This window comes from Lemur catta, chromosome 6 (assembly GCF_020740605.2).
Source record: "Lemur catta isolate mLemCat1 chromosome 6, mLemCat1.pri, whole genome shotgun sequence".
Lineage (NCBI taxonomy): Eukaryota > Metazoa > Chordata > Mammalia > Primates > Lemuridae > Lemur > Lemur catta.
In genome coordinates this window covers 31,739,463-31,811,551 of record NC_059133.1, presented here as the reverse complement: position 1 = coordinate 31,811,551, position 72,089 = coordinate 31,739,463, and positions in this window count along the sequence as shown.

Below are 72,089 nucleotides of genomic sequence, written 5' to 3'. Positions count from 1 at the left end.
GCCTTCTTTCCTTCAACCTCATGAAAAAACCTCTGCTAGCTTCAATCTTTTCTTCTGTAGCTTCCTCAGCTGTCTCAGCCTTCATAGAATTGAGGAAAGTTAGGGTCTTGCTCTGGATTAGAATTTGGCTTAAGGGAATGTTGTGGCTGGTACGATCTTCTATCTAGACGAGTACAGCTGTTTTCATATAAGCAATATCGCTGTTTTGCTTTCTTATCGTGTTCACTGGAGTAGCACTTCCAAGATTCTTCTAGAAATTTTCCTTTCCGTTCACAACTTGGCTAAATGTTTAGTGCAAGAGGCCTATGTCAGCTTTCAACATGCCTTTCGTACTAAGCGTAATCATTTGCAGCTTTTGATTTAAAGTGAGAAATGTGTGCCTCTTCCTTTCACTTGAACATTTAGAGGCCACTGTAGAATTATTCATTGGCCTAATTTCAATATTGTTGTGTCTCAGAGAATGAGGTGGCCCAAAGAGAAGAAGAAACATGAGGGAAAGGCCAGTTGGTGTAGCAGTCAGAACGCACACAACATTTATCAGTCAAGCTTGCCTTTTTATGTGAATGTGGTTCTTTGTGCCCCAAAACAATTACAATAGCAATATCAGCAATGACTGATCATAGATCACCATAAGTTATTATAATAATAAAAAGTTTTGAAATATCGTGAGAACTACCAAAATATGACACAGAGACACTAAGTGAGCACATGTTGGAAAATAGCACAAACAGACTTGCCAGAGGCAGGGTTTCCACAAATCTTCAGCTCGTAAATCATGCAATATCTGTGAAGCATAATAAAGCAAATGCATGTATAATCCTTAAATGATTTTACATTTGTGGTGATTTGTTTACCTGTGTCATCAATATTATCAATATCTAAAAATTTTCTAAGAAGAAGTATTAAATACATAATCTGACAGAATGTGCAATGTTACGTTCAAAAAAAATCCAGAATGTTTCTTCAATATCAAGGATAACAGAATTCATTTTTAGTTATAAATTTCCAAAATGGTTCAGGTATTATTTAATTTGAAAAATGGAAATGCACCTTGTGTAATTTTATAATAAGACATGCAATCTTACATAAATGTCCTGATATTATTAAGGTCATCATTATAGAGGAATTTATTTTAATATAAAAGCTGGATATTTTATTTTAGAGACCTAACAGTAAAACCTAAGCATTCTTCAATCTTACAAAAAGAAGTCCTTTTATCTATCTTTTCCAACATCTTTCATTTTGACAAACTTCCTTTAATAGCTCATAAGGGTAATGCATAAGACAAATTTCTTCATGCCTTTATGTTTTCACTCAGCACAGTTTTTTGAGGGCCATATGTTTATCTCTGAGCATTGCATATAGTTATACGTGGTGCTCAACAAATACATGTTGAAAGACATCAACATTGTCTTGGAGACAGTGTTAACCATTGAACCTCAAATATTTATGATCTGCAGGGAAAATTACTAGAAATAGAGAAATTTATATGAGGTATATAATTTCAGCTGTCTTGTCTCCCAGTGCAGATCATACCTTTTGAAATGCAGATATAAATAGCCTTGCAAAAAATGAGTTTTCAGTAATGCATACTAAAACTTTCTGAAACTTTGAATCATCTAATAACTCTTATTCTACATTTAGGCTCAAAAAATAAATAAATAAAAATATATAAACTCATTTCTCTGTAGGTCTACCCATCTGAAAAAGTTCTTCATATTGTTGATTTCTGGGATTTCTTGTCCATGTGACAATGATTTCTGATGGTCCATTAGCTTTCCATGAACTGAATATTACTGTACTCAATAATATACATAAATAGTATTTTTTAATATATACTTTGACCTGGGTATTATTTAAATGTTTTACATGTATTAATTAATTTAATCCTCAGAACTACTATCTAAGGTAGGATTTATTATTCATTGTTTATTATTATTTTTGAGGTAGGTAAGAAGAAATGGTGAGATTAAGTACCTTCTAAAGGTCGCAAAACTAGTAAGTGGCAGGGTGAGGATTTGAACAAAAGAAGCTGACTTCACAGGCTGACCTCCTAGCTACTTTGATATACTATTTCTAGCCCCCACCACCAGCACTGTCATTAGTTTGCCCTCCAATATTGATCTCATTAAGAGAGCATCCTTCCAGGATCGGCATATAACACATTACCTGGCCATACTAAAAAAACAAAACAAAAAGCAAAAGCAAACAAACAAAACCTTTCCTTAAGGATACTGTACTCAATATATTACCAGTGGACAAAGCAAATAAAATATTAATCTCTGTGCCACATTATTGAAAAAGTGATGGTCTATTATTTCAATCATTCATACATCATAAATTGCCAGAGATTTAACATAATGAACACCCAAGGTATACATGTCAAACAATTATAAAAAAATTCAAACACCAAAGAAATTTTGAATTTTAATTAAAGCTTCTAAAACTAAAGCCAGATATCTATGTAATTCTCTAACCAGAATGAATCAGAACAGCATGTACAGTGTTTGAAATTCTTTTTAAATTTTGATTTTCTAATGATCATATATAAGTGTTTCTGTAAGACTTTGTCATAAATCTCTAATGTAGTCAGTCATTCAGTAAGTTAATATCCAAATCAAAGCCAACTAAACTAAATAATTAAAACACATAATATTCATTCTAAAACAAGAGAAATATGGCATATGGACAACTTACCTAACTTATCTTAAAATGAAGATTTTTTTCTCCTTTTATAAATATGCCAAAACTGATAACCAATTCTTAAAATAGGCTTTAGTAAAGAGTCTTGACTCATAGATTATACCCATTTTCCCCTTAGAAATGGAAAATAATTTATATATATATATAAAATCAGCATCTATATTTCATGTTTTTAATCTAAAATTTACCTAGTTTATCCTAAAGCCATTTATAAGAAATTGCCAATACTTTATTCGTTCTAGCTCCCCTAATAAAAAAATTTTTTCCCTTTTCTGATTTCTTACAATAACTTGAATGTTTAGGATTCCCTTTGGCCTCTTATTATTCATTCAAATTCTGCTTCTTTTCCAGAGGTAAAGATATATATTTATGAATCATTCAGCATGTCAACCACATGTGCATTCTACAATGCTACAAGCATATGTTATCTGTATTCTGCTTTCTGATTTTCTGATTGACAGCATGAGTTTAAGGATGACCGGGCTTATTTTCTGCAGCTTAAAATTGGTATAAACTCAGCAAAGCATGTTCACTGATATCTAATATTGTTTCCCTGATGACAGTGAGAATGAAAATTGACACATGAACGCTTTGAACTTCAGAAAAAGAAAAACTTTAGCAGATTGTGGGCTAATGCAAATAGTGGCACAAGTTATCTTTGAAACTGTTGAGAATACAACAGGAAAAAAGAAATTTGATAGTTAGCCAATAATAATGTCAAGATATTATAGAAAATTTTCAACAACTTTTCACTTTCTAAATTGTAAATATAAACATTATTCTTTTTATAAAGCAAGTAATATACATTTCTTTTTTTTTTTTTTTTTTGAGACAGAGTCTTACTTTGTTTCCCTGTATAGAGTGCCTTGGTGTCAGCCTAGCTCACAGCAACCTCAAACTCCTGGCCTCAAGAGATCCTCCTGCCTCAGCCTCCCGAGTAGCTGGGACTACAGGCATGCGTCACAACACCTGGCTAATTTTTCTATTTTTAGTAGAGACGGGATCTCACTCTTGCTTAGGCTGGTCTCCAACTCCTGAACTCAAGTGATCCTCCCACCTTGGCCTCCCAGGGTGCTAGGATTACAGGCGTAAGCCACTACACCCAGCCCCATTTCATTAATTTGTATTCAAAAAAGAAACTCAGTTATCTGATACAAAGATAAATAAAATTCTACTGGAATTTCTTGAAAGAAAACACCATAACTTGGGCTCTTTAGTGGCAAAGCAGCTAGAAATTTAAATGTTAATATGAAAGCATAACAAAAAGTACTGAGAATATGTCATCATTGCTGAAGCCACTATTAAACAACTTTAAGAAGAGACAATAATTCAAGTTTTGATTACTGTTTAAAATCAGTTAATGTATATGGGTTCAATTTGCCTGGCAGAGGTGAACAATATAAATTAATGAAAACAATTTTTCATTGGTTTAGGGTTAATCAAGATTTTGAAATTGGAAGATGAAGTTTTTATTCTTTTAATACCACTAATCTCTTTTTCAGTCCTTAAAGAAAACGTGTTTTCACAAGGGTTCTTAAATTTTCCTGATGCCTCACACTCTACACGTACTTCCACAGGAATTTCTGTGATACCTCTACTTTGGCTCTCAGCTTAGATATGACTTCTAGGAAGAGACTGTCAGATATGGATTAGATGCACCCTTCAAATGTTCCACAGACCTTTAATTTTCTCTCTGTGAGATCTTATCATGCACAGTGTATTTGCCTGTTTACTTGTCTTTATTCTCTATAAAATGTAAACTACATAGGGTAGGAACAAAATCTACTAGCAGTGTCTGATATCAAATATATCAGCAATAAATAGCTGTAGTAAAAACAAATGAGTTAAATATCACATCCAAAATAAAAAATATGAACTTGGCTGTCTCCAAATGCAACTATCATTTTTTATGGGCAAGAGTGGTGTTTTATTAAACATTTTTTTAATTCCAATGCCAGTCACAGGGCCAAGAATATAACGTATATTTTATTAAATAAATGAATATTCACATAGATTTTAAAGAAACACAACTGAATGAAGAGCTAAGCCTAAATGTATAAATTCTAAAACTTATTTTCACCAAACAAACAAACAAACAAACAAAAAGCATTATTCCTGATCAAGACTAGTCGTCCCTTACTTAACAACGCCTTTTTGCTTACAATAAGTCCTGATATTATAGACTAATATGAGACCTTCTGCTGCTGCATACCCCAGTTATAACCTAAATTGTATCCCTCATTTCCCCTTCAAATAAGCAAAGTATTTTTTGCTAATGAAAAAAAATAAGATACTGTGTATTTTGGAGATGAAAAGAGGCATTTTGCTCAGAGCATAGCATCTAAAATAAAAAAAATTGTGTCAATGTTTTTTCAGTATGGACACTAACTTGGGTGGCGTTTGCCATCTACCATGTGTTGAATTGAGTTTCACATTCTAGGCTTTGGTGAAGTCAGTATTTCATAATGACGAAAACATGGACTGGGGAATCAGAAAAACTTAGAGTGGCTGATTCCTGGTTCTGGTACAGGCCAGGTGTAGAACGTTGGGAAAATTACTTAAGTACTTTAAATATCAATACCTTCAATTATAGATGAACAAAATAATATCTAACTCACGGAGTTTATAAGGATTAAATGTGCAACCCTGTGAAAGTCTCTATTCTTTAGTTCCTCTTAAACTAGCTCTATAGCTTTCCTCTGAAAAGGCTGGAGGTTTACAATACCAGAACGATCATTTTCCCAGATGCTCTGATTTCCTGACTACTTCATAGTTCCAAATGATGGAGTCTATGATGTTTGGCAGTAACCGCCAATAATTGGATTGTTCTTTTCCTAATGTAGGTACCCTCCATGGGTAATTTTGCCTAAAGAGAACTCACATTCAAATCTGCAAGAATGTTTAAGGAGTTGTCAAGGCTCTGGTTCAAAATTTAAGCCAGACAGTCGGGGAATGGAAAAATTATCACATTTTTCTCTAGTCAAGGCACTTTATTTGATTTTCCCTCATTTGATTTGTGATGCTAACTAAACTCATTACTCTGGGTTCTCTAGGGTTCTTAGTCCCTTGACACTCAACATACATTTCTGTCTCAAAATGTCCCAATTCTACAATTACAATTCTTGTTTTCAGAATTATTGCTTATTCTATGGGCTTTAAAAGAAGTTAATTTGGAATAAAAAGCTGAGCAATGATGTCTTTGTTCTTGGCTGTATTTCTCTATCCCAAAGCAAATGGAAAACTTACAAAGCTGCTTAATTGTTGCCAAAAAAGTCAGAGATTACTGAGAATCTTTGGAAGATGAATTCTTAATAGGTATTTAAAAGTATTACCCACCAAAATGATGTGCTCAAAATTCCAAATCAGGGAATATGAAAAGACCTTTTTTATTAAATTTGACAATAATTGTGTCATACTCCATTATCTTACCAAAATTCTGAATTTTATCTCAGCTCAGAGTATAGATTACCACTAACAACAAAATACATATTAAGTATTTCACATTTATAACAATGTCTGTCTATAATAAGTGCTCAATAAATGATAGCTAATATTTCAACCAAATAGGATGGCTTTCTATAGAAAAAAAATAACATAACTTTCCTTTGTTCTATTGAATTAGGACCATATAATTTTGCAAGGAGCCCTTCTTTAAATTATGCTTGGGCAAGGCACAAGAATATTTGCCACCAATTGCATTAACTATTTTTTATTTAGGGTACATATTTTAACATGAGTTATTTTTTCGTAGTTGACGTCATCTTCTACAGTTTCTTTATACAAACATTGTAGCAAATCAGTGAATTAATTTTGCATGGCATCTATGTCTTTCATATATTAACTTTATATCATCATGGTTTCTACTTCTAAGTTCCCATCGGCAGAGATTGCATATTAACTAAAAATAGCAATATATCTGTTAAATTATCAATTTGAATTCATTTTTGTCAGTTACTAAAACACCATCTGAAAATGAGTTGATCGTTAATACTTTTTATATCGTAGTGTTTAACAGTAAACAGCATATCGATGATAAAATATTAAGCATTTGTGACTAATCAGAAACATAATTTATCTGAAATAATAGTAAATTAACACAAAATTAATAATTACCATAATCTCCATAAAGATAGAACTTTTAGACCTATCTATAGAGGCCATTGTGGGGGGGGAAATCAGCAAAACATTATTTCATTCTCTGTTTCACAGGTGGATTGGCGGAACATTTTGGACAGGTTCCAAGTTTTCAAACCTGGTTTTAGAGATCATGTAATGACCCTCACTGCCTCCTGTAACCTGTAAGTAATAAAATCAAAGTTATATTATATAGCTATAGTTCACAAATGTCTAAGAGAACCTGTGCTCTTTCCCTTTGTTAAAACAATTTTGATTCTTACAACCTTTTTCCTTTTTTACTGTTTTTATATCTAGGGGTCATCTCCATTTTTTTATTTTAAAGGAAGGTTAGAAGGTACTTAGCTGGTGCTGTGTAGCTAGGAATTTAAAAGAATTTGAAATAAGAATCTAGGCCCACTTCTGAGATGGCTCAGTTGGGTATTAAAACAGTTATGTGATTCACACGGATCTCAGCATAAAAAACAACAAAGGGAGCTTGGCTAAGCTCAAGAAACTACATACATTCTCACAAGATCTTTACTTTTTACTTCTCTTTTTCCACCAGAACAAAATGGTCAGAATTTCATAACAAGCTGGCCTGGGCATTGTTGGAGCAAGACACCTCCCATCATTGTTGATCCTGTATTTTTGTCTTTTTCCCCTGAGGTTCCTGTGGTCTCTTCTCTGTGCAAATCTGTTAAATTTCTCCCCGTGAAGACTATAATTGTCAGCGTAATGAAGGTTTCTTCACATCCCATTAACTTGAGCTTGATCATGGCCTGAGCTGGCCATCGTACCCACTTTGATCCATATTCTGTCTCAGCCTCCCACTGGAAACTTACCAATTAATCCCAGTGTCTTAGAATTAAAAAGAAGGAAAGAGAAAGCATCTGTTTGGTTGCTAGGTGACTGATTCCTCATTGATTAGACCTGATTCATTTAAACAATCATTGCCAGAAGGTCACATGGTTCAAAAAGGATGTCTTATTCCAGGCCCTAAGGAAGGGCAGCTTCTTTACAATGGTTCATGGGCAGACAGACAAACTGACAGACAAGTGTGACACATGAGATATTTGCATGTTCATTTGAAGAGTATATTTATGAATTAAATTGATTTGTAAATGAATGTGGAATTCACATTTTCTATCTTTAATCAAGGCAAGAGACTTTGGATTGAAGTGATTAATTACATTAATTGATTAGTAACAATTAATAAAATGATTTACCAGATTTTCTGTTTCAGATTCATTTTAGCTCTATTATATATATATATATATATACACACACACACACAGAAATTTAAAAAATCTGAGATAAAGTATAAATGATATAGTCCTCAAATTCCAAATTAACTGAGAAGATAATTTGTTAAAATGATTCTTAGGACCCTTTATTGTTTATAAGGAAATACTCAGTTTTGCCTTTCCAACTCAGCTGGAGGAAACAAGGCTCAACTTTTAAATCCCACTTAAAACAGCATTTCCTTACCCTCTGAGAGATTTTCTTTGTTCACTAATTCTAACATTTTATTTTTTTCAACTACTGCAGCGTTAATTTACAATACTAAGTTGTTTCTTATGATAGCTTTTACAGAGAACTGTATATTTTATATGTTGCTACTGTATCAAATATATCTACTAGCTTATATATTCCTTATTGATAGAGGAATTTTATACTTTTCTGCATCCCTCAGATAGATGTAAACATTATTCATTCAAGTAATATTACAGATTTTAAACAGAAAGAAAATTCTCATTGACTGTATTTTCTAAATCAAATTAAATTTGACTCTGCACACTCCTCAACTCAGATTCCTTTTACCTGATAGTTAACAAATAAATAAATAACCTCTGTCATTGACTTTCTGTCTCTTTACTCTACCAGGTGCTTGAGAAGCTCTCTCATGTTAACACATGTGATGCTATGTCCCCTAGTTTGATCAACTTATTATTTTGGTTCAAATGGTTCCCAGATTGTGGACATCTCCATTGCTTTAGTGTCCACTGGAAATTCTTCCCATGACAGGAAGCCCATGTTATATAGCCCAGCCTTCCCATACACACCATGATCCAGGGATACATTTCCTTCTGAGGTCCTGCTACCACTCCACAGTGGCATTGTTCTGCTGAACTCAGGTCCTGCTATTCAGCATTAACCAGCATCCCCTTCTCAGCATTGGGAATGTCCCCATTTCACTCCCCCAGGGTTGGTAGTTTCTACTTCCCTCCAAGTCTTTTCCTCCATACCCTCTGTCTTTTGTGATGAAGGTATGGCTCTCTCATAACTTTCCTGCAAAGAACCTGCAGGGATTTAATGTCGGTCTCTTTTTCTATTGTTTAAATAGAGTTAGAAGTTAAAAATGCTGAAATATGGTTTTTTTCTTACTACATTCCCTTGGTACATTAGCACAACACACACTGTTTGATGTTAACAAAAAAGTTTTTAAATATGTGGTTTAATTTGTAAATATTTTAGTTCACAGAGCTGTAGATGAAGAGAAGTAGTCTCAGAACTTAGAAATTTCAAGAAAAGAATAAGCCAAGCCTATTAACCCGAAACTTCAATTGTACTGACAGAAGACAGTATTACTTTGACCTCACAGCAGACAGTATTAATTGTATGCATTGCACATTATTGAACATGAGCAATGTTAAAAGAAATCTAATAAATTATCTTACTTCCCTTCTTGTTAAATTCTAAATTGGACTATTTCCATATGTATAACATTTGCTCTAGATGAAAGGAAGTATTGTTCATTATTTATAAGTGTCTGACATCATGGATCAAATAATTAAATCATAAAATTGGCAATGCTGACCTGACATTTAGGAACAATACAGAACTTAGAAAATTGATATTTAAAAATAATAGCCCTTTCCTGAAGTACTTGCATGGAAAATTCTTACAAAAATGAATTGTGAAAGAGAATTGAGTTATTTGTAAAGCTTAAACATGTGTGCTTCGAATGATAGAAGCAATATTTAAGAGCATTCACATGGCAGATAGAAAACTATTAGTGGAAACAATTAAAATAATATATATTTGAATTATATATGCATCATGAACTATAAAAACATCAATAAACTGAAAATATCACCACTGTAAGATGTCATGTTAAGGCAGATAAAAGATCTAGAAGTTTCTATCCTCTGGAAAGCCCCGAACTACCAAGAACAGATTTAAAAAAAAATGTAAAAGCAATTTTTAAACATTGGTTGCTATTGCCACAAATGAGTTACATTCATTTTTTTGCTCTCTGAAATGGGTAGACCAAATATTAAATTTTATGCTTGAAAATTTACAGAGTTCCGTGAAGCTGATTAAGGTCTGTCAAGAACAATTCCAAACAATGTGCAGGAAGTTATGTAAAGTAACTTGGCGAAAAAATGTTATGCTCAGTTTCCCAAGTTTTACAAAGACTTTAGGACATAAAGCCTTAGGATCAGTCCAAAGCAGATGTTTCTTGAAAAAAATAATGTGAGCATTTTTAAAGAATATTAAAACAATTTATGCTTTTAAGTTTATAGTCCCTAGCAGTTATCCTGAGCCCCTTCCTCCACAGTCCCTGCCTAGTCCCACCCTATACTATAAATACCTGTGTAATTAGTGGAAACATTTTACCAATACATTATTTCCATTCAACTTGCACATTCTGCATAGAACATATATTTTCTTGTCCATGCTACATATGAGCTTCCAAAATCTGTGTAAATTTATTCCTGGGAAGAGTTAAATTAAGTGAAACATTTATTTTAGACTTTTAATACCTCTAAATACCTGTGTATTCACATTATGTTTATTTTATTTTAAAATACATGCCTGACGTAATATATAGGATATGGTAGGTAGATGTCTAAGATGGTGCCAAAAGACCCCAACATCCTGGTGTTCATGGCTTTGTGTAATCCCTTCTGCTGAGTAACTTGTTCTAACCAAGAGAAACTTGCAACACTGAGGAGTCACTACCGTGATTTCGTGACAAGAGATTATGATTTCTGTCTTGCTAGCAGGTTCTCTCTCTTGCTACCTTTGATGAAGCAAGATGCCATGTGGAAAGGCCCATGAGATAAGAAACTGAGGGCAAAATAGAGTCAACATCCAGTAAGTAACCAAAGTGAGGTCCCTCAGCTCAATAGCCCACAGAAACTGAATCCTGTCAACAACCACTGAGAGTTAGAAGAAGATCCTTCTGAAGCTGAGCCTTTGGATAAGACCCCAGCCCTGGCTGATACTTTGATTGCAGCCTTTTGAGTGGTTCTGAATTACAGGACTCAGTTAAGCCATGCCCAGACTCCTGACCAGCTGTGAAAAAATAAATATGCACAGTTTTCAGTTGCTGAAATTGTGTTAATTTGTTAGACAGTAATAGATAACAAATACACAGAATAATACAAGTATAAAAATAAATAAAAAGAGAAAAATTTATGTTGTCAGTATTAAGAGTTTTTGTGCCCCCTCAAGCTATGTTTATATCCTCTGAGATATTTCCTATATTAGTTTGGGTATGTGGATCTAGCATTAATAATAACAAAATACCACCATCCGCTCAGTTGCTTACATCATAATTCATCTATCCTTGTCCCTAACATCCATTCAATCACTTAGCCCAGCTAATTCCCACTATTAAAAATTTCTCACATCCACCCACTTCTGTCTTTCCCTACTGCTTTCACCATTAGCTGGCATCCAAAATGCTACATCAGACCCTCTCTGTTCAGTCTTTACAGGCTGTTTTTCCCCCTCTGATCCATTTTATTTAGGTAATCCAGAATGAATTTTTAAAATTCAAGTCTGATCATGTTTCTCATTTTTATGTCTTTTGTAGAATAAAGTCCCAAATCTTTAATGAAGTGCACCTGCATAAACACGATCTGGCACCTGCTGACCTCTCCAGGTTTTAGATGATGAATTGCTCTCTATACCTTAGATAGACTGTCATTTTGTTTTCACTTCCTCAAATGGGCCATACTTTGTTCCTCTACATGCTTCTTCCTCTGTCTGGTGTGCTCTTTTCTTCCATACTACTATTCAATTTCTTTTAATTAGCCTATTATTTTAGGACACTAATTTAATCTCAGCTTACAATAACTTAAAGGGAGGTTTTTCCCTACTCCTAATTTAGGTTAAATTTCTCTTTCACATACTTTAGTGGTACCCTATACTTCTGCATAGCACTTTTTTTTTGGTTCTCACAACTAGGCAGGGGTTTGGGGAGGAGGAAGATGGGGCTGATTACTAGTAGGTAAAGAACAAGGATGCTGCTATGCAAACTACCTTTCACTGAATAGCCCCACAAAAAAGAAGCATCCAGCTCAAGGTGTCCATAGTGCTGAGATTGAGAAATTCTGCTCTACATGTTAGTATTTTTGAGTTAATAAGTTAGATAACTAATGAATAAACTAATTGTATTATGAAGAAATGCAAAATCCAGGAACATGAATAAACAAAACCTTTTTTTTCTATTAAGATATTTTTCCTTTGTAGTTCTTTTCATAAAGATAGATTCATTTATTCCCTTATTTATTAAATATTTATTGACTCTTAGACATTATGCTTGGTGGTGTTGTGGATTCTGTGGTCAATCAGGACCCTGTATTCAAGGATCTTGCATACCAGAGGAAAAAAAAAGGCAATAAACTAATAAACAAATAATTACATTGTGACAAATGTTCCCAAAGAAATAAAGAGTGATATAACAGAAATGGCATAGGGGATAAAAACTGGCAACACTTTAACAAGGATGTGGAAAGAGCCAGCCATGCAAAGAACTGGAGAAAGAAATCCAGGTGTAGAAATAGTGGATGCAAACTCCACTAGACAGGAAAGACCTTGGTGTAATCAGAAAACTGAAAGAGTTCCAGCCGGGTTGGATCATAGACTTCTGAAATTAATTCAAATAGCCATGGGAATTTATGTTTAAAATACCCATGAGTAATTCAACAAGAGTTGTTATGGACCAGGGTCAGTTGACTATGGCTCATAGGGCAAATATGATCTACTGCCTGTTCATGTGAGTAAAGTTTTATTAGAACACCACCACCACCATTCATTTATATATTGTCTCTGGCTGTTTTCATGCTGTAACAGCAGAGTTGCAATGGGGAGCATATAGTCTGCAAAGCCCAATATAATAATTGGCCCTTTACAAAAAAAGTTTGCTGGCCGGCCCTATTATGGATATTTATTTCATCTGGTGATGTATATCTTAAGCACAAAAAAGTGACACTTTATAGATGCATAATAAACATGCATTGTAGGAATAAATGTGAACTGGGCAGTTAAGTTTATGGATCTGGAGATCAGAGGATAGGTTTTGGATTGAGAACATCAGCATAGTCACCATTTGATGTCATAGGATCAAATAAAATTGCCTTAAAACATCATGGTAATAAAAAGGGAGAGAAAAGAGAGGAGAAAAGAGATGTAAGAAATGATACAGTAAAAGAGGGAAAGGGAAGGGGAACCAAAATGGAATCTCAGATGTGAGTTAACATGCAGAGAACTGGTAACAAAAAACAGTAACCAAGGAGAAGCCTGTAAGGTGAGATAAAGAACAAACACTGCTGAAACAGGTGATCGAGGAAATAAAGGAGAATGATTTGTGTTGATTTGGAAAGTAGTGTTTCTAGGTAAAGTGGTAATGATGAGAACCAGATTGGTGTTCTGAAAAGAGAAGTAATTAGTAACAGTGTAGACAATGCCTCTAGTTTTTATTATGACACAAGCAGAGGAATTTAATGTTATTTGAGGGGACAATGTGAGGACAAGGAAAAGTTTTGTTTTAGATGATTAGCCTTTCAGCTGGGAGATATTTTAAGCTGGGAGATTTCAGTGACAGAAATTTCAGAGAAGGGAAAAATAATGTAGCTGAATGAGGAATTAACCCGAGAACTTCTTGAGAAGTTTAGAGGGATGTGAATGAGAGAACAAATGAAGGATTTGTTGTTTGACTTAGAAGGGACATTTATTGAATCATAATAGAGGTTATGATGGAGAAAATAGAAGTAGAAAAAAAGAAGATTTAAGTATTTGATAATAGGAATATCATATTTTCAGTTGCAAGTAATAGATAATACAATTCAATATGTATAATAGTTAATTTTATGTCTCAACTTGACTAGAACAAGGGATGTCCAGCTATCTGGTTAAACATTATTTCTGGGTGTGCCTATGAGAGTGTTTCCAGCTGAGATTAGGATTGGATGACAATAGCATTTGAATTGAGTGGGCTCTGTAAAGTAGATTGCCCTTCCCGATGTAGGTAGACATCATCTAATCCATTGAGGCAGAAAAAGAAGGAATACACGTTTTTTCTTACTATCTCTCTGCTTCAGCTGGGACATAGGTCATCTACTGCCCTGAAAATAAGATTTATACCATTTGCTTCTCAGGTTCTTAGGCCTTTGGACTCAGAATGAAATGACACTGCCTGCTTTCCAGGATCTCCAACTTGAGGATAGCAGACCACAAAACTTCTCAATATCCATAATTCCATAAGCCAGTTTCCTCATTTTATATATATATATATATGCACAACACACATACACACACTCTCACACACACACCCCCTATCGGTTCTGTTTCTCTGAAGAATCCTGACTAATGCAATGTGTTTAAGTAAAAGGAGGGGATTTATTATCTTACATAAGCTGAAACTCAAGAAGAACTAGTTTCAAGAGTCGTTGAATTATTTACTGAAATGATGTAATTCTACCTGGTTTCTCTCTCTTGGCTCTGCCTCCAGTCTGTGCATTCATTCTCTGTACTAGCATTTGGCATTACATTATGGCAGCTTCAAATCTTAAAGAGCTTGCAACCTTCTCTTGCCCAGTAGTATCAACAAGATCTCCTTTCATTTCTTCATTAGACCATTTTTATTTAAGGGTAGAGTATAAACTAAGGTATTTTAAGGTAATCATATTTTTCCCCCAGAATTGAATTAGAGCCAGCCTTATCCAGTCACAATTTCTAAGTGTTGAGATGATAGCAAATCCAGTGAAACTCTGGAGTACAGGAACCTAAAGAAAGGTGAATGATTGCTGATGAGCAAAAACAATATAATGTGAACTTTAGGTGTATAAGAATGAAGTCAATTTTAAGTTAAATTTCATGTTGTGTGCACATTCTGAAATTATGCAAATCTCTCAATTTAAAAATACTGTCCATAATTTTAATAATTTCAAATCTCAAAGACAAAGTGAACTGTAAACTATATGTACCATTTTTCACATTGCGTAGTCACTTTGAGGTTAAAACTACAGGATTGTCCTTGCTGTCGTTTGTGCACATTTGTACTTCTTTAAGGGATTTTTTTATCCTTGTGCTGTTATTGCTATATCATTATTTAACTTAAAATGTTTTCTTATAATAGTGTCTTATAAGCACTCATTAAGTTTTGAAGCTGGTGCTAAAAATGTGCTTACTGTGCAATAACCTTAAAGAGGAAGTTAGATGTGATAAAAGATATTGAAGATGGACAAATGGCATCATTATACACCATGTAGTTAATTTCTGGGATAGGAATGTAAGAAATAATGCTGCATAAATAAAAATCAGCATTCAAGGGAAGGAAATATTAATGCTTTTAAATTTATTTTTTCCAAGAATGAGCACATGTGCATACTCATTCTTCTCATTCAATTGGAAACTTAGCCTTGAATTGAGTTATATAAGCTTCTGGTTATGAAATGTCTTCAGCAATGCATTCATTAGAGAAAATGTGACAACATACTGGGTCCACTACAGAAGATAAAAAATTTCCTCCTAAATGAAGAATGAAATAGGTCATGAAGTAAGAATGAAAACATGGAAGAAGTATATCTAAGGTAGTTTCTCTCAAATCGAAGCCCTTTAATACTATAATAAATGTAAGTCATAAATTACAAAAAAATTTACATTCTTTATTTTCTTTTATTCAGTTTAATTTCTGACTAAAAGTCCCCATTCCTGGGCTGATGAAAAATTAGACTTGGAGCTCCCAGGCATTTCTTTTCTTTTGCTTGAGAAAGAGCTTCAAACTCAAGGAGAAAAGTAAATCTATTACCTAGCCACAAACACACTATGAAAACTATGAAACTATGGTATAATTCTAAAACATTCTTGAGTACTCAGCTGAAGTGTGTGGTGATTTGTTTAAGATAATATTATAATTGTGAGCCCAGGTGTGTGACTTCTCTAGTAACTTTCAGTGGTTTGGGAGCAGGTGCAAATGTGGAGAATGTTTGGATGAATCCAGGAGAGAAGTATTATCAGATGGGTACTGTGGAAAGAGTGTGTGTCAAGGAAGTTTAGGATATTCCCAAGGATAAAGTTATTATGTGACCTCTATCAGGTATCATTCGTGATTTTATAGTTGTGTTATGATACAGAAATTGTTTACATGATAGGCAGTTAAATTTTTTAGTGGCTGGATATAATGAAGAAGAATGATCACTAGTCTCTAATTGAAAAGAATATTCAAACTTTTAAAAAATACCATTAAGGCCTTTGGAATCAACGTATGTATGTACCAGCATGTAAATACATAGCTTAAATAAGGTTGGTTCGTACCAGAGATTGAACTTTGATTTCTATTTTAGCATTTAGTATCTTCTGTTTTTAACATATACGTGGGTGTTTAATGTATATATATCCATATATATTTATACATATGTATGTATATATAAGCATCAATATACATATAACCATATACATGTAGATATAGATAGATGTATATGTAATATATTATCTATGTAAGGTAAAATATAGACTGTAATTAGGGATATATAGTTATATATCGCTTAACGACAGGAATGCATTCTGTGTTGTGTGAACATCATAGAGTGAACTTATACAAACCTAGATGGCATAGCCTACTACACACCTAAGCTATATGGTGTGGCCCATTGCTCCTAAACTACAAACCTGTACAGTATGTTACTGTACTGAATAGTGTAGGCAATTGTAACACAGTGGTAAGTGTTTGTGTAGTTAACCACATCTAAACACAGAAAAGATAATGCATTGTGTTAGGACATTACGATGTCACGATGTTTTTTTAGCTCCAATTTAATCTAATGGTACCACCTTTGTATATGTGACCCATCATTGACCAAAACTTGGTCATGTGGCACATGACAGACTGTAATTATAAGATAACCCCAAAATGTACTTTGACAGTGTTTAAGAAGAAAATGAGGTCAATATAAGAAAACAAATGATTCTTGAGAATTTATCTCAACATCAAAGCTACATGATTCTTTCCCAGATCTCTTGGTTGCAACTCAGTAAATTCTACATTACAGTTCCATCTATTTTGTGTCGCCAGTGTAGACGTGTGCATGCATACACCTTGAGCAAGAGGCAGTTTTTAAAAAACTATCCTGTTGGAGTAGTTTGTTTCTGATTCCGAATAAATCATCTATAAAGACTGCTGGAGGGCACACAAAGATAAACAGCTTTTGTTCCTGCCACTTCATTTAACACTAAGGAAATATTGAAAGCTGAAGGGATTCTCAAAATATGTTGATAGATGAGGCAAACATTGAGTGTCCAAATTCTAAAGTCAATATTTACTTTGAGCAACTGTACATCTTAATGCTTCTTCGAGCAAGAAACCAATATAAAATATATCTATTACCTTACATGTCAGTGTATATATGTCATAGGTTTGAAAGCCATTAATAATTTTTGAAAATTATGGTGGCAGTTTTCATCTGAAAATTTCTCTATTATGAATACAGTATGTGATACTTTGTTTTATTTTTAAAAATATTATCACAAGAATTCTGAGATTTTGCTGCTTAGAGTCTATTTCCATAATCTACTAGTGATTAATACATCAAAATGATTAAATGATGTTTGCTCTTTCTCTTTAGACGTGAACTTTATATGAATCTACTCCCTTAGTAAATCATGAAAGTAAAGTTTCTACAATAATGCCTAAAGATTCAAGGCATAAAAAGTACTTTCTATATATTAGGGTGAGTGACAATTAATGCATAGCCACAGATTCAAATAAAACTCAGGGCAAATACCTTAAAAATCAGGGGGTCCCATAGTAAATGTTTCATCATTTCCTAGGTATATTGAAACAAATTACCAAAAACTTGCTGGCTTTAAGCAACAAAAATTTATTCTCTCACAGTTTTAGAAGCTATAAGTCTGAAATTAAAGTGGTTCCTTCTGGAAGTTCTGAGGAAGAATCTATTCCACACCTTTGTGTTAACCTCTAGCTGTTGCTGGCAAGTTTGGGGGTTCCTTGGCTTTTAGATGCCTCACTCCAATCTCTGTCTTTGTTATCACATGGCATGCTCACCATGTGTGTGTCTATCTCTGGGGGTCTTCTTTTATAAAGACACTATTCATATTGGATATAGGGCCCTCCTAAATCTATATGACTTCATCATAACTTAATTACACTCCAATGACCTTATTTTTAAATAAGGTCATATTCACAAGTTCCAGGTGGATATGAATTTTGGGAGGACATTATTCAACCTAGAGCAATATACAATTAGGATCATAAAGTGGATGATCCCCATGTACCTCTTGTGGAACTAGGCTGATTTATCTGTCCAAATTAACTTTAGATTAGTCTAGGCACTTCTGTTTCTGGAAATATGATAGAGTAAATGACTGGAGATATCCACTCAAAATTGGAAAAATAGAAATGCTGAGTACAGTATTTATTAATTCTCCTTAAGTTTATAATTTAAGTAGCAATAGAGGGAAGAAAATTCCTGGAGAACAAAATTGCAAGAAAACATGACTCTGGAGAGGCCATCAAGGACTATAGCCAACAGCTGTCCTTAAGACATCTGCCATTCCTTGCCTACGGTTTTCCATTTTAAAAGTCCACATAAGTGGGGGGTGGAAAGCAAAGCCTAAAGCCTGTGCAAGAAGGGAAGTTGGATGGATGCCTTCATATTATTATATATAATGCCTTGACCCAAAAGGAAATGTTATGAAGATTGACTGTCTCAGCCTTGGTGCTGGATAGGTGGGGGCAGGGAGGGGTGGAATACCTTCCCCTAAGTATTTCTAATTACAAATAAGAATTGCATTTAAAGTAGTTCCAGATTGGTAGTGTCCCAGATGCCTGGCAGAAGGAAATATAACTCCTCCCTGGAAGAAATCACCTTCAACCCAGAGCTCAAAGTCTTACCATAGGTAAATTCCCATAGAAATTGAGCTCAAAGTAAAAGTCATAAAATAAACAATGAAGCAAGTCAGTGGGAGCAGTGGAAATAATAACAAACAGAAACAGATCCATAAAACTGCAGATTTCAGCAATATATAAGATAGAATATTAAATAAGAAGCTAATATGTTTAAAATTAAAAGAAAGGATTAAAAATGACAGCAGAACAAGAGATTATTTTTTAAAAAAGATCCCATAGAGTTTTTTAAAAAAACAAATAGATCTTCTAGAAATGAGAAAAAAAATTAACAGTTAAAACTAAAATTCTTTCCTGGACTAAGTAATAGATTGGACAAAGCTGAAGTGAGAATTTGTATATGAACTAGAAAATATATATGAAGATTTTTTTCTACAATGCCAAAAGATTAAGACATAAAAAAAATAGACCGAGAAGTTTCAGAAAGAAAAAATATAATATGGATGAGAGACAAGATTCAAATAGCTATTGGATGAGATTTCCAAAACTGACACAAAATAGAAATCATCAGATTTAGGGGAACAAGAAGCCTCACTATGATGAATACAAAGGAATTTGAACTGATAAATACAAAGGAATTTGAACAAGATATGTAATGAAACTTCAGCTGAATGAAGATAAAGTGAATAACTTAAAAGGAGTCGGGAAAAAAAGCCAACTCAACACACACAAAAATAAAATTAAATAAAAATTAACCAGTTGACATTTTCAACAGCCACAATAAAAATCAAAATAATACGACCAAATAATTGGAAAAAATTGGTAATGCAAAATCATATATGTGGTGAAACTATAATTTAATGAGAGTATATTAAAAACATTTTTAGGCAAACTAAAAACTAAGATGGGACACCCAATAAATAGAGCCTTGGTAAAGGAATTTTTAAGATTACACAGCAGAACTTAGTGAAATAAACCCCAAAGAAAAGTCTAAGATACAAATAAAAATAATGAGTAAAGGAAACCTAAAATATAGATAAACTTAAACAAACTTTAACTGTATAAAATAATATCAATTATATTTATTTTGTGGGATTATATAAGATATAGTTAAAACAGTGAACAATCTTATAAATCAGGAGGTTTCTCATTGAAATCAATATTCTCAAAGATCCTTACATAGTTTAGGCAGAAGATTAAATATATTTTTAGTTAACAGAAAAGAGGAGAGGCAGGAGGATGTAAAAAGTAGGACAAAGAGAAAACCAAGAGTAAAATGGTAGAAATCAATACAAATTTTATTAGTAACCCTATACAAATTTATCACATATATATATATATATTTGGATATATATTATATATATTTATATATAAATATATTTGTGTGTGTGTGTATCAAAGGAAAGCTGAGTAGCCATGTCACTATCAGACCAAAAGATTTTTGGCAGTAAGCATTACTAGAGAAAGAAAGTTACACATTATCTAAATAAAAGGCAAATAATTGGGACATCAATCACAAAAGAGAACTAGAATAATTTTAGGTTATTAAGCATGAAATGTCCGATTTCCTTAAGTAGTAAGTTTGACAGTTGATATCTCTGACATTTCACGTTGACAGTTCTTGTTTTATTTTTATTGTGAAGGTACATCCTTACTCTTTCAAACACATGGTTTGGCTTGTGATTATCTTTCAAAATTTTTTTAGAGCAATTTTTGTGAAACCATGGATAAGTAAAAAAATTCAAGTTATTTTCTAAGTTCCATCATGGTATCAGTGCAGCACAGACAGCTCGAAATACCAATGAAGTGTTTAGGAAGGATGTGGCTAATGAATGCATAGGACTTCGATGGTGTGAAAAGTTCTGTTCTGGTGACTTTAATCTTGAAAATGAGCCACATGGGTGACCTGAGACCGAGGTAGATAAAGATGAGCTGAAAGCTGTAGTGGAAGCAAATCCATCTCAACCTATGTGTGTTGTTTTTGACGATCGCAAGCATTCGGCACAATGGTTGGATAAGGATGAAGTGCTGAAACACAGTCCAAAATTGAATATTCATCAAAAAAAGCTAAAAGTATCTGTTTGGTGGTCCAGTGCGGGTATTATCCACTACAGCTTCATGAAACCTGGTCAATCAATTACAGCAGATGTCTACTGCAACCAACTGGATGAAATGATGGGGATACTTGCAATTAAGCAGCCAAGATTGGTCAATAGAGATAGGCCAATGCTCGACCACATGCCAAACAAACGGCACTGCTCAAACTACAGAGTCTGGACTTGGAAACTGTCATCCACCATATTCACCAGACCTTACACCAACTGACTACCACTTCTTCCAGGCTTTGAACCACTTCTTGCAGGGAAAAATATTCAATTCTCCACAAGCTGTGGAAAATGCTTTTCACGATTTCATCGCCACTGGCTCTCCAGGCTTCTTCATTGCTGGCATAAACAATTAAATAATTAAGATGGCAAAACTGTGTTAATAGTTTAAGCTCATACTTTGATTAGTTGTACAGCTTCTTTTTTGAAATACAGTAAACTAAACTTTTGATTCAAAATTGGACATTTCATATTTAATGACCTTAATAGAATGACTGGATTAAGCCCAGTGAGCTTAACTAGTTTTATATAAATTTAGAAGTTCTAAAGTTTCCTTGAGGATATAGAACTTGGTGGCTTAGTTCTCAGAAATTTTGGGCCCTTTTTCAGGTACCTAAAACAGTGTGCAAAGTGTTAGGAATTAAAGTTGTCTTGGGACATATTTTGGGCCAGTGAGTCCCAGACTTTTAGTATATATGGCAGGACAGGCATGAAACAGGAATGTTGTTTATGGTAGGGGAAATGAGAGAATGTACTAAAAAGTTTGGGAGTATCAATACAATCAAATTTAATAAATATTTATTACATATTCCACAGAAATAAATTATTTAAGTAAAAGAGAAAAATATCACATAACCAAGATCACTGTGGGCTAGATAATTGGCTAAAGAATGGAGAGAGTAACCTACATCACAGTATAAGATGAAGGAATATATAGCTTTCTATGCTGCACCCTGAACCTTATCATATTTAATCCAAGATAAATATCAAAAATTACACAACTTTAAGGAAAACTATTTTTAGAGTTTGGATTAAAAATTCTGTTAGAAAGGTTTATTTTATGTAGTTATAGATTAGTTTCAGAACAGATCTGTTTCTAATGGACAGTATCATTGTGACAAGTTTTTATTATCATTACTAGTATTATCATTAACCTTATTGTTAAAGGCTGTGCTTTGTAAAATAGTTCAGCAATGTGTTTTTAGCCTTAACTCAAACTCTGCTGAAAATCATAGGAAATTTCTTATAGTTACATAAAGATTATGCCATCTGTTCTCATTACCTTACACTATCAACATTCGGAATTTTGTAAGTTTAAATTGCTCAGAGAAATAATGGTAGTTTTCCTCAAGCTTGTTCCCCACTGCCTAAGTGTTGAGTGAATAACAGCTTTTAAACACACTGAGGATAAATACGCAATGATGAAGCTGAAATTTTCCAAGTATGAACGCATGGTCTAATTTTTTTTTCTTGTACAATTTGACGTTTTTTTCATTTTAAAGAAAATACTAGAAGTGCTAAAAATAATGTATTTTCTGAAGTCAGAACTACACAGAAACAGAAATGTAAATGTTTTGCTTTGACTAGTAACCATGTAAATGTAATTAAAAGACATTGGTTTATTTCCTATTCCTGTTAACTAAGCTTATTCCTGATTTGTTTCTAATGGTACTAATTTGCATCCCATTGTTTAACTCATTGATCTCTTTTCTCTAAATAAAAAAAGAGTACTATATAGAAACTTTTAACTTTTGATTATAGAACTTTCCCAAAAATCCTTACATAGTGCATCAGTGTGAAGGGTAAAAGAAATTTTGAGAAACTTCTTTAAATTTCTGTTGCAAGTTTTTGTCTACAAAGATTTTTCCTTTGGTTTCTTCAGGGAATTCACAATTGCTATGCCCACACATATCTGGAGCACTGCTCTTTCTCAAATTGAGTACATGTGTATTTTTGTCTATATATACTCATTTAGATAGTTATAAATCAAAAGGAAGCATTTCAAGAAGTCATCTGGTACATTCTCACATCTCCAGGCATAATTGCCTTGGAAAGAGCCCAGAAAAGGAACGATTTGACTTTTCATTAATAACATCAGAGAAAATGATTCCACACCTAAGCATAATAGTCCTCTCTAGCATTCCAACCCCCTAAAAAAGTACATTTCTATCCATTTTAACTTAAACACTTTTGCCATTTTAGAAATCCATTAATTTTCGGGTCCTGCTCCGACGATTACTCTTTTCAACTACTTAAGACTAGCAAAATAATTTTTGCCTGCACTCTTTAATCCCCAAATCCTTCTGCTTCTTTTCACTGCTTTTTAAAAAACCAATAAAGCACTCTTCAGGATCTCATACTTATTTTGTTATAGTTTAGAGACATTTACTAACATGTTTAAAACGTGTAAGAAAAAATATAAGTGAGGACTGAGCCAAATAGGGCTCTGAGTTGGAGGATTTTTAAAATTGGCAAGCAAGTCAAGGAGGAAGGGAAGATCATAATAGTTATTTTCTTTAGATTTCTTACCAAACACTAACAGAATGTCTCATTATCGTGCCTCTGTTATGGCTCTGGATTTTAAGAGTGTGTGTGTGTGTGTGTGTGTGTGTGTGTATAGAGACAAAGCTATTTTACTTTCTCAAGCACTGTGAACAGCCTCATATTTCTCCTAAGATATTCTTATTGACGTGGACACATAGATACATTAGTAGGTAGATACAGCTATTGATCCACATCTATCGGAAGTGCTACATATTGCCCATGGTCCATCAGCTATACAATTAAAAATCCAGTAATAAAATAATTGCATGAATGATTTATAAATTAAAATAACAAAAGTTATATAATATAATTGTTTGTTTAGAGTTTTTAAATTTAATGTTTCAAAAGCCAATGTCTTTCCCTCAAATGAAACGTTGGTATTTTCCCTAAACTGCTAACTCTGTACTTATCACATAAACGCTTTATGGTTTATATTCCTCAATTTGCTTCCTACTGACACTCACTTATCAATTTTAGAACCCTTAATGTATCAGAGTATACTAAACTGAATAAATTTGTTTACTACAGAGAAAGCACTGTTTTGGGAACAATTTTAATTCAAAATGAATAAGCAAATACTGTATTAAAGAACTCATTCTTGTTTGGACACAGTGGCTTCAGCACTTTGGGAGGCTGAAGCAAGAGAATGGCTTGAGCCCAGGACTTAGAGATCAGCCTGAGTAAAACAGTGAGACCCCATCTCTACAAAAGGAAAACAAATAAATAAATAAATAAATATTACTTAGGCTCAGCAGCATGCACCTATAGTCCCAGCTACAACTAGGGAGGCTGAGGCAGGAGGATTGCTTGAGCCTGGGAGTTCAATGCTACAGTGAGCTATGATCACTCTACTGCACCCCACCCTGGGTGACAGTGTGAGAAACAATCTCAAAAAAGAAAAAAAAAAGAGAACTTAATATGTGGTCAAAGAAATGTTTTAAAAAGCCGCATAAAAATGTATGAACTTGTTTATTTGCAAATGACAATGGCAGGAACTCGAATTGGGTTGATACAAGAATGGGAATTTATTGGCTCAAATAACTAGAATGTCGGTCTGTCACATGACACAATTCCAGGAGGTATCTATCATATAGAATACAAATAAATGATATTTTCTGGAGTTCAGCAACACAGCATACCTGAATTCAGCATCTCAAAAAACTTTTCTTAGAAATTGGCCTTTCTTCATCTCTCATCTCTTTTCAACTCCATTTTCCCTGTATTGATTTGATTTTCAAGCAGGTCCTCTTCATGCAGCAGCTTCATGCAGCAGCTTCAGGCTTTAATTATGTCACTTTAGGGACCCCAGTAGAAAGGGAAAACATCATTCTGTATAGTTTCAGGAAAAGTCCGGCAGTTGATGCTCCATTGCTCTGCCTTACTCACTTGGATCACAAGACAATTCACAATGGTCATGAGAATGGTATCAATCCTGTGTGAAATACATGACTGAGTAGTCACCTATTTTACACTAGGCTACCACTAACAGGAGCACATGGCATGGATTCAAGGAAGGCAAACTATATGTCAACTAAAACAAATAAATATTATAAAGAAATAAGTACTTAAGTGCCGTGAAGGAGGTCCAAATATATTTCAGCAGAGTGGAAAATTAAAATAATCTTTAGGTGAGAGAAGCATCGAGGTGAGCCAAGGATGCCTACAATATTGACATTGAGAAATGAAAATAATGATGTTCCAAGATAGGTGAAATAAAAACATAAGAAAAGACATTGAGACAAGAAATAATGGAGTAAATACAGAGTACCACCTGTTATATAATTATTCAAACTGTGATGAAACATATAAAAATAATATAAGAAAAATAGAAGCAGATAATTAAGGGCTTTGAGTGCCAAGATAAAAATTTGGGTCTATAAATAATGATGAGTCAGTGATGGCTTTTAAGCCAGGGAGTAATATGTTCAAATTTGAGCTTTGACAAGATTCACATTGCAGCTGTGCATAAAAGGCATTGCGCCAGGGAAGGGCCATTTAGGAGGCTATGGCTGTAGCCCAAGTAAAATATAATGAGGCTGTGAACCAGAAAAGTGGTGGAGGCGAGAGGAGTGAAACTTACACATCTCTTTCATGAAAATTCTCCTTGACCTTTGTCCCTGCTTCTTTCTATTACCTGAAATATGTGTATGAAATATTGGCATCCTGGTGAAAAATCCAGTGGCCTTTTGAAGCCTCATCTTCTTTGACTTCTTTCCATTGTTTGTCACTTTGAACCAATAATTCCTTTTGAAAACCATTTTTCCTCTTGGATCTCATGACACTGTACTACAGCAGGCACAGGTGGATCCATACCTCTATCTCTCACTTCTTCAAATATTCCATTTTTAAATCTCTCTTTTTCTCTCCCTGTCTCTGTTAGACACTCCTTCACCCTCCTTCTCTCTTCTCACTCAAATATTCTTCCACTCTCAAGCTGCTTCTTACACCACTGAGTAGCTACTTCCTCAATCACTATTGCCAGCCCTAGCCTTTCTCTTGCACTGCAGACCCATCTTTGTAATAGTCCACCCTATAGCTCATCATGAATGCCTTATCTTTTAAAGCTCAATTTGTACAAAAACCAAATCTATCCTCTTCTCCTCTAGGATAATCCATTCTTCCCTAATTTTTCCATTATTTTTCAATAATTTTTTCATTACGTTAGGCTCAGGTCAAATGCTACCTCATCCATAAAGGCCCTTCTGGTGTGTCTGACCACATATGCTTTTTCTTTCTCTGAACTGCCAATGTACCTGGTGGATACTTGTCATGTCATATATATTCATTAATTTATGTGTTAATTCAATAAATATATTCTTTATTAAGCCTTGAGTATTCACTCTCTATTCTAGTAATTTAAAAAATACAACATTGAACAAACCACCAAAAATGATTTCCTGCTTTCCTGGAGTATTTGTCTACAACTGTTAATGTCCTTGTGTGCAGACTGTGTATATATTAATATATTTGCATATAGCAAAGGGTATGCATAGAAGATTTTTATAGTAAATATTTGTTGGATGAGTAAATGGGTGGATGAATCATTAGAAATTTTTCTTTTTTAATGTTAAAATATTTTGAGTGATGGTGGTATAACTTCATAGCACAACATTCTGAAAGCAAAGTTGAATCTTACCTTTTTTAAAAATTACCCACAATATTCAACTCACCATATTTTATGTATTTTCCTTAGGTTCTTGCAACATTTGTTGACCATGTAATTGAAATATTCCAACAAGTGTCAGACAATATATATGCAACAGAAAACAGTTAACAAATACATAGATTATCCTTTTATTCACACAAATGATAGTCTCTCAGAAAATAAACTTTTTCCATAGAAAACTTTGGGTGAATTTCTTTTCTTTTCAGCCATTCAGAAAATATGAAAAAGGCCTATAGTCAAATATGCATGAATAAATGCCACGAGATTAATTCTATTTTCTAATCAGAAATGTCAAAACCTTTTATCATGTACTAGAGTTCTCTGATAATTTGGCCTAATAAAAATTGTGAGACTAGGAATTCACATAGTGACTTGGCATAGGGCCAAGATGGAGAATCATGAAAATACCTTTTTTTTTTTTTAATTATTAAAAAAACAGGGCTTACTCATACAGTTTTTGTTTCTGTATAATTATTTTGATGCAGTAGTTGATATAGAATATTAAACATCTGGCATGTAGTTAGATGTTTACAGAAAAGATAAAGTCTACAGAACTCTTTGATTGGGCTCCATGATGGCTAGAACAAGATCATCTTTACCTTTTCAGGGTTTCTCCCTTGGCACTTTTGACATTTTGTGCCAGATAATTTTTTGTTTTGGGGGCTGTGATGTATTACATGCATAGCATATATGTCCTCTGCCCCTAGATGCCAGTAACACCTCCAGGAGTGACAATCAAAAATTTCTCCAGACATTACTAAATGTCCCCAGGATAGAAGATGTGTTGGCAGGAGAGGCAAGTGGTGTGGAATACCCTGCTTGAGGACCACTGACTTTAGTCTTGTTGAATTATCCCAAACCTGCTAGGACTGAAGGAAAATTATCTTTTTAAGATTTTCCCGAGAAGCTGAAATTGTGTTTTTAATGGACTATTTTATCTGATTTGTGTGCCCATTGTCTATTAAAAATATACAGTCTTCTCTTTCCATTTTCACTGAAGGTAAACTCTCCTTACTCTTCATCTTTGGACTTAAGTTGAAAATGACTATGATTTCCTGGCTGTTTGGAGAGAACCAAATGCAATTTCACATTTCTGATCTAATTTGTCTGACTGGGCCCTGCCCCATGAAAAATCAAATCACCATATGTAATATGAAAAATAAAAATACATTAGGAAAAAAATCTGTTTTAATTTATCCTCAAATCACAATAAATTCCATATAGCCAAAGAATTTTATAAATATAATGTGATTATTTTTAACAAGTAGGTTATACTAATGTTGTTTGCCTTTCTCTAAGATAAAAACTAAAAAGTTTTCTTAGAAAACTAAATAGATATAAGCACATTGTGACATAAATTATCAAATATGATCCAGGCACTTTTGAACTTTCATTTTAATAAAGAAACAAAAATATTTCATATTAGTTACCACTGGCTTTAAAAAGAAAAAAAACAAAATAAATGGAAATGTGGAGACATATTTATCTTGCATATGCAGCTTCAAAGGTAGCAATTTGGAACTTTTTCAATCACATTTATATGTCCTCTTGATTGTTTTCTCACAGTGAATTTAAAGAGCTTTCAAATAACAATCCCCTGGGCAGAGTAATTTTGCATGTGCAGTTATGTCTTGTGTAATGGAGAAAACAGAACTGAAGAATGATTTTCCTACCATTTAAAGCCATTTTTTCACCTAAATAAAAAGAAATAAGAGAAGAAATCTATTCTGTGAGGCAAAAAAGAAAAAAAAGGAATAGAAAGAAAATGAAATGTGTTCAGCAACTGTGATTGTGGCATATTGATTACTATATTTTTTATATTTAGAAACAAAAATAAAATAAATGGAATTCCAGGCAAGCCTGAGTACTGACCAGTGAGCATTATTCCACTGTGGGTTTCCACACAAAGATTTTGTTAAACGCGATTAAATTGTTTGCATCTGGTCTGGGCTTTGTAAAACAAGCACAGTTTAGAAATGGGGGCAATGGAATGTGTTGTCCTTTAGAAGCTATAATTTCCAAACTGAAGTATCTTCATTTAATCCGACAAGAATTGTGTTCTTGAGAGGCATTTTAAACAGATGATCGAACAGCTTTAGCTCTGCTCCCAGTTTATCAATTTAGATTTTTGATGCATCTTTTTACTTCTTATTAAAAATTGCCCTAGTTTTCATGTGCCATTAGTTGGATACTTTTAAAATACTTAATTTTAACTAATCAACAGCATTGTTGTAACTACATATAGAGAGGGGCATCTAAAATATAGGCCAAAAAATAGCTATTACTGTTTGTGATTGTTTGCGTATCCAGGGAATTACCTCAGTAATCAAAACAACTTTGCTGTAATGTTTTAAATATCTTTTATTTTCAGAACATTGTTACAGGATTTATTTTTTTTTATCATTTAACAGTTGTTATATATATTATCTGACAACAACTACAGTAAGTTTCTGTAAAATGAAACAAACTTATAGATATATAAGAAAATAATTCATCACCCTTCATTAATAGACATATAACTTTATATTCAGTTTTAAAACACCAAAATATCCATTATAACCAAACTTTTGAAAAATCATATTATTATTACATATTATTATATTTAGAACTTTTTTAAAGTATCTCCCATGTAATACACCTTTGTTAATTTATTTTATTATCTGTCTCTTCTACGTAAAATATAAACTCCATGAGGTTCCAGAATTTTGTCTGTGTTCACTGCTTTAGTCTTTGTATGTAGCAAAATATCTGGCATATATTTGACACACAATAAATATTTGCTGAATGACTGAGTCAATGAAGCCTACTCAAATATCATTCCAGAAAAAAAAAATAGTTTGTCTTCTTTTTTAAAAATTTTAAATACCAACTTTTAAAATGAAAACCATTTTGTTTGTTAATCCAAACTTTTAAAGAACAGTAGGATTTTATATTGGGATTGATCTGAGTATAAATCTTGGACAAATTCTTAGAAACACACAGCCTCCCTAGGCTCAATCAGGAAGAAATAGAATTCCTGCATAGACCAAAATCAAGTACCAAAACTGAAGCAGCAAAAAAAAAACCTTCCTAAAATGAAAAGTCCTGGACCAGATGGTTTCACACTCGAATTTTACCAGACCTACAAAGAAGAACTGCTGGCTATCCTGCAGAAATTATTCCACAAAATCAAGAAGAAAGGAATCCTCCCCAACACATTTTATGAAGCCAACATGACCCTGATACCAAAACCAGGAAAAGACACAACAAAAAAAGAAAACTATAGACCAATATCTTTTATGAATGTAGATACAAAAATTCTCCAACAAAATCCTAGCAAACAGAATTCAGGTGCTTATCAAAAAAATAATCCCATCATGACCAAGTGGGCTTTATCCCAAAGATACAGGGATAATTCAACATATGCAAATCTATAAATGTAATTAACCACACAAATAGAAGCAAAAACAAAGACTATATGATCCTCTCAATAGACACAGAAAAAGCATTTGAAAAAATTCAACACCCTTTTATGATAAGAACGCTTAAAAATATAGGCATACACAGGACTTACCTAAAAATGATACAATCCATTTATGACAGACACACAGCCAACATCATATGGAATGGGGAAAAATTGAAAGCATAACCACTTAGAACTGGAACCAGACAAGTTTGCCCTCTATCACCTCTTCTACTGAACACAGAGCTAGAAGCCCTAGCCAGAGCAGTCAGACAAGAAAAGGAAATCAAGGGCATACAAGTTGGAGCAGAAGAGGTGAAACTTTTTCCTGACGACATGATCTCATATCTAGAAAATCCCAAAGATTCTTCCATGAGACTACTGGAATTGATAAACAAATGCAGCAAAGTCTCAGGTTACAAAATCAATGTACACAAATGAGTAGCATTCCTATATGCTAACAACAGTCAAACTGAGGACCAAATGAAAGACTCAATACCCTTCACAATAGCAACAAAGAAAATAAAATATCTAGGAATATATTTAACTAAGGTGGTGAAAGAACTCTACAGAGAGAAATAAAAAACACTGAGAAAGGAAATAGCAGAGGACGTAAACAGGTGAAAAACCATGCCATGTTCATAGGTTGGCAGAATCAACATTGGTAAAATGTCGATACTTCCCAAAGTGATCTAGATAATTAACGGAATCCCTATTAAAATACCAACATCATTTGTGGCAGATCTAGAAAAAACAATTCTATTCTTTGTGTGGAACCAAAGAAGATCCTATATAGCAAAAGCAATCTTAAGCAAAAAACAAATTAGGAGGCATCAATTTACCAGACTTCAAGCTATACTACAAGGCTATAGTAGCCAAAACAGCATGGTACTGACACAAGAAAGGGACATAGACCAATGGAAGAGAACTGAGAACCCAAATATAAAACCATCCTCATATAGCCATATAACCTTTGACAAAGCAGACAAAAACATACACTGGGGAAAAGAATACTTATTCAATAAATGGTGCTGGGAAAATTGGATAGCCACATGTAGAAGACTGAAACAGGATACACACCTCTCACTTCTGACAAAAATCAACTCACGGTGGATAACAGACTTAAACCTAAGGCATGAAACTATAAGAATTCTAGAAAAAATGTTCAAAAAACTCTTATAGACATTGGCCTAGGGAAAGATTTATGAGGAAGACCCAAAAGGCAATCACAGCCACAACAAAAATAAATAAATGGGACCTGATCAAATTAAAAAGCTTCTGCACAGCCAAGTAAACTATCAGGAGAGCAAACAGAAAACCTTCAGAATGGGAGAAAATATTGCATGCTACACATCTGATAAAGAGTTGATAATTAGAATATATATAGAACTCAGGAAGATCAGCAAGAAAAAAATCAAAGAACCCTATTAAAAAGTGGGCAAAGGACATGAACAGAAACTTTTCAAAAGAAGATAGACTAATGGTCAACAAACATGAAAAAATGCTCAGCATCTCTAATCATCAGAGAAATGCAAATCAAAACTGCAATGAGATATCACTTAACTCCAGTGAGAATGGCCTTTATCAAAAAGTCCCAAAGCAATAAATATTGGTGTGGATGTGGAGAGATAGGAACACTCATACACTGCTGGTGAGACTGCAAAATAGTACAACCTCTGTGGAAAGTGATATGGAAATACCCCAAAGAGCTATAAGTATAACTACCATTTGATCCAGCAATCCCATTACTGGGCATCTCCCCAAAGGAAAAAAAGACATTCTATAAAAATGATATCTACACTAGAATGCTTATAGCAGCACAATTCACAATTGCAAAGATGTGGAAACAACCCAAGTGTCCATCAATACATGAGTGGATTAGTAAAATGTGGTATATGTATAGCATGGAGTTCTACTCAGCCACAAAAAGCAATGGTGACCTAGCACCTCTTGTATTTTCTTGAATAGATGTGGAGTCCCTTCTACTAAGTGAAGTATCACAAGAATGGAAAAACCAGCACCACATGTGCTAACCATCAAATTGGTATTAATTGATCAATACTTATGCGCACATATGGAGGTAACATTCATTGGGTGTTAGGTAGGTGGAGGGAGAGGAGGGGATGGGTATATTCACACCTAATGGATGCAGTGTGCACTGCCTGGGGTATGTTTACTCTTGAATCTCTGACTCAGGTGGGGCAAAGGCAATATATGTAACCCAAACCTTTGTACCCCTGTAATATGCTGAAATTAAAAAAATAATAATAAATAAATGAATTTTGATTTCTGCCACAAAGTTTCTGTAACTTCAAACAAGTAGCTTACCCTCTCTAAGTTTGTATTTCCTTTTCCATAAAATAAGGCACCTCCAAATGTACCTGAGAAAAAAGGAGATGCTCAAATAAAAGTTATTTTTATTTTTTTTCATAAATTCTGGAAAATTATTTCTTAAAAGAAACAAAACAAGTAAATTCTAAATGGACAGAGTATGCTTCATGGTATGTGTTTTTAATACACCACTGAAGTATCTGAAAAGCTATGTGTTTGTACACCCCATGCAAAAAAATAAACTATCATCCCCTTAAATCAATGTATTCTTTTGTGTTGTCTTGCAAATAATAGACCTGCTGTGTATTTGATGTAGTTTAGCTTTGGACTTTGTGCCTTGCATAATTATGGCAATAGGAGCATTATGCCTAATGCCAGAGAGTATTAATCCATTCCTATACCAAATAGGAAGAGGGCTTTTGGAAAGTTTTTCTCAAAGTAACAAAAAATAAAGACACAAAGTTGCATGACATTATTTCTCTTTTCCTCTCGTGAAGTTCTTAATTAAATTTAAGACAGATAGATAGAAGAGAAATTATGCAGATGGGAAAATACAACTATGATTATGGGGTTTTTAGAAGCCAAGATATCTTTATTGAAAGTGACAAGATCAGTCAGTCAACCAAATGGATCTGTCTTATCACTCAGGAGTGATTATTCGTGATGATGTTCAGTGTAAAGAAGCAGCTGCTTTGTAGAAAGGGTGAGGCTGGTGGAGTCAGTAGAACTGGGCTGTAATCTAAAATCTACTATGTAATAGCTGGACAACAATAGCCAGTTATTTAAGTACAACCTTCCAAAATCTCAATATTTTAACTTGTCATAGTCCCTCCAACACTGTATATTTTATATAATTAAAATTGCTTTTTAGATATTATTAATATATGTTAAGAATCAGTGACTGAATCATACTTGATGTGTAATAAATCATAATGATTGTTATTGTCTACCCAAAACCCATGCCTTAACTAAACCTGACATGTCTAATATATAAAAGAACTCTACATCTAAAAGCCAAAAATAACAAGCTAAGGACCTTTTAGCATCTCTTGTAGTAATTGCCAATGGCTCACTTAGTGCCCATGCTGCTTCTTTATTCTAACTTTGATCAAACTCCTGGCCCTCAGATTATATCTTCTTTTTGCTGCCATATTGCCCATTGCACTTATGGTCTGATTCTTCTCTTACTGGCTTGATTCCTAACACTCATTAAAATTTATGACTTAGAAATTCTTTTAAAATATTCTGGCTAACACTACCCTACTCTCAATCCTCAGTGTTAAAGCTCTTCTTACCTAAAAGCCTTCCAGTATCAAAAAGGTTTGCAAAAACAAATTACACTGGTTTACATTGGGAAAGATATCTGATTCTGTATTGAGTAGACTCCCAAATGTATAATGGATTTAAACAATGGAAGGTTTTTTTGTTTTGGTTTGTTTTGGTTTTTGTCATTCATCATCATTTGTTCTTTTCCTGGTGGGTACATGATTCCCCTCCATGTAGTGATTTAGGAAAGCAGCTCCTTTCCACCTGGTAACTCTTACATTCCCTAACTCATCATTTTCATTTGCATCAAGACCTCCAAAATGAAGAAAGAGTCTTGGGCTAGAAAGAACACACATCATTTCTACCTGTTTTCCCTCAGCTAAAATTCAATCATATGCCTCCTCTTTACCCCAAGAGCTGCTGGGAAACATAATCTAGCTGTGTGATCGTAAAGAAAAGGTGAACACAGGTTTTGGTGAACAGTAAAGAATCTCTGCCACACCTGTTAAATCTAGCCTTTGATCTATCAGTTGTTTATCTTTCTCATCTATCAGTTTCCTTCTGCTCTAGTCTCAATAAGCTTCTTTCTTTCCCCTAAACATTTTTATGGCATTGAAGTTGCTGCTTCCTCTTACCTGGAATAGTCTACCTCTAGATTACTCATTCTTGGGTCTTTCTGATCCTTCAGATCTCTGTTCAAATGTTATTCCTGGGAGCCATCTTCTTCAATTTCCCTTTCTAAATACCAACTCCCAGACATCCGCTTTCATATCATCTTGTTTAACTGCCCTAAAAAACACTTACTTTTCTGCAATGACTTCTGAAGCTAACTACTCAGGACTAGGCCACATCTCATAGGTTAAAGGCAAAGTATTGGCTCAAAAGACTACCATCACTTTAGACACCAGCCCCGAGCTTGGGAGTCCCCAGGCCACCTGCAATTTCAGACCAGTGGCTACCAATTCAGGGGTTCTCACTACCCCTTCAAGTTTGATAATCCACTAGCACAAATCACAGAACTCAAAGAAGTGCTCTAAGTTCTCTGATTTATATTTACAATTACAGATTTATTATAGCAAAAAGGATACAAATAAGAACCAGCCAAAAGAAGAGAGGCACTGAATGAGATCTTGGAGAGATCTAAATGGAAAGCTATTTGTTCCTTCTCCCCATGAAGTCAGGATGAATCACCCTTCCTGCACCTCAATGTATATATCACCAATCAGGGAAGCTCACTCAAGTTTGGTGTCCAGTTTCCATTGGGGTTTTATTATATTTATTGGTATTTATCAATTAAGTCCTTAGCTATATAATTAAATTCAATCTTTAGCCCTCCTTCACTTCCCAGAGGTCAGTTGGACTGAGATTATGTGGCTCAAATCCCAACCCTTTAATCACATGATTAGTCTTCCTGGCATGGCCAGGCCCATTCTGAGTTTTCTCACTAGTGCGAGTTTTCTAGGGGCCCACTGTAAGTCATCTCAGTAGCACAAACTATGGGGACCCACCATGAATACCACAGACTTTCTTATCACCCAGGAAATTCCAAGGATTTATAGGCTGTCTCCCAGGAACTGGGCCAAAGGTCAGTCATATTCTTTTTTTTTTTTTATTTCAGCATATTATGGGTTCTATATCACCGTTATTTCTTATAGCTGAGGAATATTCCATGGTATACATATACCACATTTTACTAATCCACTCATGTATTGATGGGCATTTGGGTTGTTTCCACATCTTTGCGATTGTGAATTGTGCTGCTATAAACATTCGGGTGCAGGTGTCTTTTTTATAGAATGTCTTTTGTTCTTTTGGGTAGATGCCCAATAATAGGATTGCTGGATCAAATAGTAGGTCTACTTGTATCTGTTTAAGGTATCTCCATATTGCTTTCCACAGAGGTTGCACTGGTTTGCAGTCCCACCAGCAGTGTATGAGTGTTCCTGTCTCTCCACATCCACACCAACATTTATTGCTTTGGGACTTTTTGATAAAGGCCATTCTGACTGGAGTTAAGTGATATCTCATTGTGGTTTTGATTTGCATTTCCCTGATTAGAGATGTTGAGCATTTTTTCATATGTTTGTTGCCCATTAGTCTATCTTCTTTTAAAAAGTTTCTATTCATGTCCTTTGCCAACTTTTTGATAGTGTTGTTTGATTTTTTCTTGCTGATTTTCCTGAGTTCCAAATAGATTCTAGTTATCAGTCCTTTATTGGATGTGTAGCATGCGAAAATTTTTTCCCATTCTGTAGGTTGTCTGTTTGCTCTCGTGACTGTTTCTTTGGCTGTGCAGAAGCTTTTTAATTTAATCAGGTCCCATTTATTTATTTTTGGCAAAGAATTTATAAAGAAGACCCCAAACGCAATCATATTCTTTATTATACAACACTGTTTCTGAAATGATCTTGTAAATTCATTTTTCAGCCTCTATTTTTCCTAAATATAACCTTCAACAGGCCAAAAATCTTGTCTGCTTTCTTAGTACAGAAGACTGAATGGCAAATAGTAAATGTTAATTAAATATTTATGAAATGAATAAATTATGAATTGTCAATTCTGGAATGAACAGTTCAATGTGGAATTGTTGGCAGCCAGTTGGTCCTTAAGGTTACTTAAAACTGTGATGTGTGGGCCCTAAACTCATAGCTTAATTGAAGTTAATTATGAGAAGAAACCTGTCATTGCCCATTGTTGTCTATTCTTGAATCCTAGCTTTACTACTTATATATTGTGTGAGCTGCTCTGGGTTTTCTATTTCAACACAATGATAATAACTCTCTCTACCTCATAATGTTCTTGTGAAGCTTAAATAAGATGTCTTAAAACCTGTTTCAAGGGTACCTATATATTAAAATCTTTAACAGTTATCATTTATTATTGACGATACTGTGATTATGGTATAGAGAGGTATAAAACTATTGAAATGGAAGAGTCACTGAAGTAAATCAACATCATTACTAACAGTACAGATTACTAATGTGGCCAAAAACATTCTCTGGTCATACAGTAGTCCCTGGTTATTAAGTTATTTAATTTAATTCACCATGCTTGATGTGCTGTAAGAAATTCAAATGGCTTATACTTTAATACTACACAAAATAGAAAGAAAAAGATCTCATGTCAAAAATAATTATATCAGAATGTCCTTGAAGTCAGGGAATGTATTTGTTCAGATTTGCCTCTCTCCCCAGTGTTCTATTATGGTATCTGATAGGAAGATCTAACGAAATGAAGTAAATTGAGGAGATTAGATAAATTGAGTATATTCACATATTAGATATAAAAACGTGTGCACATGTATGTATATACCACATTTATTAGGTTACAAACATTTGTGAAATTATTACCATGAAAATGGTTCCCAGATTAAAAAAAAAATCTTCAAATCTTTCAAATCTTCAATGGTTGATTATGCCTTTGTGAATGTTTAATTTATAAAAACAGACATATTAATAAAAAGTGAATTATGTTTCTCATGATATTAAAATTGCTTGAACACATTTAAGAAAATCACATGTTCTCCTTTCTCTACCCAGAATTTTATATAGATTTTTTTCAAAGCAAAGAGGCTTCACATTCTGGGTGCTATAAGGAGGTTCTGCAGACTTCTTAATTTGTGCAACAGGTATTTACTGAGTGCCTACTATGAATGAGGCCCTCTTCTTAATGCTGAAATATAGCATTTAACAATACAGAAAAAAATAATCCAGTCTTCATGGAGCTTTCAGTCAAGTCATCATACTGACTGTTTGGGGAAAAATATTCCATAATTTAATCAGCATAAAGCCAGACATCAATTACACATCATCATTCTATACTCTGTATTCCTTCAATATTTGCACACATTTATTTTATGCCTCCTAAGTGCAAGATATGTGCTCAATCCTGAGAATATAATATTGAAAAGGGAGAGGTAATCTGTGTCATGATAAAGCAAAGAAAATGCTGAACAGAACTTCAGGGACAACAGAATTTTTGAATGACTCTACAAATAATGGCTTGATTAAAATTTTAATTATGGGGAGAAATATGACTTTGTACTTTGTTACATTTGAAAGGAGCCTACCTTAGGAAAGATCTTTCCCCATTTAAAAAGAAAAAAACTGAGTTTCTAAAAGATTACGTTATTTGCTCCAATTTAAGACAGATAAAGATAAAACATATCTCCTGGGACCAAAGCCAAAATTCTCTCTACTGTAACAGCCCTTTTTCATTTTCTCATAAAAACAGAAACTCTACAGTATATTTGAAAAGAGTCACACTCTGGTACTTTGGTGTCTGAAAAATGTTAAGCAGATTATTTAGCCTACTTTTCACATTGATTTTTCTTTTTCACTTTGTGAACATGGGTTGTTTGGGACAAGAGTGGAAGAAAAAGGAATTCATGCCCTATTCAATGAGTCTCAAACTTTAAGATTCCAAAAAGACTATAAAATTAAAGCAGTCTGGGCACCGTTGTCTGCATTCAACTCCACCTGAATACGTTAAAACTTTAAATAAACCAGAAAGAAAATGTCCTCTAAGCATTATAATCTGACCTTTCATATTATCAGGTTGAAACTGAGTTTTAAGGAGAGTTTCCTTGCCTTTCTCTTTCAGGTAGGATTGTCAGAGAAAATACAAGGTGCTCAGTCAAATTTGAATTTCAGATAAACAATGATTAATGTTTTGTATAATTATGTTCCATAAAATGTTTTCATTTGCTAAAATTGGCAATCCTACTTTGGGAAAAAAGAAATTATAGTTGCTCTATTCAGTGAAAGAATGCCTCAAAGAAAATTTAAAAACAGATTTCTGTAGTGTTTTTCTGAAGCATTCACACTGAGGGTAAAAGGGAAAACAAATGGTTCGAAGTATTGGAATATGGCTCTTCATTATTGTGTATTTGATTCATGGCTCCAGTACCAAGACACCCCGTAAATATTTGGTTCAGCTTCATTGTGATGTGCTGACTGCACTCTGCATGCATCAGATCTGTCACTTTGACTGTTTACCGCTACAGGAGATGTCCTTAGTACTTTCTCAATGAGCTGTTGCTCTACTTAGTAGCAATTTTTTATCTACATTTTAGGGTGAATCAAGTTGAGCTGTTCCTAGTTTTCTACAATGTCAGCATTTGTATTTCTATACTGATTGGGCCTGACAAAGGCAATACTTTATCCTCCACTGTCACTTCGTCTTCAGCTGAATTCTAGCTGGGCATAGAAGAGTGAAAGGTCTTACAAAGAATAACTTGCACAAAACTTGTCTATAGCCAGTTTTCTCTATTAGCAGCACACTCTTGATATTATTAACAAAAATAAATATGTCCTAGGGCATATTGAATATTTTAATTCAAATATAAATAGTAATTTAAAAGATTAGCAAGTTTAGAATAAAAATCATATTTTGAGATGCATATTTTATTCAAAAGCATATACCCGAAGAGATCCAAATGTCTTGATTTTTCGTAGTAAACAAACTTGTGTTTTCAAATAGAGATCATTTCTAGTAGAAGGGTTGCTTCTTTATATGCGTGCTCTGTTACATCATTCTAGTTAATATCTAGTATTCTCAAATCTAAAATGTTATAATTTTATTGATGATCTGTCATAATAAATGTTTACCTGTAGCTTCTTTAAAGAATTAGTTAACAAGCTACTATATTGATATAGAGTATAATTTTAAAATTGTATCTTCATTATAAAAAGCACTGTTAAAAAACTGAAAGGCGTGTTGCTGATATGCTCAAAAAACAGTAGTGTTTAAGATATTATAAGCTAACAGAAAATAAACTTTGAGAACACAAATTATCTTGACTACAGCTGCTGGACACTGATAGCTGCCTTTTTTCATTAAGTTATGAGCTGATAATAGCAGAAAAATCTCATACACCTGTCTTAACATCAGACAAAATGATCAGCATGGGAGATGTGTAGAAGAATTATCAGCAAAATTGATGAAATCACTATGGAAAAGATCAAGATTCTTGCCATTTTGGGGAATTGGTTTTCAGTCTAAGAAAAAGAAATTCTGTAGAGAGCAGGGAACATGAACCTATTTTCATCCATCAGCTGAATTAGATTAAGAAAGTAATGTTTACTTGGAATCAGAAATTTCCCAATTGCACTCCATGGCAAGAGTGAAAACTCTTGACACCTCTCTCTGAAGAGTGTTATAATTCATAAGTTATTGATCAAACAACAGGGTTAAGTTGCCTCCCAGAGCTCTAAAGTGAATAGATTTTTAAAATCTATTTGAAATAGCCTAACTCTTGGGCTCTTCTAGCAAGGATAAAAGGAATACCTTGGAAAGTGAGTAAAGAAACAAAATACATGTCAAAGATAAAATATCCCAAATCTCTAGATCAAAAACATGTTTTATTTTCTCTTCTAGTAATAAGCATTTAATTTAAAAAAAGAAACACAGTGGAAGTATTCAGCTGAAAAAATAGGCAGTAGGGATAAGAAGCAGGATCAGACTTTAGGTAAAAATTACTGAAATTATACTCCATTTGATTTGAGTGTAGAGTGATTAGGTATTCTTTCTAACCAAGAATAATGTGTGTGACAGAGGAACTTTAGAAGCTTTCGCATGTAGCTTTAGAAATAGCCCTGAAATGAATGGATATTTTAATTTCATTTCAACAATAATTTTCTGATTCTGCTACACACCAAATAGAATAGTCAGAACCATAACCACCACAAATAGGATAATTCGTGGAATCTGCTCATAGAAAAATTGTGGTAGTACATGTATAAAATAATAATAACAACATGAAATTCCACTAACAACCTAGAAAACCGACTTGTAGGGTGGTAAAGTAAAATATTCATCAAGAGACTCATTCCTTCCTCCACAGTGTTTAGTATGCTGCCTAGAAAATTCAATAAGTAATTGTTTAATGAGTACATAAATGAGCTGGGAAGTCTCAGCAGAGAGAATAATTAGTTTTGTAGGGAGAAGTCTAGAAAGGTTTCAAAGAGAAGTTGACATTTGAATTGGGTCTTGAAAGATAAATGAAATATTTACAAGCAGTCAGAAAGAGCCAAGCATCCAAGCCAGAAGCAACAACATAAAAAATAGGTGCAAAGTTTCTTGTTATGAACTGCAAGTAGTATTTGGTCTAGAGTTTTGTTGAACTACAAGTTTTATATAGACATTGAGAGATAAGTGGTATTATAGAAGATTATGAGAAAATGTAAATTGCAGTCAGATCAAAACTAATGATACGTATTCAAGTCAGTTTTAGTTTACATAGCAATGTAAATTCATCCAACTTATTTAAATTTTCTGGAATTAAATGCTTGACTTTTTTCTTAAAGTATGTTCATTCATTTCACATGTATTGATCGAGTCTTACCATGAGGCAGGCACTGGTCTAACCACTGAGATACATCCTCAAACAAAACAGCTAAAGGCCCATTCTTACATAGAAAATGTAGCCTAATGAGGGTTATGCATGGTTAGGGAGACAAAAAAGAAAAGGAAGTATACCAAAAATCTATGATATTTATTTATTTAGGAAGTATTCATTGACTACTTGTATGTGCTAAATCACCATTTAAAACAGACAAAAATCCTTGCACTTTAGAATTATATTAGGGATAATAAATGTTAAGACAAAAAGAAAAGCAGGCTATGGGGCTAAAGAGTTGCTAAAGTCAGCTGTGGAGAGTTATTGATTTTTAATAGAGACATCAGAAGAGACTTCTAGGAGAAGAGGACAGCCGAGCAGAGACTTTAAAAAAGTGAGGAGAGGAGTCAAAAGAACATGGTGAAAGAAATCCAAGGTTGGACTATCTCAAGAAAAGACTGTGGTTAATGTGGCTGGAGTAAATCAAATGAGGGTGCAAGTCAGAGGCGCTAAAATCAGAGAATTATCTAGAATCTAGATTATGAGTTCCTTATGGGTCAGTGTAGAAAAATGAGGACACACTGAAGGGTTTAGAGTCAGAAGTGATTGTATTTGATGTATGTTACATAACCCAATTACTATGTTGAAAATAGGTTAAAAAAGAGAAAAGGTTAGAGAAAAAAAGATGTGATTGCAATAATGCTGGTGAGATGATGGTGGCTTGGTCACATTCTAGATGTTTTTCATAGGTAAAGTCAGCAAGATTTGTTGATAAATTGGATGTGAAGGATGAAAAAATGGAACCATCAAAGATGGTCTAAGTAAAGGAAAAAATGGAGTTGCCATATACTCAAGAATGAGCATTTTTCATGAGGGAAAGAACAGAGGTTCTTTCTGTATACATACACATTGAGGCCTCCTATTAATATATTCAAGGAAAAATGTTAAATAGGCAGTTGAAATATTTCAATCTGAAGTTCAAGAGAGTGGATGTAGCTGAATATGCAAATCAAAGTCATCCGTATTTAGGTGGTATTTAAATAAATGTTTTGGATAAGGTCAAAATAGATTAATTGTAGATAAAGAAGGGATGTGCAGGGACTAAGTCCTGTGCATTTGCAGTACTTAGAAGTCAGGGAAAGGAGGAGAAATCTACAAAGAAAAAATAATTAGTAATGTAAGTAAAACCAAGTGAGACTGATATCCTGGATGCAAGCAATAAAAAGTTTCAAGTAGTGGTGTGGTTAGCAGTGTTATAGGATGCTAAGTGGACTAACAAGATGTGGAATGAGAATTTACTCTTGGATTTCACAATGTAGAGATTATTAGTCAGCTCTATGACCATGGTTTGAGTGGAATGGTGGTGGACAAAAAAAATATTGGAATGAATTGTATGAGAATAGGAGGGGAGGAGATGGAGATAACAAGCTACTGAAACGCTCTAGAGAAGTTTAGAGAATTGGGGTGTTAGATGATGAGAATATAGAGTTAAGGAAGAAATGTTTTAAGAAGAGAGCTAATGTGATATGTTTGTGTGGTGAGAGCAAAGAAACAGCAGAAAGGAAAAGCTTATGACACAAAACACAAAGTGAAAAAAAGTAGAAGGGAAACCTTTGAGGAGGTGAAAGGGGATAGGATGGATGGACAAGTGGAAGAGTTAGCCTGAGTGCAGGAATGGCTCATCCATTGGAATTCAAAGGAAAAAAAAAATATGAGGGCTCAGCCTAAGGTAGAATGGTAGATTTATTTATAGCATTTTTAGAAATTCTCTTCTATTAATAATTGCATCTGTTATTTCAGTGAATGAGAAGCAAAGTTACCAGCTGAGAGAGAGGAGAAGGAAGACGTGAAATAGTTATGTAGAAAGTAAGAAAGTACAGTGACGAGGGAAATATGATAAAATTGCCTGGCAGTGCTAAGAACCCATTTGAGATCCCTGGTCATGAATTTAAAGTGGTATCAGGCAGCATAGTTTTCTGTTTTTCTGTAGCTATAGGCAGCTGCTGTCAGAAAGGAGTAGACTAGGTGACAAAATTAATTAAAGTATTGCGGTTGTTATAACAGTTGCTGAGGTTCTGAAAGTATTCAACTAACTAAATATATATAAAAGAACTTTGAAAACTGTCAAGTATAGTAGAGATATACTTCATCACTGGGTCCGCACTGTAGGGTCCCACATAGTAGCTTTGTTTTATGAATGAAAGTTGCAGTACCATTTATTAGTACCAGCCTTTAAAATAGATCAAAGTCTTGAAGCATGTACCTGACAGATCATAAAGTAAATTAAGTTCACCTTACTGCATGAGAAGAACTAAAAAGATTTGGCCAAAAATGTACAGATATAACTGAGCCAAAGGCTGAGGCATTTTCTTATTTCAGGATGCTTGTAAACTCCCTTGAAGCCAGTATTATTGTGATGTTTTAATACACAACCTTTGCTTTAGGATTTAAAATGTCCATGATTTCTCTTATATGTAATGTTAATAAGTTTCTTTCCATGAAAAAAGGATGATTTTGCCAGTTATTTCCCTAAAGATTCCTCTGTGAAACAAGTGTTCCACTCCAAGAAATTTTTTTTCATATGCTAGATTAGATCAATTTCATTCATTACCGTCACCCCTGGCAATCCCTGAAGGACGTTTTTGGAATAATTGAGTAATTTAGCAAGTTCAACAATGACTTTAGCTTTCCCATAACTGAAGAATGGTGCTTTACAAACTTTATTTTCCATTCAAAGCTTTGGGAAGGGAATTGCAGTTTTTAAAGACAAGAAAAAAAATATCCATTTGACTGAATGGATTTTCAGTATTTGGCTTGAAAATGAGGTTTTCCTGTGCAAGGTAACACACGTTCTCATTCCTTTTCAATCAATGTTCTTTTAAACTTTTTACATTGTCTCTTAGTTTCTTATATTCCTTTATATTTAAACACATATTCTTTCTCAGATAATTATATTCATGTATTTTATGATTATATTAAAATGGTGCTTAGATTTTAAATTGTTTTTGGAAATATTTGAATGTAAGATATTGTAAAAATATCATCATTTGAAAATAGTCATGATCAAAACAATTCTGAAAAGTGCTTTAACTTGAGAATGTACCATGAGTTATCAATATTAAATATAGGTCATTCAAATATAAATTTCAAAGATCAATCAACAAGAGACAAAAAAAACCAACACTTAATTACTAGAACTTATGTGCATACAGTAGATGCAGAACAATTAGTCATATACTCTGTGATCCCAAACTTAGCTTTGTGAGTAAGTTATAATGAATAGTTTAGCAAATAATTTGGTTTAGTACAGATTTTAATATTTATGTACCATTTTGAATACTTAACTTTTAAATGCCACATTTAACATGCAGAACAGAAAAGAGAATGGCTCTGACTAACCCTACATAGAAAATATGATACATAAAAGCCTATGGAAAATTAATTGTTTTTAAACCAGGTGTGTAATGAATGGACTATCTTTTCCACAAGATATAATTATTTACAACATAGAATTTGTGTCCTTAGTTTTTATTTTGAACTTTTGTTTTTCTAATCATTTCATTTAGTCATCTAATGATTTCACCATCTTTACCATCTCACTTTTTTGATATAACATTGAGAATGTCTTTCCATGATCATTGCACATAAATTTAAGCCATTGTTTTTAATGTCTGCAAAGTATTTCATGATATGGGAGAATCAAAATTTAACTAACATTATCTATATTGATAGGCTTAGTGTTGCTTCCAATTTTCATCATTACAAATAATTTTACAATAAATTGTCATGCAAATTGATATATGTATGTATGGAATATATGTGTATGTGTGTATGTATATGTACAATGCATGTGTGTATATATGCTTAAATGAATATGTGTGTACATATAAATGCATATAAACAAATATATGTATATGCATATCTAAGTAAATGTATATATCATATATTATCATATGGTTATTTATTTATGAATATGTGTATTTACCAAACTGGCCTTACTTTCTCCCCAGCTTGACTAAACTTCGGACAGGCTTTTCTTAACTCTAGGACCCTAACCTTTCTTTTCTTAGATCATTTACTTTGGAAAACTTGTCATTGTAAACTATTTCTCTGCTCTTTGTGATATATGTGTGTCTTTTTTTTTCTTAATCCTCTTGGCCAGTTTTACAACACAGAAAAGTCTTTCTCAAGGACCCGTGAGCCTTCCCTTTGAAATGTAGTTGTCAAGGAAGATAGTGCCCCTATCTTCCAGTCTCTGTGAGAGGATAGGAGCCTGACTTCAGTGGGTGTCAATTAGCAAACACAAATGGACTAATCACTGAAAAAAATTCAAACCCATGAATAACTCAGTGTGGTTGACACATCCCATTGATCAACCTCCATTCTAATGTTGTCTTCTAGTATTTTTCCACTAGCTCACCGCTTAAAACCCCCTCTGCCTTTGTTTCAGCAGAGCTGAGTTTAAACTGCATTCTCTCCTATTTCAATAGTCTTGAATACAGTCTTCCTTATCTGCTTAATTTTGTCTGAAGCAAGTTTTGCTTTGATAGTGTAATATGGATAATACAGATATAATATGGATAAGAATATGTTTGTAATTCTGATTATTTCAATAAGCATAAACCTAAAACTATAATAATTCAAACAATTTGTCATTAAAAGTCTATAGATATTAACAAACAACTAGGATTATTCAATGGGAATATTTTCATTATAATTTTTATGACCCATCAGGGAAAAATATAATAAAAATATATTTAAAATGAATAAAATATTTAAATGGAAATAAGGATTTTTTTACCTCAAAATAGTAAATATATTTAATATAAAAATCTTAAATTGTTAAGCAATAAAAGCATAGCATTGTAACACTGTGTTATGCTACGAAGCATCACAAACATGGAAGGAGCTCATATAGTTCCTCTCCTTTAGAAAAATGAGAAAACTGAGGCCCAGGGAAGTTCTCCAAGTCATAAGATTCTACTACATCTTCCAGATACCCTGACGTAAATTCCTATGCCCTTTCCTATATATTTTAATAGGTAATCACTTCTTTTTAATATAGATGCATCCGGGGTTGAGGTGAGATGAAAGGTACAAATCATTGAGGAAGGAAGAGAATCATACGATCATTTATTGGGCAATACTCACATTGGTTAAAATGTCTTTCATGAGCGTCCTGGGAGGGAATAAAGATATCCTCAGATAAAAAAAGATAGATAATTTCTTGCTAGCAAACCTATCCTTAAAGAATGGCTAAAGGAAGTACTTAAACAAAAAATGAAATGATAGCAGTTCTTCAAAGATGGAAGAACACTAGAATTGTTAAAAGTAAGAAAAATATAGACTACTTACTTCACATGAGTCTCTTAAATCATATTTTATGATTGAAGCAAAGTTATATCATCATCTGATGTAAGGATCAAGAGATGAAGAGGAAATATGTAGGACAATTATACTTAAAAAGCAGGGAGGGTAAAGGAACCTAAATGAAGTAATTTGGGTTGGAGATAAGAAATAGCACTGAGGCATGGCCAGCAGACCAGTGATATTTTGAAATTCAAAAATATGTACTCATACCCAAACAATTTTTAACAAAGTTACAAAAACCAATTGAGTGGAGAAATTACAGTCTTTTCAATAAGTGGTACTGGAGCAGTTGGACAACCAAAGACAAAAAAAAAAAGAAAACACCGAAAAACCCTAAACTTTAAATTTTATATAAAAATTAAATCAAAATGAATCACAGACTTAAATGTAAAATGCAAAATCACAAAACTTTTAGGAAAAAAATAGAAGAAAAATCTTTTGAGATCTAGGGTTCTGCAGAGAATTCTTATACTTGACACCAAAAGCATAATCCATAAAGGAAAAATTGATAAATTTAAACCTTTTGCTTTGGCAAAGACCTTTTGAAGAGGATGAGAAAACAAGCCATATACAGACGGTGAAAATATTTGCAAACTACATATCCAAAAAGGAACTAGTTATCTAGAATACATAAAGAGCTATCAAAGGCAAACGGTGAAAACAGCAAGGAATTCAACTAGAAAATGGACAAAAGACTTAGATATTTCACTGAATAAAGTATACAAATAGCAAGTAAGCACATAAAAAAAATGCTCATCATTAGCCATTAGCAAAATGCAGATTACAACAAGATATCACCACATACTTATTAGAATGGTTAAAATTTAACAAAAAATAGCACTAACACAATATGCTGGCAAGAATATGAATCACAAAATGGTAAAGCCATTCTGGAAAACAGTTTGAAATTTTCTTGTAAAACTAAACATATAATTACCATAAGACCCAGAAATTGTACTCTTGGACATTTTTCCCAGAGAAGTGAAAACTTACGTTCACAAAAAACTTATGTTCATCTATACACAAACCTCCAGAGCAGCTTTATTTGTTATAACCAAAAACTTGGAACAACCCAGATGTTCTTCTGTGGGTGAACGTTTAAACAAACTACAGTACATTCATACCATGGGATACTACTCAGCAATGAAAAAGAACAAACAGTTGAAACATGCTACTACTTGAATGAATCTCTAGGGAATTATACTGAGTGAAAAAAAAAAGCCAATAATAAAAGATTACATATTATATGATTCCACTTATATAACATTCTTGAAATGAAAAAACTAAAGAATTGGAGAACATATAGTGGTTGCCAGTGGTTAAGGCTGGGGTTTGGGGCTGGAAGGAAGGTCAGGCAACAGGGCAACATGAAGTGTCCATGTGGTAATTGAATTGTTCTGAATTTTGAATGTACTGTTGGTCACACAAATAGGTACATGAACATTTTCTTAGTATAAAATATACATACACGTGCATACGTACACATGGATAAGTACATGTAAAGCTAGGGAAAATCTAAATAAGATCAGTGGATTATGTCAATGTCAATTTCTTGGATTGGATATCATACTGTGTAGTTTGCAAGATGATACCATTGTGGGAAATTAGGTCAAGGGTACACAGGATCTGTCTATATCATTTCTAATAAGTGCATGTGATGTACCAATTTTTTTTTTAAAAAGGCAGAAAATATGTTGATTTCTGTTTTTATATTCTATTTTATTAATTTCAATATTAATTTTCCCAGATATTAAGATATTGGAAAGAGGATTTTTTAACCAATGGCTGTATGTTGTTATTTGGCACTATTTCTCTTTTTAATTGTACATAGATTAAAAATGTATTTACTGCTTATGACACTTTAGATTCAATGAAATTATAAAAATTTGTGAGAGTATAATTTTAAAATCATATATATTCAATGTTACTGTAGAAAATACCATCATCACTCTCAAATCACCAGGAGTTCAGTCAAGTATCTGTATTTTCAGACTCTCAATTAAAATTTTGAGTCATTAATATTTTTCTGAAAGATAGTCACATCAAATCTACTGGCTTTGAAATAGACTCCACAATTAACAAAGTGAGTTTTTTTAATGCATTTCAATAAGTTGTACGTTTTCACATAACCTTAGGGGAGACTATAGAAGCACTTTATTAATAAAATCCCACTTCTCCCATGTCAGGTACACTTTCTAGCTCTGAAGCTGACAAGAAATAATGATCTGAGCGTGAGGACTCCAGAGGATTTTTATCTATGAAAGCAGTGCTTCAGTTTTCAAAAGGTCAGGCAAGGACCTTGGTATATTTATCCTTGTATTTTCATTTTCTATCACAGTGCCTTCTGAAAAAAATGAATAAGTGTCTTAATACAATTGGAACATCTAATGTAAATCTCCAAATTATAGGGCTCATTTCAGAACACACACTTCCATAGCTTCTCTATGCATTTATCAAGTGATAATCTACAAAAGGACTAAATTGCATAGAAATTTTCTCACTAAGAGAATGTAGATTTTATTCTATCATCAATCTTATCAGGTTTTTTTGCAACACAGTTGTGCAGAAGCAAATTCAATTCTTTAGAATTTTCAAAGTGAGAATTTAATCATCTGGAGATACGTTTTTAGAAAATCCTTTATATTGATCTCAAAAAATAGTGGACAATACATTTTTATAATAATTCTTAGCTATGTGAATTAAGGTTTGAAGTAGGTTAAAATCCAAATTCCAAAGAAAGTCAAAGTTCTTAATAAGTGTAATTCTTCTCCCTAAATAAGAATTTAATCAGTCATCCAACCCTTGTTTTCACTAGTGCTGACTTTGGTATGATAAGTGCTTTATCTGGAAAGAAATAATAACAGTAAGTTCCTACACGTCACTTTAATTCAAATTGAGACCACATTTTCTAGTAAATAGTCTTTGTATTGAAAAGGGCATGTATTAGCAGTTCCTTTTTCTCTTATGACATATAACATTTAACCTAATTTTAATTTTTATCTCTGAAATTCTGTGTAATCAATAAAGTAATTTTCTGTATCTCCCAGTTTTTACATGTTACAAATGGTATAAATTCCTAGGATTTTTTGAAAAAATGTGCATAAAATAACATCTTTTTGATATATTATATTCTAAATAAAATTAAATAAGAATATTTAACACATAGCCCCAAATCTTTTTTCTTTCTTCAGAATACTGATCATTATAGTATTTCTAATTGTTTGAGTTCTAAAATTCTCACTCTAAAAACTATCAACTATTGTCACAATCGCTCTCATTGTCTCACTCCAACAGGGCTGGGTCTTATCGTCACTGAAATCTTCGATAACTTACTTTTCCCTATTTTATTATAGTATTATTCTTTCCTCAGCGTTTTTTTTTTTCAGTCTTATCTAATGGGACCTCCACCATGAGTCATGTCAAACATGACTTTTTAGTGCCCTAAAAGTTTCTATTATAGTTAGAACCAAATCCTTTTCCTCTACCATAGTGTAAGACTAATTTTATAGTTGCAAAAGTAGAATTTGATCTTAAAGTATGGGGCTGTTAGACAAAGAACTTCAGTTCACTAAGTGTAAATTAAGTAAAGGAAGCATTAATATCATCCCTCCTATTGTCTGGAAATCTATAGGGTAGAAGTGAGAAGAACCCCAGCAGAGAAGTAGAAAAAGATTACTGCTTTCACTAACAACTGAATAAATCTCAGGTGATAATAGAGAAGAAGACTTCCTATAAACAGTGGGCAGTCTCTTGAAGAATTTGGTCTCTTTTCCAGGAGAGAGAAATGAGATAGATTTTTAACATTGTAAAAATAATACAATCTAGAGGAAAAAACCATTTCTCCAACTAAGTGTTGATGCATAAAGCAAAAATGAATTTAAGAGATGTGCCACCAAAAGAGACAATGGCAAGGATTAAGAAATACAAAATAAGCTCTTCAACAAAGGGTGCTGGGAAAACTGGATATCTCTATGCAGAAAAATGAAACTAAACCCTTATCTCTTACCATATACAAAAATCAAATCAAAAACAAATCAAAGACTTAAATGTAAGACCCAAAACTATGAAACTACTAGATAAAAACATTGCAGAAATCCCTAAGGACATTGATCTCAGCAAGGATGTCTTGAATAGACCTCAAAAGCACAGGCAACCAAATCAAAAATGGGTAAGTGGGATCACATCAAGTTAAAAATCTTCTGTGTAGCAAAAAAAAAAAAAAAAAAAATCAACATAGTGAAGAGACAACCTGCAGTCAAGAGACTAATAAGCAGAATATATCAGAAACTAAAATTCCTCAATAGGAAAAAAACAGATAATCCAATTTTAAAATGGGCAAATGATGTGTATACACATCTATCTAAGGAAGACATGCAAATGGCCAACAGGTATATGAAAAAATGCTCATCATCACTAATCATCAGAGAAATGCAAATAAAAACCATAATTAAATACCAGCTCACCCCAGTTAAAATGGCCTTTACCAAAAAAATAAAAAGTAATGGATGCTGACAAAAATATCGAGAAAGAAGAATACTTGCTCATACAGTGTTGGTGGGAGTGTAAATTAGTACAGCCACTATGAAGAAAAATATGGAGAGTTCATCCTCAAAATATAAAAGTATACCTACCATATGAGCCAACAATCCCACTACTGGGTATACATTTCAAAAGAAAGAAAATCAGTATATCTAAGAGATATCTGCACTCACATGTTTATTGCAGCACTATTTAGAATAGCCAAGATATGGAATCAACCTAAGTGCTCATCAACAGATGAATGGATTAAAAATTGTGGTAGATATACACAATGGAATATTATTCCATCATAAAAAGGAATGAAGTCCTATAATTTGCAACAACATGGATGGAACTGGAAAACATTATAATAAGTGAAATAAGCCAGGCACAGAAAGACAAATATCGCATATTCTCACTCACATGTGGGAGCTAAAAAAATTGATCTCATGGAGGTTGAGAGCAGAATGATGGTTACCAGAGGCTGGGAAGGGTAATAGAGAGAGGGAGAAAACGAGGGGTTTGTTAATAGATACAAAAATACTGTTAGTAGAAATAAGATGCAGTGTTCTGTAGCATAATAGGGCTACTATAGTTATTAACAACAAAAATTTATTGTATATGTCAAAATAACTAGAAGAGTAGATTTGAAATGTTCCAAACACAAGGCAGTGATAAATATTTTAGTTGGTGGATGTCCTAATTACCCTGATTTGATCATTACACATTGTAGACATGTATCAAAATATTATATGTACCCCATAAATATGTGCAACTATTATAATGCCTATAAAATTTTTTCAAAAATTGAAAAAAAAGAAAAGAACTTTAGTACTGACAGAAGAAGATGACTGAGACTGAGAACACTCTCCTACTCCCAAGGATGGCAATGTTCCTTCCAAATATAACTAAGGAAAGTCCTTACAGAACAGAAATCCAAACCCCATGGACAAAGTACTTCCAAGAAATAGAACTGAGATCTAATCCAGGAATGTTCTGCCTTCAGGATAGGACTCCTTTACAATGCTGGCCAAATTATTTCACAGTGATTCGTGACCAGCAACTGCTGTGTGCCTCCCCTGCCAGTCTTTGCCTTTTTATACTAGACACTACAGTGCTTTTTGTAGCTATTATATACCTGTTTAATATATCGTATAAGTGGGAGAAAATAGCTTTATTTTTTGACGGGGTCATTGTTCTCTGGTGGAAGAGAAGCCATATCAAATCTGATGTAGAAATTATCATGAGATCCCAGGCTTCAAGCCTAAAAACAGGACTGGATGAGACTTTGGGGTATGTTCCTTAGGAAAGAGTGAGTGAATTTTGTATGCAGAGAGGAAGTAAATATTTTTGTACAAGAGGGAGAATTACCATGGTTTCTATTATTGTTTCTAACTATTTATTCTCCCTCCCTCTAAGAGGATTAAATATCCTTGCCAATTGCCCTGTGTCCAGCAGTAACTTCTTGTGGGAAGAACATACTTTCCCATCCCATAGATATTGGATTTAGCTATCTGACTTCGTTTGGCCATGGCATACAACATGACATTTTGTGCTCCAAATCCCAGTTGATTGTACTCTATCATTACAAACATCCCATTTGATACAAATTCAAACTACTTATTAAAATTAAGTTACTTAAATCTGCTTTTAATTTAAAGTCTTCAAGCTTCAATTTAGGTAACATTCTGGAGAAAGGAATTCTTATTACAGAATGGTAATGTTTTGGGGAAGTTTGAAGTCCCTTTTGGTAATTGACCTAATAGATCATAACAGTAAACTTAACTTTCTTTATTTTTGTTTGTTTTTGTGTGTTCAATCCAGGATGCTGATAACATCTAAAGAAAGCAACCTATGCCAATTACCTCTACTACAAGGTGTCGCCATCTAACCTAAATTAGACATATAATAGTGCTTAGCAATCTTTCTTTAAAAATTTCTTATTGCTTTGGTATCACAATGTTTACAAAATTGTATACTGCAGAACATGATTACATATGATATTCCAGAAAAATCTGTGATCTAATTAAGTTTGGAGAATGTTATGTATCTATCTTCATGAAAATGTGTAATGCATGATGATGTATTTCAAACAGAGAAAAGTCCATAAAACAGAATTATTAACAAACATACACCTCTACAAAGCTCTGTTGCATCAAAGTATGTTGTCACATTTCATTCTATTTTATAGATAAAACAATATTGATATAACCAAAGCCTCTTTATATAACACTCCCTGATAGGAGGGAATATTAGTATGTTGAAAGAAGTTAAGCAGTGATCTTATCCAAAATCACAAAGCTAATAAGAAACTTCAGTGAAGACTAAACTGGTTCTGGCTCATAATCTAGCTTTCCTTCCTGAAAATCACAGGCATAGTATAGTTTTGCCAAAAATGAAAATATATATATATATATAGTCACAATTTCTCCTGCTAAGATTCTGAAATTAAATATCCAATCTAGAATTTTTGTAGAGGGATAGCTTATAAATATAGAAAATCTGTATGTAAATCTATACAAACCTGTATTCTAAAATGTAATTGTATGTATTAAGTCTCAGTTATTTGTCTGCTTTTCCCTTTTGATTTCATATTCCTCTTACCAAAGAAACCATCTTTTTAAGAGAGACTAGCACATAGTAGGTGTTCATTAAATGCTTAATGAGTATCACTGAAATTTACAATAAATGAAATGATGTATGAAAAGCTACACACAATTAAAACATTCTTGAAAATAGACAGAATTATAATATTCTTCCTAATCTTAAAATAGATTATAATGGACCTGAAATTGTTTTTTAAAAATTCCGAAAGTGAATATTTTATTTTGTGTAAGCCAAACAGACTCAGACTTTGCCATTATTTTCAAACTATTTTGAGGTAAAACATCTGAATGCTTTATTTTTAAATTCATAAGAAAGTAAAGAAGCAAAAAAGCAAAATAAAGAAATAGATCCATGCCATAAGATGGCAAAAATATATGGATAAAACAGTTATTTTTAAATTTTCAACAATAATATATTTTGTTAAAGAATACAGAATATTCAAGGTTACTTAGAGTAATAAAGATTATTATTTTCCCCTGGCAGTTAAAAGAATAAAAAAAGTTGCATTTAAACAATAGCCAGATGGCACATTTTCTGTTGCTTGATCCTTGCATCAGAATGGTAATTAAGCCTTTTAAAAAGGCTTACCTGATTTTCCCCTCCACCTTCAATTTTCAAATCACATTTTTTAAAGAACTTTTGTAACTTGATATTTTTTCTCATTATCCAGTTGATCATAATTATTCATTATACCATAAGCATTAATGTATGAAGTTTTAAGTTGTGACTTTGTGACATTTGCTGTCAAATTATAATGCTAAATATTAGGTTACTATTTTAGATAAGTCAATTCACTCTTAAAATCATGCCCTGGGAGTACAGTGGCTATTGTAGAGGTAATATGTTAGCTTATGTATATATGATCAGTATCTTGGATCAACAAGATAAAAACAAATACTAACTTATTGTACTATAGCCATTCATACATAGAAAAAATAAGTCAGAGTAGGAGAGTCAATCAAAAGTCAACAAAACTAATAAAATAAGTTCAGTTTTATCATGTACAATTATAAAACCAAAATTCTTAAAATTAAAAAAAAGTTATTTAATTACCACAAGTCAGTATTTCATAGTGTAGTCTGTGGATGCTTGAGGTCATCAAGGTCAAAATTATCTTTTATAAGACATTTTATGCCCTCGCCTTTTCCTACGTTGACATCACACTGATGGTAATGAGCATGAATCAAGGCAATGCCACCCAACTGTAGTAGATTCTAATCTAATTGTTACTACCTACCGTGCACTCACAGTTAAAAAAAAAACAAAAAACTCCAGGTTCATTTAAGAATGCCCTTTATGAAGCAGTACAAATTAGAAATTTATACTAAATATCTAACCCTTAAGTATGCATTTTTTTTAACATTCTGCCTCATACTTCTTCATATAAAAGTACAATGGTTGTCTCTAAGAAAAGCACTTTTGCAAATGTCTGAGTGGTAAGCTGAACTAGCCTCTTTTTTCATGAAGTAACACTTGTATTTTAAAGAAGAACTAACTGGCAAACTATGATTATTCAGGCTTGTGTATTTGGCAGATACTTTCCAAAAATGAACAAAGTAAGCCTCTCACTTCCAAGAATAGAGATTACAGTGTTTGTTGCCAAGGATAAGATTTAAGCTTTTAAGCAAAAATTATAATTTTTTAAAAATTGCATCTACCACCATGAGATTGATAGCTTCTTAACACAAAGAGACTTTTCTGAGGCTATTGGTGGCGATATTATCAGGTATGATATTTTAATACTGAATAATAAAAATGTGTTAAACTCTGGAAGATCTATTTCCAATAAACTAATGTAAAGGGTTACCAAATAACGCATATGTAAAAGATGCATTGAAATTACAAGAGCAACCAATCGATTTTAAGGCAACAGTGTAAAATACTGATTGGTATGGTTTCAGATTTTGTGTTGTCAATAACATTTAAGAAACTACCACTTGCAAATTTTGATTTAGTATCAAAGAAAAATATCTACAATTCTCAGAAAAGGCCATTAAAATGCTTTTCCTTTTTCTACCTACACATGGATATAAGGCTAGATTTTCTTCATATACTTTGGTAAAGGCAACATAGGCCAATAGAGTAGAATGAAGAAGCAAATATGTGATTCAGAAGGTCTTCAATTAAGCCAGGTATTAGATTTGCAAAAAATGTAAAATACTGCCAATATTCTCACTGTTTTTTGTTTGGTAAAATATAGTCATGTTTTATAAAACATGATATTTATGTTAAATTAAAAGATTTATTATACTTATTCAAATGAATTAACCGTTTTTAAATTTCTCTCAATGTCTAATGTTGAAAAATATAATTTATAAAAATAAGAGTGGTTTGGGGTCTTCAATAATAACTCCTTTTATACTTTTTTACTTTTAAGAGTGCAGAGAGGCTTTTAGATAAAAAGAGAATTACTTCAATGGCCTTTTAAACACTTTGCTCTACCTCCTTAAATGGTGATTTCCTAGTTGCAATCCCTGTGCAATTCCACTGCTAGCTAGATAGCTCTCCTGAAGCCTCTGATCACATCACTTCTGCAGGTCACAAAAGGTCATTCCTTTTCATCCTTGTTCTCTTAGCCACATCATCTCCCTGTATTTTTCCTATGCCATCAATGTCCTTTCCCACAATTCTGCCTTTCAAATATCTTTTCAGGCAGCAAGATCCATTCAAATACTAACTCCTTTCCAAAACCTCTTCATGGATATGTTTGCTGCCTTTCAAAGAAAGCCATCTTTTTTTGCCCTGAGCTCATTAGAAAGTTTTTCAAATCACTCTTACATTGCAATATGAGTGCTGTTTTCTCTCTTTTCCTGTTATTTTTAAGTTCTTAAAAGGTGCCTTGCTTTTTGCAGTGCCTTATATACAGCAGGTGTGTTTTTTTTTTTAAATCCATTCATTCATTCATTTATTCAGCAAACATTAGTGATCACCTATTATCCCAATTTTTGGAGAGTAAATGATTGGTTAGGTACAGAACTTTGCATCATGGCAGTTCAAGCTGGTGTTGTTCAAGGGTCAACTGTGTATCAGATTTGTTTTTATAAGAATATGTAGAATAATAAGTAAAACTTTTATGGAGTAATAAATCAGTTCAAATATAGTCTACATGCATTTTTTTACATAAAACAAGAGTATACTCTTATGCTACAGTCATAGCCTTAAGGTGTCACTCTGAGCAATTACTCTGAAATATGATTATAACTCTGTGACTTAACATGATCACTATAATTATTTTAAAATGTTTTGCCCTACTTCTTTCACAGCACTATCCATAGGTATAGTTTCATTTTTATTGTACGGTTATTTGACTAATGTTTGAGTCTTCCACTGAACTTCAAGCTCATAAGGGAAAAACATCACTATTGCTCACTATCATGTCCTCAGAGCCTAACACTGTGTCTAGCGCAAAGTTGATCCCAAATATTTCTTAAATAAATAGGTGTAAAGAAAGAAATGCTCCAAGATGGCAATAACATATGCTCTTATTATGATTTCCATAGTCCCAACTGAGACTCCCTTTACGAACGTTAATGTACTAGTTCCAGTGTAATTAACCCTTTGTGTTTACAGTTACTAACAGAGAATAGGAAGTAACACATTTAGGAGAGTTGAGTGTACAAAAAGAAAAACCATAGACATTATGCAAGATATTAAATGCAGAAACCAGAGCTTCATATAAAGCATTATAGCATATGATTAATAATATTATGTCATTGGCAATGATATTTGTATTCAGAATATGAGGCAATGGTTGAAAAGTCTGTGAGTTGGCCTTTTACAGAAAGTTAAATATTTGTTTTGGTTACATTATTATTTTACTTGTTAAAGTTATTCTTATTCACAGGCATAGGGAAAGCTATTGCAATAGTTTCTGAGCTGGGTTGTCTGCCTCCAGTTTTTCTCTGTCCTTTCCACTCTCACACATTTATTTGTCCTGCCAAAGGAATTGCCTCTCTGAAGTCTAAATCTCATAATATAACTGTGTTACATGGCCTCTGATGATTATTGAACCCAGCGGTTCTCAACTAGGGAGCAATTTCTCCCTCCCCAAGAACATTTGGCAATGTCTGAAGGTATTTTTGGATATCACAAATGGAGGGTGTTACTTGAATCCAGTGAGTAGAGACCTAGGAGGCTGCTAAACTTTCTACAACACACAAGAGAGCCTTCCACAGCAAAGAATTTGCAAGTCCAAAAGTCAATAGTGCTGAGATTCGGGAACCCTGACCAAAGGTTAAAGTCTAAGTTGGTATTGTGAAAGTTGAACTTGAACTTGAAAGTTGCTAATACCAAGATAAAGTCACTCTTATCAGACCCAGACAAAGTAGAGCTAGCCAGGAGGTGAAAAAGGAGGGGCTCATGCTTGTATGCCTGAAATAGGAGTTATCACAAGGACTTTCTAAAACCAAGAGATCCTTGCAGGTCTTACATGTGTTTCCAGCCTAACTTGCTTTAGATGCCTTGCTCATTCTACATGTCAGCACATATTTCTTAACAAGGTTTATTGTTACACCACTTTTAGATGCGTCAAATGCTTTCCTGTTTGCCACAACCTCCAACCATTTGTTATTGTCTTCATCCAGCTCTCTTCACTTATTCGAGTTTCCTACCGTACCTAATACATACATTAAGTGTTGGTTCATCATACTTCACATTTATACAACAGCCATGCTAACTTGCCCAAGTTCCTCAATATGCCTGTTTATGTGTCTGTGTCTTTGCATATGCTACAAAATCGAACTGAAATTCCCTACCACTGTGCTTCCCAAGTTCCATTGGCCTGATGAACTAATCCATGTCCTTCCAAATTCATTCCTTTGATTTGTGTCTCAGCTATGCATTTTACTGTTCTTACTTTATCAGAGTTTTTGCAGAGTACCATTTTCGTATTTATGCCTTTGCCTTCTCCTTTCTTTAGGCTTTCAGGTCTTTCAAAATTAGGACCATGCTAATAATTAACATCTTGTCTTCACAGCAACTAAGATGGTGCCTGGTCATGCATTTGAAATTTTTTGTAGAACTCCTGAAGTTAAATCAATTTCTAGTGCACCCTTTAACCTTAAAAATCAAAACTGTTATACATCTAATCATTTTGGAATAAACATTAAGAATATTTTATACACTTGTTCTGTCTCCAGAGCTATCTATCTATGGAAAGTAAAATTAACATGTCTTTCTTTTTAAATTGAAGGAAGTAGACTATAGAAAAAAAAAATACCTTTGGCAAAAGACTAAAGAACAGCTAATGTCATTACCAAGGAAGAATACTTTTTTAAATTAATGAATTTGGGGCTGTGAAATTTGGGGTAATTCAGAATATTTCTTCGTACTTCTCTGTATAGTCTATATTTTCTGAAGTAACCATATGTTGCTTTAAAGTTAGAAAATAAGACAAAAAAGGAAGGCATATGTATGTTTACATTTTAAAAAAACAATTTTTGGATTAAGATTCAGTTTCTTTATTATGATATCAGAATATAGAATTGCTGATTGAGCTTCCATCCTTGCTATAAAGAAAAAATAGAAAAACTCATAACATGACCATAATTGTATAAGCCAAACACATTTCACATTTCTTCAAGCATTTTAGAATCACCTTTTAATGTGCATAACACTATATAAAAACTACAATTTACTGTTATTCATGTATTAATTTACATGATAGATTTATCATAACCTAATTTGTTCTTCAAAATTCTTAAGCTTAGTTTGCTAAATGAGCCTATAATAGATAGAAGTAAGTAAGGTAATATTGAACGTCAGGTAGTATGTTACAATGATAGCAACTTTTGCACTAAGTTGCAAACTACAAATACACATAAAGGCAAACAAATGCTATGTTAAGTTTGGTAAATTTTTAAGTCTCTGTCTTTTTAAGTGTTCCAACAGCAGAAGGCAGTTACAATAATATTCCTGTGGCAGGATTTGGCTAAAAGTTTAACTATTTAATAAAGATTCAGTTTGTGTGAATGACAAAAATCTAATCAGGAAGGAATTCTAAATCAAGGACACCATTTTAAGGATATAGTTTATTCAGCTTTCTAAATTCTTATACCATCTTTACACAAGAGCACGTATTCCTCATCAATTCCTATACCTAAATACTGCTTACTTCATTAAAAAATTATTTTTAACATTTGTTAGGCTTAAAATGAACTAGTCTCTGTTGTTTATGAGATGTAAGTCTAGATGAATTCACATGGTTGTATTAGACTTCTGGAGTATGGCTTCTGAGTAAATACTTTAAATGAATACAAATGGCCCGTGTATATGTGTTGCAAACGAGGGTACTTCAATATTAGACCTCTGTCTATGCAATAATATGAGGATTAAAATTAACTAGAACACACAAATACATACACCCATACACACATATTTTATAGAAGTAGATTTAAATAAATTATAAATGATTATAAAACCATGACTAATTTTAATGTAGGCATACATTAAAAATAAATTAATTTCAATAATAGTAAAACTTTGCTAATAAAATAATGCCTAATATTTACTGAAAATTTCCTGATACCTTAGGTGTTTGGAATATTCTCTGGCTCATTATAGGTACCCCATCAATGTTAGAAATAAATAAATAAAGACGTCAATAGGTGAGTGAATGAACACTAGGCATCTTGTAAGTACTTTACAAATAGTACCTTATGAAACCCTCACAAATACCCTAGGAAGTGACGTTCCACAAATGCATTTTTGAGGCTGAGACATTAAGAATTATAATGTGGTGGCAGGCATATTATCTACATTTTTCCCTTCCTCTCATACATATGCATTAATATCACATAAATTATGCATAGGTGTTGAGTGAACAAAGGCCTATGGCCAGGGGGCACACACACACCTACTGGAATAGAATTTTCAGGAGAAAGCTCAGAGACAAGAGCAGTAGCAGGTGTCCAGATTCCCATTAAGCACAAAGATCTAGAAGATCCAAAAGTCAGATTCTGAGAGCCCCCAAATAATGGGCTCTGTGACTTCTAAGCTACACGTTGGAGAAGATACAGCCTCCCTTGGTGTGGTGGATGAGAAAGAGATGATGGCAGCCAAGCCTTGTAGTAATCCAAAATTGATTGCCTTAAGCACCAGGCCACTGCTGGTTTCCATGGAGCAAATGAAAGGGAGGTCAACTCTCACCTGGAAGGCTAGCTTGCAAGGGATTAGCTTGGAAAAATGAACCCGCAACTCTCAAAATTAAATCTTAATAATGATTCCTATTATTTATTGAGCACTTACTTTACCAGCACTAAGTGCCTGAAACATTGCCTGAGCCAGCTTTTGAATGCTATGGTGATTCCAGTGTTTTCCATAATAAAAACTGGTCTAGAAATGCTAAAGCAAAAGCCACATTTATTAAGTTTCTTTTATCTCTACCAATAAATAAAATCAACAGAATTGAGCAAGCTTAGCAATAAAGATACAGCTTCTCCTTGACTACCTATTTGGTCTCAGTAGGATCAGATTTCTTACAGAGAGTGAAACAGCTAGAACAACTGTGTGTTTAGGAAGACAATAATCTTCTGAAAAGCTTAACATAATTATTATATTACATTCAAAGTTTGGGCTAAAAAGCAAAAGGCTTTACCCCCATAACAAAACTTTCTTTAAAAAAACAAACTCAAAGTAATTTAAATGAGATTTGCCAACTCCAGGTTATACATTTTGCATGAAATTGAATTAAATAAATATTAAATCCTGAGGAAATGTGAAGAATTTATTCTATTCTATTTAGTTCAATAATACCAACTTTATTAAAGCAGGTGTTTTCAACTTTTATTAGCCAAATACTTCCTAAAGGAATTTGTAAAACTTTATATTTCCTTATACATTTTTAGCTTAAAATATTTCATACATTTAAATATGACTAAAGCAAGTGATTTCTGCATTTGATAAATATTGACTTTTAAAATAAGTTGCTTGCAACACTTTTAGAAAATGAATAAAATTGAAATGAATGATCCTAAACAACATAGGCATTGAATTCCTATTATAACACATTCTTTAAATGCATGGAAAAGTTCTTAACATTCTTAACTTTTACATTATTTCATCTTGAACTCAAATTTCCAATCCACTTCTCTGATAGAATCTTATCCTAAACTATGTTTTGATGCCTAAAAATATTTTATTGATAACCTGTTATACTTCTCCAACACAAAAATATAGATCAACATTTGGTATTCTATGATCCCAAAAAGTTCAAATTTTCTTCTGGATTAAGGTATTATTACAAATAGTACTGATATACTATTGACTAGAACATTATGAATACAACACATTTTGATGGCTAATTTAAAAATTTATCTCAGTGCAATGGACAAAGCTTTTTTTCACCAGTTGTTTCAGGTATCCTTATATGACTATAACTTACTTCTAGATTGAGACTGGATCTAGCATTTATTCTATTCCCATTTTTTAAATAAATATCAGCATTGATGGTTACCCTCTCATAAATAAATAAATGAGAAAGCAAGAAAAGGTTTATAGCTATGTCCCTCAACTATGTGGACTCCTTAGACATATATCAATAATTTCATAGTGATCAACTGAAGAAGTTAATTTTAATCAGCTGACAATTAAGCCATTCTTCTATCTTATTGCATACAAAGATTGGAAACAACCAGATGTTAATATGGCTTGTAATCCAGTTATTGGAGCTATTTATCTTTAACATAAATCCATATTTGAAATTGTCAATTGTTTGGTGCCATGGAGATTTTACACACTGGAGCAATGTACCATGGTAAGATTTCAAATAAATGAGAGATACACACACATTTTGTAAAGTAAAAGAAAGGTGAATGTGAAAAAAAAAACAACCTGTGGGAAATGACAACAACTATGAGGCCTTTGCCAACATTCTCAGGCATGTTAGTCTTAGATATGAGTATATGTGAAGGTTAGGAATTCCCAAATCAGTTTCCTTAACACTATGTAACCCTTGACTATGTCTGCGTCAGTGCCTCTCAGTGTGAAGATCTTTATTCTATAGCACCAGTTACCATCACAGTAAAATAGATGCTTGAAGCAAAATCCTCGTAGTGTCAGGTTTTTATTCAAATAAGCATTTTATTGAGGTGTTCCATACATAGAATAACTTGCACAACTTTGATGAGTATAGTTTAAAAATTTTACAAAGTTAATAAACCTGTATAACCAGCAAGGAGATCAAGAAATAGAATAATACCAACACATCAGGATCCAACCTGAGCCTTATTTCAGTCACAATCTCCACCCTCACACACTAAAAAAATCATTATCCTTATTTCTACACCATAGTTTTGTTTTGTTTTCTCTTTTATATGAATAGAGCCATTCTGTATATTGTTTTTGATTCTGTTTTTTTTTTTTTTTTTTTTTTGCTTGTTTGGTTCAGTGCTTGCTTCAGCAGCACATATACTAAAACTGTTTGTTTGGTTCTCTTTTTTTTTTTTGGTCAATGCTATATTTGCGAGATTCCGCCTTAATGTTTTTACTCATCTTGTCTATTTATTCCCACTCCGTTATAGCTTGAGTCTACATCCCACAGGCCAAGTCTGGCTACCATCTGTTTTCACAAACAAAGTTTGGTTGGAACATAGTCCTGCTCATTCTTTTTACACACTATCTATATATAGCTGCTATTGCACTTCATATGTAGAATTTAGTGACAGAGACTATATGGTACACTAAGCCTAAAATATTTACTATCTTTTCCCTGTAGAGAAAAATTTGCCCACCTCTGCTTTATAAATATTTCTTGGTATCAATATATCACAAGTTATTTTTGTGTTTCAGAAGTTGGAAAATTATGGCCTATGAACAAAATCTAGCCCATGGCCTATTTTTGCATATAGCCCATAGCTATATGCATATAGCTAAGAGTATTTTTGTATGTTTAAAATTTTGTTTTAAACAAAGGAAAAGAAAGGAAAGAATATGTAAAGGAGACTATATTTGTCTCACATAGCCTAAAATATTTACTATCTGGCTCTTTGTAGAAAAAAAAATTTGCTGATCCCCGATCCATTCTAATACTCACCAATGTTTGTTTTTTTCCAGATTCTGCTATTATGGTCTATGTCTTTTGGTGAATACTTTACATAGTGCTGTGGGATATATATTTAGAATATAATTACTGGGTCATTGAAATATGGTTTGTTCAGTTTTCCAAAGTGGTAGTACAATTTAAACTGCTGCCATCCCATATGATAACTCTGGTTGCTGTACATCCTTGTCTACATACTTGATGGAGTAGTAGCAAGGTCACATTGTAGAATAAGAGATATTTTTTTCTGACAAACTTTGGAAAATACAGTCTTTCACAAATTCCATTTACTGTTTGTTTTAGCAGAGATCTGTTATAATTAATTCTCTGAGTTTTTGTCTGTCTGAAAATGTCTTTGTTTCATCTATGATCTTGAGGGATATGTTTTCTAGCTTTAGAATTCTAGGTTTTCTTTCAAAACATTAAATACATTATTTCATTGACTTCTGAATTTTAATATTTACATTAAGTCAATTTTTAATCTAATTGCTGATCCCCTTAAGGTTATGTGATTTCTTTCCTTTAAAAGCTTTTCATAATTTTATTTTATCTTTGGCTTTTAACTGTTTTGCTATAATGTTTCCAAGTGTAATATTCTTTGGTATCTTTTCTGTTTGGTATTTGAAGAGTCTCACGGACAGTAAAAATTCCTGCATGCGCTCTAGCAGGGACAGAGCAAGACCCTGTCAAAAACCAAACCAAAACAAAACTCTGCATGATTCTCTGTGCAGAAACACTAATTCTTAGCTTCTTGCTTGTGTTCATGAATAGTAAATGACATCAGGAAAAAGGCAGCTGCTATCATCAGCTTAACTCTTTGCAGTTCTCTGCTCTCTGCAATATTAACCAATTCAATTTCATTGCTTCTGCAGTTCCCTGATATCTTTATCAGGTAACTTCATAAATTACTTTTCTCTATTTATTGTCCATCAGAGTGTGTGTCCACTCAAAAAAGAATTTAATTCCATCCAAAAGTAGAAGTCTGTCATGACTGTGATGTTTTGTTTGTTCATCTATTTGTTTTTAACCTGCCTATTGACAGAGTAAAGAAATTTTGGTGCACTTATACAATTTAGTACTATATAGCAATTTTTAAAATGAGGCAGATTTATATGTTATGTTATGAAAACACCACCAAGTTATATTAAGAACCTAACCGTATTTTTATTGTATAACTTTTTGAGTTTTTTTATTTTACCAAATATATACATTAAAAATGTAATTTTTTATTTAAAAAATTCTGCCAGTGGAGTTCTCTGAGTGATGATACAAATCTAAGAACTGAATCTCCATTTGCAAGATTGAAAATGAAGGAAACAAATTTATACCTTCTAAAATTCTGTCCATATAAAAATACATTAACAGGCAAGCATTGATGGGAGTATGCCAAAACTGAAATACCTGAATGTTACAAGATATGTATTCTAGTCCGATCATGTTAGTTGAGTGACATTGGAAAGTCTCTAACTTCTTAATGTCTTAAGTTCTAACTTGTAAATTGATAACAATAAATAATATAATTCATTTCTAGAATTCTATTATTCATTGATAGAAACATTATTCCATGCCTTGACAATTGATAAATGAAATAAATAGATAAATATCTTACATAATACATCCTCCATTGAGGAGGTAGGCATATATCTAATCTAGTAATTAAATAGTAATATAATTTATATTTTATATGTATATATAATTCATGTATAAATAGACTATGAGATATATAGATATAGATAATAAATAATAAATAAATATATAAATCATGTTTGAAGGTTAAATAGATACCTTTAGGTTAACTTGCTACTGTGTGTGCATGTGTGGTGTCTTTTTTTAAGCTAAGTACAAAGTATATTCTAAATCACTATTTGTTTGATGATTACAAAAGAACACGCCCTCATAACCTTGGCCATTACAGATGTTTTAAATTTTGAACAGCACTTATATTAGAGCACAGTTTTTAAAGTTTTAGAATTTGCACTTACAGAAGCAATATTTCAACTGCAGAGCTTGTTTGTTTTTGTTTGTTTTATTTTTTGGTTTTTCAGTCACTGGGTCTCACCATGTTGCCCACGTTGGCCTAAAACTCCTGAACTTAAGCAATTCTCCCGTCTCAGTCTCTCCAGTAGCTGGGACTACAGATGTGCACACTGTGCCTGGTTCAACTATAAAGTGTTGATTACCCAAATTGATACAAATATTTTTTTCATAAGCTGTTAAAGTAAAATCAATGCATAGGCCAATATGTTATCAAAAAACATAAAAGCCAAGCAGCTATCAATCACTAAGTTTTGTAGCTATCTAATCACAATAATTTCAAATGTAATACCTTTGTGTTTTAGAATATCTGTGAGAAAATTAGTATTGTTATTTAGACTTGAATCAATGTATATTGAAAATACGTGCCCTATTATATTCAACACTATACTAATTTAAGTAACAGCACATTATTTTGGAATTAGAGTATAAAGCCATTGTAGTGGACTGTGGTGTCCTGCCCAGATTCCCTGAATCTCTTTAACCTTTTCTCCGGGTCCCTCCCCCAGCTTCTGTGTCTTTGCTTTTAAGAGTCTACACCTGCAACTCTCTTTGGAGGGCTTCCCTGCGCCTACTGAGGCAGATTTGCTACCCATACATGCAAATAACTGGAAGTGCTTGGTAGTTCCACCAAGTATCCCTTGATGTCCAGTTGTGCCACCCTTGGCCAAGGACTGACTGATATAGATGTATGAAAATCCAAGACATGTGCTTTAAGGCATAACAAACTCTGAGGCACTATTTACACTCCAGAGATGCCTGGCCAATCAGGCAAAGGCTGAGGCTTTCTGTAAAATCACACCAGTTCTTGACTTTTTCCCCTTCCCAGTACTGCTTCTTCCACTATTTGGCTGGGTTATACTGTGTTTAAAAAAAAAAAAAAAAGACTTAGACAAATTAAATTTAACAGAGTTTAATTGAGCAAAGAATGATTTGTGAATTGGACAGCCCCACGAACGAGAGGAGGTTTAGAGAGATCCACACTGCCACATAGTTGGAGAGGATTTATGGACAGGAAAAGAAAAATGTACAGAAAATGGAAGTGAGGTATAGAAACAGCTGGATTAGTTACAGATTGGCGTTTGCCTTATTCGAACATGGTTTGAACAGTTGGCTGCCTGTGATTCGCCAAAACTCACAGGCAGTGCTCAAGAGTAGGTTATAGTCTATTTACACATCCTGTTAGGTTATACTTTACTATGTACAGAGAAACCTTTAGGCCAAACTTATAGGAGGCAGCTTTAGGCTAAACATAATTTAACAAGTATGAGCACTCTTTTAAATACATCACTAGTACACAAAAACTTATCTCACATTTTGCTTCTAGGTAATAGAGTTAAGACAGCCAAATCATAATTGGGCAGCACCTCAACATAGTCATAATGAGAAAAAAACAAGGTAGTATCACTCTCATCTTGATCCTAACCTCTCTTCCAAAAGCAATCATTACTTTACAAGGGTAAAGACAATGGGATAATACCCTCATCCTGTAGCTATGCGGCTGAAGGTCTACACCATAAGTAAACTGACTTTCGTTGTGTAGAACATACTCTTTTTCCTGCCCACCCTGCATTCATCCTCCCTTGGCTTTAACATGGGCATTTGGATAGCCACGCAAATAGGGTTGCACTTATTGTAATTTTTCCAATAAATTAAAACAGCATTTGTTTCTCACTGTATACCAAATGGATAATAACTTCATGTATATACTAAAATTTATTATAATCAAGTATGTCAAAAGATATTTGTAGCCACTGTTGAAGCCCCAAAAACAAAATCTTCTTATATTGGTGCAAGTTTTTTTTCCCAAAAATTTAATACCACAGCAGATGGTAGTATATTTGAAGCATTTCCAAATTATTTCACATAAATGTAATTACATTATAATCCTATTACAGAGAAAAGGAAGGGGACTCGAGGGCTATGTTTAAATTAAAGAATCACATTCAGACTAAATTGCCAGGTATAATGATACAACTATAGCAGATGGTAGAAGGGATATCATACTTTGAAATCAAAATAAGTTATTGTTTTAATATGAATGAACATTTTTCTGTTCTTGAAATGTGAAACAATGTAACTAGAAATAGTGGAATATTGACCTTATCTCTTAATGTTCTGTAATTAGGAAAATTATTTTATTAAACAAAAGAAAAAGACTTCAGTTAAATGCAACATGCACTAATACTTTTAAAATTCCCTCCCAGATGAATCAATACTGCAATTTACTTGCTTCTTTTTGGAAATATTTCTCAAATTATTTTAGATTGTATTTCCATATATGATGGCATCAGACATATCCCCCAAAGAGCCATTTTATCTTTTCATTTCATAAAATGTACTTGTAATTTTATACCTATTTCATCTCCTGGTCACATTGAATATGGTCCTACAGAGGACAAAAAGTGTCAGGTGCTCTGCATCAGTGCTTCTTAACCTTGAGCAAGTATAAGAATCATGTGGATTTCCTGTTAAAATACAGGTTTCTGGTTGTCACTGTCAGAGAGTCTGGTTCAATAAGTCTGGGGTGGGGCCAGAAAATTTGCTTTTTAAACAAGGTCACAGTGGTAATCAGGACAAATAGCACTCTCTAGGTAAATCTATTCTTCTGTTTTCTAATGAAAGAATAACTTGGTAGCAGGTATCTGGTCATATACCCTCATCTCATCTCTACCAATGTGTAACACAAAAGGGAAACTTTGTTTGCTTGTTTCTTGTTTGCTTTGACTATTGAATTTATATTCTTAAATTATTTTGAAATTTAAATTTTATTACTAATCAGAAGCCAGAAGACTAGGTTCATCAAAGCACGTATCTAGGACAAAATATCCGGCTGTTGACATATTTATCAAAGCATCGTCTGGAAAACTAGAGGATAGATCCCAAAAGAATCAATGTTCAAGGAGTGTCAACTCCTCTCTTCCTAACTTCTATCATTCCAACTCTGACCTTCCCACACCTGCCTTTTATTGGGTATTTGGCTTATCTTTGATTGCTTGATACCTTCCCATTAATTTTTACACCACATTTGGAAAAAGATGTAAAAAGTGAGAATAGCCCTACTGCTTCCATCCTTGAAAGAACGGTTAGTCCATAAATCTTGGAATTAACTAAACCTGGGATTGAATCCTGGTGCAGCCCTGGGACTTGATCACATGGTATCTTCAACCTTTAGGCAGTTCTTATCTTATAATGACCTCTGAATCTCAGAGAACTCTTCTAATGTATTTTATCAAATAGTTAAGTGTCTCAAATTTCAGTATTTTTCCACAAACATTTCATAAGTTTCAGCAAGCCTTTTGTGTGATCGTCAAATATTTTGGATAAACTTCCATATTCTTCATTGAGCCTATTATTGGACTGAAATCCTAGACACTCCTTCTGTAATTATCTGTTTTATGAGATCTTGGACAAGGCACTTTACTTCTTTCAGCTTCACTTTTACTCATCTGAAATATAAAATGGACCAGATGATCTGTATTGCCCTTCTCTTTCAGCTCAGAAGTCTATTCCAAAAACAAGTTCTTTGTGCCATATTTCTTATGTAATTTTCTTCTGGAGGTGGTGAATATACATACTCTTTATCCCAGAGAAAGAAGAAAGATGAAGGATAAAATTAGGTTTCCACATAGTTTCGTGAAGAAAACTGTATTAAAATTATTTATAGGATTTAAACTACTTCCCCAGGCCAATTTTCTAATCCCAGATGTAATGTTTAGGTTCTCCATAAACCTGTATTGCTTAATTACTTATATCCTTGGAGAAATCATACTAGTACTCACTGCAATTTAATTGACACTAGAGAGTGGTGTTACTTGATAGGTTTAAAACATTATCACACTCCAGACTTTTTAATAGGCACAGCTTTCTGAATTCCTAATATGGATTTTTAGAGAGGTATCATAAATATACACAATGCAAATTAAACATGCTTAGCAGCATATGCATATAAGAAGACACCATTTGAAACAAGATCTAAAAGAACTAGGCTAAACTTATAGCATTCCTAATTTTAATAACATTTTGACAAAAACTTGGCTTTTCTTATGCTTCCGCAGAAAATCTTTAACTTTAAAGGGAGCCAGACCCTTGCCATACAGGGCCCCGAGCCAGCCATTTACAACTTTGGCGTCTGTTGTTCTGCATCCAAGCTTGTCACTTCATCAGAGTTAAAGCATCTCTTTTAAATCTGGAGAACAGCTTTCTGGGCAGATCGGGAACAGAACTCTGGCCTCCTCCGCAGGATTTCCCTCTGAATTGTCAGAGAATTGCCTCAACATGGTGGGCTGTTGCTTTGAATGGGATTATCAAGTCCATCTACGCTCAACTTGACTTTGAGGTTCACTATCTCTACACAGTCTGCTCCCACTCAATAGAGAAGCAAACAGCTCTCTGGTTAATGTCTCTTATCCTTTATATTAAAGCTTACCCTTCTGACAGCTGTTAGCTTTTAGCAACTTTGCAGTCTCACTCAGTCTAAGGCAAGTAGAGATATTTGAAGGGACCACCTTTATCTTTTGAAAACAATGATATACTTAAAAAACAAGCTAATATGATATATTTAAACCGTTATTCTTACTAAACAACAGTACTCCTTTTTACAGTCCCGACTACTAATTTTAGCAACTTAGAAAAAACATATTAAATTTCCAGATTAAAAAAAAAACAGGATGGAGAAGATACAGCACAAATGATGGGTTCAAGAGTTTATCTATGCAAGGTCACCTGGTTAAAATCAACAAAAGGTTTAGCCCAATCATGAAGTATTACATAGATAGGCTGCAAAATCAACTACAAAAGTAGCATGTTGAAGATTCAGTAGTTTAAATGAAAAAACAATGTATGAGTGGTTATTTAGCCATACGTTTATTATGAAATAAGAGTATAATGAGAATGTACATTCATACTTTGTGTTTTTCAGGCATCAGAGGGCTTTGTCTAAATTTGGATCTCATATCTCAGGAGAGTATTTTGAAAAGACAACAAGAGCAATTAAAAATACATAATATATAATGATGATCGAAGGAATTGAGGGCTAACAAAACCATCTGGTCAGTGTGGGTGAGGGATGGTGATATACTATTTATTGTCGTTTAAAAAATTATATGAACCTGCTGGAGTTTTCTTCTTTTTCCTTAAACATACTTGTAGTGAAATTGCACAAAGGTAATGTGCAGATATTCCCCAAAAACTTTTTTTAGAGGCAGGAAATATGAAACACCAATTATTATTTTTAAAAAATTTTAAATAGAATAATTCTGTGCCATTTACTGAAGATGAAATTAGGTTCGATCTCAGTAAAATAAGTGAAACATTAGAAAAATACTAATCAATAAATACTAAACAGTTATCTGAAAGGAACAGGCAGACATTTTTGGACCCATTGATCAACTTTATTATAAATAAAAGTGGATAAACCAGATGTGTATCCAAATGTGCTTTCTGAATCCAAATGTGCTGGAAGCTTAAACTACAGAGTGACTTTGAAAGCTTTAGTACCAAAATTAAAAAAAAAAAACAAAACACTTCATCAATAACATTATATTGATCACATATAAAACAATATTTTAGATATGCTGGGTTAAATAAATTATTACAATCAAAAGAATTAGGTTCAAAAGAGCAAGCATGACATTGAAACATATTTGGGCCCGACATAAAAATCAATTTTCAAGGAATCTGAGTGTGTAGCAGAGAAGTAAGATTCCTCATCAATTAGAAAGCAGACCATTAGCTGAAATCATATGACTAATTCTCATTACGCCTACCCTAGATTTAAATTAGAAAATGAAACTTCTATTCTTCTGGCCAACTTAAAAGTCTATGATTTCTCAATTTCGAATGTGACTTTCTAAAGGATAGTGTCTTCCTTTGCTTCATACTCCTTATACTTGAAGCCTCCTTTAGAAATGTTGTCACAAATCATGATATTTCTTTTATCTTTAGTACGAGTGCATAATTTCCCTAATAAATGCAACACACATTTATAACAAAGGGGGATGGTGATATAACCTGGTACTGAACACAAAGGAAATGAATTATTTTAAATGAGTGAATAGTTTTCCATTTATCCCAAACCTTATTTTATAGGGCTTTATTTAATTCTGATTTATTGAATCATTATTCATTTTTTAGCAAGTGATAATTAAAATTATTTATTTTTATTGAAATCTAAGAAGTGTCATAAAAAATTCTTCTGCTTAAAAGAAAGGCTTTAAACTTTGTTTTTGAGAGAAGTCCAGATTTCCAGTGATAGAATATTTCCTTACAAATATCTTAGATGGTGAAATATATACAGGGTATCCCAAATGTCTCTATACAAAGGAAAAATTTTGTAAAATTTTTTAATGAATATTTTGTAAATAAAGGTACATTTAGCTACAATCTCCCATTGTCGCTATGTATGGTGACTTTG